The 61,173-nt window shown below is 43.0% G+C and overlaps 1 long non-coding RNA gene across 1 annotated transcript; it reads right to left on the bottom strand.

The window, feature by feature from the left end:
- Window positions 1-3,022: 3,022 nt before the first annotated feature.
- On the bottom strand, window positions 3,023-25,688 carry LOC116270317. Its single transcript, XR_004178343.1, has 3 exons — window positions 24,068-25,688; window positions 23,736-23,860; window positions 3,023-3,322 (listed from the first exon to the last, which is right to left on the bottom strand). It is a non-coding gene; the product is annotated as an uncharacterized LOC116270317 (long non-coding RNA).
- Between the last annotated feature and the right edge of the window lie 35,485 nt (window positions 25,689-61,173).

The following is a 61,173-nucleotide window of genomic DNA, read 5'->3' as shown; positions in this document are numbered from 1 at the left end:
TAGAGTACAATGATGGCTATCAGAGGCAGGGCAGAGAAGGGAAATGGGGAGATGTCGGTCAAAGGGTACAAAATTTCAGCTAGACAGAATTAATAAGTTTTTGAGATTTATTATACAGCATGGTGACTATAGTGAATAGTAGGGTAATTTATATTTCAAAATTGCTAAAAGAGCAGATTTTACATGTTCACACCATGTAAAATGATAGATTTGATGAATATATTAGCTTAACTTAATCATTTCAGAAAGTATATACATATCAGAACATCACAGTGTACCCCATAATATATACAATTATTTCTTGTCAAAAATGAAGAAAGGAAGAAAAGAAAGAAAGAAAGGAAAGGAAAGGAAAGAGAAAGGAGAAAAAAGAGAGAAAAGAGAAAAGAAAAGAAGTTGTAATCTTAACATTCCTAAATTTAAACATAAAGATGAAGACAGTTTCTTCTTCTGAGTGTTTTGAGGGCAGGAGGATGTGAGCTATGCATGAGGGTGATACATAGGGTCGAATAAAACTACTGAGTGCTCTGCATAGACCAACGGGTCATGATTCAAGCTATGTGATTAAATTGCACTTTTCCACTTGAAGTCCGAAAAAGAGGATGCAATATATATTATATAATACAGTCATGTGCTGCACAACGATGTTTCAGTAAAAAGTGGACAGCCAATAAGACAGTGGTCCCATAAGATTATAAAAGAGGTGAAACATTTCTGTTGCCTAGTGACATTGTAGGTTTTCCAGTGGGACAAGCTATGCAGGTGGAAGACAGTGATAATGATGATCTTGACCTTGTATAGGCCTAGGTTAATAAGTGTGTCTGTGTCTTATTTTATCATAAAAAAGTTTAAAAGGTAAAACAAAATAAAAAGAATTAAAAATAGGAAAAAGCTTACAGAATAAAGATATAAAGAAAATATTTTTGTACAGCTGTACAATGTGTTTGTGTTTTAAGCTAAGTGTTAATACAAAAGAGTAAAAATGTTTAAAAAATAAGTTTATAAGGTAAAGTAGTTACAGTAAGCCAAAGTTAATTTATTACTGAAGAAAAAATATTTTCAATGTTGTATTAGTCTGTTTTCACACTGCTGATAAAGACATACCTGAGACTGGGCAATTTACAAAAGAAAGAGAGGTTTAATGGACTTACAGTTCCACGTGGCTAGGGAAGCCTCACAATCATGGTGGGAGGCAAGGAGGAGCAAGTCATGTCTTACATGGATGGCAGCAGGCAAAGAAAGAGAGACTGTGCAGGGAAACTCTCCCTTATAAAACCATCAGATCTCGTGAGACTTATTCACTATCATGAGAACAGCATGGGAAAGACCTGCCCCATGATTCAATTACCTCCCACCAGGTCCCTCCCACAACACATCAGAATTCAAGATGAGATTTGGATGGGAACACAGCCATACCATATCAAATACCTTAGTGTGCCTTTAGTGTACAGTGTTTATAAAGTCTACAGTAGTGCATAGCAACATCCTAGGACTTCACGTTCATTCAGCACTCACTCACTCTACTCACCAAGGGCAACTTCCAGTCCTGCAAGATCCCACTTATGGTAAGTGCCCTATGCAGGTGTCCCACTTTTAAATCTTCCATACCATATTTTTAATGCACCATTCCTATGTTCATATACTTTTAAATACATGTGACTGTACTGAATCCTGAAGGCAATTGTAACACAATCGTAAGTATTTAGGGACTATAGGCATTACCATAGAGTCTAGGTGTACAATGGGCTATACCATCTAGGCATGTGTAATTATGGCATGCTCTTTGATATTCACACAGGGACAAAATCACTCGATGTATTTCTCAGAACACATTCCCACTGTTAAGCTATGCATGACTATAAGATTACACTCCTCCACTCAAAGCCCTTTTTTGATTTCCTACTGCCTACAGATTCAAGTCAAATTTTCTTATTCTAACATTTAAAAAGTCATCTATTATTTACTACAATGTTTATGTATTTTTCTCAGTACAGTCCATTGCTCATTCCTTTAACTGTATTGATTATTATTTTCCAACATTTCTACTCTACGATTCTATGATTCAATGTCATCTCTTAGTTTTCACCTTCTTCCTCTTCAGAATCATGAGGAAATCCTGCATGTTCTACTTTTGCTATAAATGCTGCAATTGGAGCCCCTTGATGCACTCTTCTTACACCCAGCCACCATCACCTCTCTCTGGAAACAACATGATACCTTCCCCATTGGGTGTTCAACCTCTATCTTTGCCATGTAGAAACTTCACAGTGCCTACACTGAATATTCGTCTGTGGATTGAATCGCATCATGCCCTTTCTAAGCTTGCAAAACTCCAGGAGCTCTGCAATTCACTCAGAAACAACAACCAAGTCCTTTCCTTGGACGGGAAGGACTTACATGATCTGACTCACTCACTCACTCTTCTGATCTCATCTTCTACCACTTCTGCCCCACACGTCTCACTGCAGCCACACTGGCCACTTACTCTTCCTGGCACTGGCATGCTTCTGCCCTCAAGCTCTTGTACTTGCTTTTCTCTCTACCTGGAACTTTCTTCCAATTCTACCATATTGACACTTACATATCTATTTTCTCAAAGATTACTTAGCTCAGAAGCTCCTCTAGATTAAAGAAACAAGGCTAGCATTAACATTTTACTTTTTAAAAAATATACAAGCAAAAATATTCCAAGTGCAGATACAAAGGTTTTTATGTACTTCTCTAAGAGTGATTGCAGAAAGATAAAAATTAAGGCATTTTCAAGCTGTCCACATATGACTATATAATGCCATTAGATTAGAAGGTTTAAATAATAATTTGGACCTAATGAATTGAAAAAAAATTAATGTTAATTCTATTATATCATTTATTTCAATTCAGGGTATAATTGTGTAATTCACTTGTAGTAATAGGATCCAACTACTATCACCAACCCTTTTAAATTGAGTTTCGCAGGAATACACTCTGAAAAAGATTTTCATGAAAGATTTAATCATAAGAGTTCCAAGAACAACTAGGAAGGGAGAGGGCAAGTGAGGCAGGGGAAGTGAGGCTGGAAAAGGAAGGAGACCAGGCAAGTTTACCAAATGAAGCAGCACTGAGGACAGTTCTTGCTCATCCTGTGGAATGTCTCTATAGAGCAGTATCTGCATCTGAGCACAAGGAAGCTGAAGAAGTTGTACACTCACTGCCGTCAGCCTGTGACAAAGGAGGGGGTCTCTCGGGAGAATGTCACAGCATCAGAGATCGTGGCTTTTCCTTGCCAAAGGCACAGTGGGTTCCAGAACCCTAAGAGTGGTCCTCTGACAGGGATGTGCAGGAGCTGGAGGGGAAAGGTGTACACATGAAGCAAACCAACAGAAAGGACTGTGAGGGGAGTGGCAGAGCCACGACACATGGGCCGCACCACAAAGCAGGTCTGCACACTTTGCGCAAGCCGTGGTGCTGGCTCAGAGTTGGGGAGCCCGGTTAAGTGGATTTACACAGCTTTTACCTGAAATAATGTCTAAGAGTCCAAAACAAAGTAGAACCCCGAGTAAACTTTTGGTGTGTGTGTGACACATATTTGTGGTTTTTCCACATCGATTTGTTCTATACAGGAGAGAAAATAGATAATTTCTACTTTCTTTTTAAGGGTTAATATTTATTCAAGCTGCTGATCTGAAGACCCTAAATTAAACACAGTGCCTTTTCTAGGTTTGTGCAAAACAAACAAAATCTCCATATCACATTCAACCAAATTATTTTAGGGATATTTTGCAATATTATTTCATGTTAATCACAACATTATTTCATGTTAATTACAAAAAGGAAATCAGTTTAAAGTGAGGTAAATTATATTTTGTAGTTCGAATTTCGTATGGCTAGTTGGCCAGTTACAGTAAAATTACTTGGATGATGTGAAGTAAAAACATCATAAAGAACAGCAAAAAATATAGTAATTCACTCTTCAGAAATTTAATCTTCAGCATTTCTGGATTTTTCATGTATAAAATTATTACATCTAAAATTCCACTCCCACTCATACTTCTATACTTATAAATAAATTTAATAAATAAATACATAAATAAATTCTCCAGCTCAGAGAAAATTTCTTATTAAAATAAAAAGGTTGGTAGGATTATTTGCTTCTAAAGTTTTTGACAATTATTGACTATTATGTATCTCATTTTTTATTTTTGCATTTGCATTTGGAGATGAGCTAATTACCTCTGATCCACCATTTTTCAACCAGAGTTTTTCTTCTCAACCACAGAAATGATATGAACACCAGTGTTCTCAAGTGATGGCATGCAGCTGGAACTCTACTGCTAATGCACAGAAGAGAACTTAAATCATTGCATACAAAAACAGCTTTCCTTTCTCCTGCTGGGGTTTCTCTGCATCATCGAAATGCCACCAACATTTAGGATGAACCTCTGCTGTATCAGGATGTCCTAAGAATTTGGGGATATTTAGCAGACTCACTGGTATCTATTTCCTGGGCGTCAAGTACAACCCACAGAGGTAAAAAATTAAAAATATTGCCAGATATTGCCACATGTCCACTAGGGGTCTCCTCCCATTGAGAGCTACTTTTCAAGGAGAAACTAGTAAATTATTAACTGGTAAAAATTTCAGATGAAGAAATTTGGGGGCTATAATAATTCATAGTCAATTTGATGTGTTCCAACTTCTACTAATTGGCAAAAAAATAGTAACTTTCTCAGCTCTCAGGATGAAATTTTAGGATATTTTGTTGTTTGTAATTTTTCTTTTCACTCATAAATGACAAAAGGGAAGTGAAATTGTAAAAGCATAAACTGATCATGCTGGCTTCCTATTAGCTTTTTGGTCAGTGGGGCTCCACTCACTTTAGCAAAAAGCCCAGGTTCCTCCACAGGGACTGTGAGGTCCTTCATGACTTGCCTCTCACCCGACCTGCTCCTGCCTTTGATATCTGTCACCCTGGGCATTCCTCCGTGTTACTCCCTGTATCTCAGGCACCCCATTCCCCTACTATTCACCTGGCCAACTGTTGTCCAATTTCAGTTTTCCATCTAAGACTATCACCTTGGAAATATTCAAGGTGTTTTCCTCCCCTACCTAGATCATATGCTATCTGATTCCACTTAAGTGTTTTCTCCATCACAATATTCGTTATATTCCATGTTATTGTTATTTGGTTCTGTATTGAGCACGGGTCTTAGGGGGTCTCCCCAGTACACGTCTCCAAGACTTATTGTCACCACTGGTCACGTGCTTGTGAGTTCCCAGTCCTCACCGTAGGCCACACTGAGGGAAACCAGTACATCAGCTCAAGCCAGAGGTTACCAGCTACTCCTGTGGCTTCCACACTTGGTTAGAATTTCACACCATGGAGTGTGGGGATCTGACATCCAGAATCACCACCAACGGCCTGATGGATTCAATCCAGAATTGATAACCTCCCCTTCAGGTCAACTTTAACCAGGTGGAAAGAGAAGATGAAAGCCATATGAAGACATATCCCCCTTTGCTCCTCCTTCTCCTGGTCTATTCTGACGCATCATTTTTCTTGTTCTTCTGTGGAGACAAATCTGCAGCACAGGAGCCGCTGGTGAGTCCTCTGAGGCTCACAGTGCAGTGGCAGCCAGCATGATGTCCCCACTCAAAAGTTCTCACATGGCCGGGCGCGATGGCTCAAGCCTGTAATCCCAGCACTTTGGGAGGCCGAGACGGGTGGATCACGAGGTCAGGAGATCGAGACCATCCTGGCTAACACGGTGAAACCCCGTCTCTACTAAAAAAATACAAAAAACTAGCCGGGCGAGGTGGCAGGCACCTGTAGTCCCAGCTACTCGGGAGGCTGAGGCAGGAGAATGGCGTAAACCCGGGAGGCGGAGCTTGCAGTAAGCTGAGATCTGGCCACTGCACTCCAGCCTGCACCACCCACCCCCCCTCCAAAAAAAAAAAAAAAAAAAAGTTCTCACACTCTCGCTTGCCTCACTTCCCTTTCCTCACCCATGAAGTTGTACATCCAAAATAATGTATCTGTCTTCTAGAGATATCAAGAGAAAAACAGTAGTAATCATTAACTGCTTTGGAGGAAGGATGATGAGAGAATTTTGAAAGTGACTGTGATTTAAAAAAAATATATATTATAAGTGGACATTCTATGCCACTTTCAAGTCTCTGTTCTGACCTCCAGGCTTATATTAGTAGAAACCAAATTGTCTGTTAATCGCATACGCTTTCACATTGGCTTTCACATGATAAGCAGTTAGGAAAAGATCACTGAATAAATTATCAGTCATTTTACTTCAAAATAGCATCAGTTACCACTACACACCTAATAGAATGTAGAAAGCTCAGAAGCTCTGAGAACACCAAATGCTGGCAGGTAAGTGGGGAAACAGGAACTCTCATTCATTGCTGGTAGAAATGCAAAATGGCACAACCACTTTGACAGCTCTGCCAAACATAATCTTACTATATGATCCAGCAATCATGCTCCTTGGTATTTACCCAAATATGTTTAAAATTTATGTGCATATAAAAACCTGCACATAGATATATATATATATATATATACACACACACACACACACACACACATATTTTATTTTTTTGTAAGTTATTGGGGTACAGGTGATATTTGCTTACATAAGTTCTTTAGTGGTGATTTGTGAGATTTTGGTGCACTCATCACTCGAGCAGTATACACTGCACCATATTTGTAGTCTTCTATCCCTTGCCCCCTTCCCACTCTTCCCCCTAAGTCCCCAAAGTCCACTGTATCATTTTTATGCCTTTGCGTCCTCATAGCTTAGCGCCCACATATCAGTGAGCATATACGACGTTTGGTTTTCCATTCCTGAGTTACATCACTTAGAATAACAGTCTCCAATTTCATCCAGGTCACTGAAAATACTGTTAATTCATTCCTTTGTATGGGTGAGTAGTATTCCATTATGATGGAATATATATACCACAATTTCTATATCCATTTGTTGATTGATGGGCATTTTGATTGGTTCCACGATTTTGCAAGTGTGAATTGTGCTGCTATAAACATGTGTGTGCAAGTATCTTTTTCGTATAATGACTTCTTTTCCTCTGGGTAGACACCCAGTAGTGGGATTGCTGAATCAAATGGTGGTTCTACTTTTAGGTTTTAAGGAATCTCCACACTATTTTGCACAGTGATTGTACTAGTTTACATCCCCACCAGCAGTGTAGATGTGTTCTCTGTTCACTGCATCCACGCCAACGTCTACTGTTTTGATTTTTTGATTATGGCCATTCTTACAGGAGTAAGCTAGTGTCGCGTTGTGGTTTTGATTTGCATTTCCCTGATCACTAGTGATTTTGACCATTTTTTCCTATGTTTGTTGTCCATTTGCATATCTTCTTTTGAGAATTGTCTATTCATGTGCTTAGCCCACTTTTTGCTGGGATTTTTTTTTCTTACTGATTTGAGTTCATTGTAGATTCTGAATATTAGTCCTTTGTCAGATGTATAGACAGTGAAGATTTTCTCCCACACTGCGGATTGTCTGTTTACTCTGCTTACTGTTTCTTTTGCTATGCAAAACCTCTTTATTAATTAGGTCCCAGCTATTTATCTTTGTTTGTATTGCATTTGCTTTTGGGTTCTTGGTCATAAAATCCTCCTTGCCTAAACCAGTATCTAGAAGGGTTTTTTCAATGTTATCTTCTAGAATTTTTATAGTTTCAGATCTTGGGTTTAAGTCTTTAATCCATCTTGAGTTGATTTTTGTATAAGGTGAGAGATGAGGATACAGTTGCACTCTCCTACATATGGCTAGCCAATTAATCCAGCACCACTTGTTGAAAAGGGTGTCCTTTCTCCACTTAATGTTTTTGTTTGCCTTGTTGAAGATCAGTTGTCTGTAAGTGTTTGGGTTTATTTCTGGGTTCTCTATTCTGTTCTATTGGTCTATGTGCCTATTTTTATACCAGTACCATGCTGTTCTGGTGATGATGGCCTTATAGTATAGTTTGAAATCAGCTAGTGTGATGCCTCCAGATTTGTTTTTTGCTTAGTCTTGCTTTGGCTATGTGGGCTCTTTTTCGTTTCATATGAATTTTAGAATTTTTTTCTAACTCTGTGGATGGTGGTATTTTGATGGGGATTGCACGGAATTTGTAGATTGCTTTTGGCAGTATGGTCATTTTCACAATATAGACTCTACCCATTCATGAGAATGGGATGTGTTTCCATTTGTTTGTGTCGTCTATTATTTCTTTCAGCAGTGTTTTGTAGTTTTCCCTGTAGAGGTCTCTCACCTCCTTGGTTAGGTATATTCCCAAGTATTTTATTGTTTGCAGCTATTGTAAAAGAGGTTGAGTTCTTGATTTGATTCTTTGCTTGGTCACTGTTGGTGTATAGAAGAGCTACTGATTTGTGTACATTAATCTTCTATCTGAAAACTGAATTCTTTTATCAGTTCTAGGAGCTTTCTGGAGGACTCCTTAGGGTTTTCAAGGTAAACAATCATATCATCAGCAAACAGTGACAGTTTCACTTCCTCTTTACCAATTTGGATGTCATTTCTTTTTTTTATTATTATTATACTTTAAGTTCTAGGGTACATGTGCACAATGTGCAGGTTTGTTACATATGTATACATGTGCCATGTTGGTGTGCTGCACCCATTAGGTCGTCATTTACATTAGGTATATCTCCTAATGCAATCCCTCACCCTTTCCCCCACCCCACAACAGGCCCCAGTGTGTGATGTTCCCCTTCCTGTGTCGAAGTGTTCTCATTGTTCAATTCCCACCTGTGAGTGAGAGCATGCGGTCTTTGGTTTTCTATCCTTGCGATAGTTTGCTCAGAATGATGGTTTCCAGCCTCATCCATGTCCCTACAAAGGACATGAACTCATCTTTTTTATGGCTGCATAGTATTCCATGGTATATTATGTGCCACATTTTCTTAATCCACATTTCCTTAATCTAGTCTATCACTGATGGACATTTGGGTTGGTTCCAAGTCTTTGCTATTGTGAATAGTGCCGCAATAAACATACGTGTGCATGTGTCTTTACAGCAGCATGATTTATAATCCTTTGGATATATGCCCAGGAATGGGATGGCTGGGTCAAAGTATTTCTAGTTGTAGATCCATGAGGAATCATCACACTGTCTTCCACAATGGTTGAACTAGTTTACACCAACAGTGTAAAAGTGTTCCTATTTCTCCACATCATCTCCAGCACCTGTTGTTTCCTGACTTTTTAATGATCACCATTCTAACTGGTGTGAGAAAACTTGTTGTGGTTTTCATTTGCATTTCTCTGATGGCCAGTGATGATGAGCATTTTTTCATGTGTCTGTTGGCTGCATCAATGTCTTCTTTTGAGAAGTGTCTGTTCATATCCTTTGCCCAGTTTTTGATGGGGTTGATTTTTTTCTTGTAAATTTAAGTTCTTTGTAGATTCTGGATATTAGCCCTTTGTCAGATGGGTAGATTGTAAAAATTTTCTCCCATTCTGTAGGTTACCTGTTCACTCTGATGGTAGTTTCTTTTGCTAAACTAAAAGAAGCTCTTTAAACTAAAGAAGCGCTTTAGTTTAATTAGATTCCATTTGTCAGTTTTGGCTTTTGTTGCCATTGCTTTTGGTGTTTTAGCCATGACGGCCTTGCCCATGCCTATGGCCTGAATGGTATTGCCTAGGTTTTCTTCTAGGGTTTTTAAGGTTTTAGGTCTAACATTTAAGTCTTTAATCTATCTTGAATTAATTTTTGTATAAAGTGTAAGGAAGGGATCCAGTTTCAGCTTTCTATATATGGCTAGCCAGTTTTCCCAGCACCATTTATCAAATAGTGGATGCCATTTATTTCTTTCTCTTGTCTGATTGCTCTTGCTAGGACTTCCAGCAGTATGTTAAAGAGGAGTAGTGAGAATGGGCATCTTCGTCTTGTTCCAGTTCTCAGAGGGAATGCTTTCAACTTTTCCTCATTCAATATTATGTTGGCTGTGGGTTTGTCATAGATGGCTTTTATTATATTAAGATATGTCCCTTGTATGCCAATTTTGCTGAGAGTTTTAATCCTAAAGGGATGCTGGATTTTGTCGAATGCTTTTTCTGCATCTATTGAGATGACCATGTGATTTTTCTTTTTAATTCTGTTTGTGTAGTGTATCACATGTATTAACTTGTGTATGTTAAACCATCCATGCATCCCTGGTATGAAACCCACTTGATTGTGGTGGATTATCTTTTCGATATGATGTTGGATTTGGTTAGCTAGTATTTTGTTGAAAGTGTTAGCATCAATGTTCATTAAGGATATCGTCTGTAGTATTCTGTTTTGGTTATGTCCCTTCCTGATTTGGGTATTAGGCTGATGCTGGCTTTATAAAACAAATTAGGGAGGGTTCCTTCTTTCTGTATTTGTGGAATAGTGTCAAAAGAATTGGTACCAATTCTTTGTATGTCTGGTAGAATTCTGCTGTGAATCCATCTGGTCCTGGGCTTTTTTTGTTGGTAATATTTAATTACCCTTTCAATCCTGCTGCTTGTTATTGGTCTGTTCGAGGTATCTAATTCTTTCTGATTGAAGCTAGGAGAGTTGTATCTTTCCAGGAATTTACCAGTTTTTTCTAGGTGTTCAAGTTTATGTGCATAAAGGTGTTCACAGTAGCTTTGAATGATCTTTTGTATTTCAGTGGTGTCAGTTGTAATATCTCCTGTTTCATTTCTTAGTGAGGTTATTTAGATTTTCTCTTTTTTTCTTGATTAATCTTGCTAATGGTCTATCAATTTTATTTATCTTCTCAAAGAACCAGCTTTTTGTTTCATTTATCTTTTGTATTTATTTTATTTTAATTTCTTTTAGTTCTCTGATGTCGGTAATTTCCTCTCTTCTGCTGTTTTGGGTTTGATTTGTTCTTGTTTCTCTAGTTCCTTGAGGTGGTGACCTTAGATTATCTGTTTATGCTCTTTCAGTCTTTTTGATGTAGGTGCTTTGGACTATGAACTTTCCTCTTAGCACTGCCTTTACTATATCCCAGAGGCTTTGATGGGTTGTGTCACTATTGTCATTCAGTTCAAATAATTTTTAAATTTCCATGTTGATTTCGTTTTTTACCCAATGCTCATTCAGAAGCAGGTTACTTAATATCCATGTATTTGCATGGTTTTAAAGATTCCTTTTGGAGTTGATTTCCAGTTTTACTCCACTGTGGCCTGAGACAGTGACTGATACAATTTCAGTTTTCTTAAATTTATTGAGGCTCATTTTATGGCCTATCATATGGTCTACCTTGGAGAAAGTTCCACATGCTATCTCCTGCGGTTGTTGGATGAAATGTTCTGTATATAGCTGTTAAGTCTATTTGTTCCAAGGAACAGTTTAAATCCATTGTTTCTTTGTTGACTTTCTGTCTTGATGACCTGTCTAGTGCTGTGAGTGGAATACTGAAGTGCCCCACTTTCATTGTGTTGCTGTCTATCTCATTTCTTTGGTCTATTAGTAATTGTTTTATAAATTTGGGATCTCCAGTGTTAAGTGCATATATGTTTAGGATTGTGATATTTTCCTGTTGGACAAGGCTTTTCACCATTATACAATGTCCCTCTTTGTCTCTTTTAACCACTGTTGCTTTAAAATTTTGTATAAGAATAGCTACCCCTACTTGCTCTTGGTGTCCACTTGCATGAAATGCCTTTTTCCACCCCTTAAATTTATGTGAGTCTTTACGTGTTAGGTGAGACTCCTGAAGGCAGCAGATACTTGGTGGGTGAGTTCTTATCCATTCTGTGGTTCTGTATCTTTTAAGTGGAGCATTTAGGCTATTCACATTCAATATTAGTATTGAAATGTGAGGTACCATTGCATTCATCATGCTCTTTGTTGCCTGTGTACTTGGGTTATTTTTGTTTTGTTTTGTTTTTGCTTTTTAACTAATATTTTTGTTTTATAGGTCCTGTGTGATTTATGCTTTAAAAAGGTTCTGTTGTGATGTGGTTCCAGGACTTGTTTCAAGATTTAGGACTCTTTTTAGCAATTCTTATAGGGGTGACTTGGTAATGGTAATTCTCTCAGCATTTGTTTGTCTGAAAACAACTGTATCTTTCCTTCATATATGATGCTTAGTTTCTCTGGATACGAAATTATAGGCTGATAACTGTTTTGTCTGAGGAGGCTGAAGACAGGTCCCCAATCCCTTCTAGCTTGTAGGGTTTCTACTGAGAACTCTGCTGTTAATCTGATAGGTTTTCCTTTATAGATTACCTGGTGGTTCTGTCTCACAGCTCTTAAGATTCTTTTCTTCGTCTTAACTTTGGATAACCTGATGACAATGTGGCTAGGTGAAGATCTTTTTGCAATGAATTTTCCAGGACTTCTTTGTGCTTCTTATGTTTGGATGTCTAGGTCTCCAGCAAGGCCGGAGAAGTTTTCCTCATTTATTCCCTCAAATATATTTTCCAAGCTTTTAGAATTCTCTTCTCCCTCAGGAACATCCATTATTGTTAGGTCTGGTTATTTTACATTATCCCACACTTCTTGGTGTCTTTGTTCGTATTTTCTTATTTTTTGTCTTTGTTGGATTGGGTTAATTCAAGGACCAAGTCTTCGGGCTCTGAATTTCTTTCTTCAACTTGTTCAATTCTATTACGGAGACTTTCCAGAGCATTTTTCATTTCTAAAAGTGTATCCAAACTTTCCTGAATTTTTTATTCTTTTTTCTTTAAATGATCTATTTCCTTGAATATTTCTCCCTTCACGTCTTGTATTATTTTTTGGGATTTCCTTGCATTGGGCTTTGTCTTTCTGTGGTCCCTCCCTGATTAGCTTAATAACTAACCTCCTGAATTCTTATTCAGGTAAATCAGGGGTTTCTTCTTGGTTTGGATCCATTGCTGGTGAACTACTGTGATTTTTGTGGAGTGTTGAAGAGCCTTGTTTAGTCATATTACCAGGTTTGGTTTTCTGGTTCCTTTTCATTTGGGTAGGCTCTGTCAGAGGGAAGGTCTAGGGCTGAAGGCTGTTGTTCAGATTCTTTTGTCCCACTGGGTGTTCCCTTGATGTAGTATTCTCTTCCTTTTCCTATGGATGTGGCTTCCTGTGAGCCGAACTGTAGTGATTGTTGTCTCTCTTCTGGGCCCAGCCACCTAGCGAGTCCGCTCAGCTCTGGGCTGGTACTGGGGGTTGTCTACACAGAGTCCTGTGATGTGAACCATCTGTGGGTCTCTCAGCCATGGATACCAGTGCCTGTTCCAGTGGAGGTGGCAGGGGTGTGCAATGGAATCTGTGAGGGTTCTTAGCTTTGGTGGTTTAATGCTCTGCTTTTGTGCTGTTGGCCTCCTGCCAGGAGATAGTACTTTCCACAAAGCATCAGCTGTAGTAGTATGGAGAGGCACCAGTGGTGGGCAGAGCCCTAGAACTCCAAAGATCATATGCCCTCTGTCTTCTGCTACCAGGGTGGATAAGGAAGGACCATCAGGTGCGGGCAGAGCTAGGTGTGTCTGAGCTCAGACTCTCCTTGGGCAGGTATTGCTGTGGCTGTTGTGGGGGATGGGGGTGAGATTCCCAGGTCACTGGAGTTGTGTATGCAGGAGGATTATGGCTGCCTCTGCTGAGTCATGCAGGTTGTCAGGAAAGTGGGAGAAAGTCGGCGGTCACAAGCCTCACCCAACTCCCATGCAAACCAAAGGGCTGGTCTCACTCCCACCGTGCCTCCCGGCAGCAGCCCCGAGTCTGTTTTCAGGTGGAGGGTGTGTGAGCTTGAAAACTTGCCCCAGGCTACCTGCCTTCCAGCTGGGAAAGAAAAGGGTCTGGTTCTTCCCCTGCCTGTGGAGTCTGTGCACCGGATTTGCACCCTTCCCTGAGAGCTCTGGCCAGGAGGCTTCTTGCCCTGTTCAAATTATTACAAAGTTCAATTTGAGATTTCCTTCTCCCGGTGGAGTTTTACCCACTGCTCCTCTGGCCACCCTCCCGATGAATCCCTGTGGTGCCAGGCAGGAATGGGCTGCTTGGGGACCCAGCGATCTCCCAGGGCCTTTCTGCTGCTTCCTCTACCCCTGTATGTATTTTGCTCGGCTCTCCAGCTTGACTCAGCTCCAGGTAAAGTCGAAAGCTTCTCCCACAAACAGACCTTCAGCTTCTCCAGTGGGGGTGTGTATTTGGGAGAGGAGGGTCTCCCCTTCCCACTTCCACAGCTGGGGCACTCACAGTATTTCCACATGGATATTTTGACAGTGGGGGAGGTTATGCATATGTGGGGTCTTCTCTAAACTACAGTCTATAAAAATAGATCCAGTTAAGTATCCTAAAAATCTCCAATCTTCCCAAGAGGTAGAAGAACACTTTACCTTCCTAAATCTGTTGTTAAAGAGATTAATGTTTATCATGTTGATGATATATCACTGCATTAGCAATTACATGGAGATACACTCTGCTAAAAAACCTCATGTGAAACATTTGTCTTTTCTTGATCCTGTGCAATTGGAAATTACTTCAGAAAACACACCTTCATAATTTTCATCTCTGTGTTATCAGCATCACCACATTACATTCTCACGTGCTACCCACTAAACATTTGGTTGAATGAGTGAGGGTGAAAGATATGGACATTTTTCACACACCCATCTTTTACCATATTTTTAAAAGATACAGATACCATGTCATATTATTTGAATTTGATGATGAGAGAAGAAGAAATGAAGGCAGCCAGGTGAAACCAGCAGATGTTTCTGACTTTATTAAATGTCCTTTAATTTAGGTTAAGAAGCCATTGCTTATTGAAAAGTGTGCTCTGTGTGTGAGTGTGTGTGTGCGTGTGAGTGTTCAACTAAAAGTAAAACTAGTTTCTGGTAATAATAACTTTGATGGAGAGGAAGGAGGAATGATTTGGTGATGGCAGTTCACTTGGCAGACACCCTGTCTGGGTGGACAAGGCTCACTGCAGCAGCTGAGTGTGTGAGGAAGGTGGCAGGCAGAGAAGAGGAAAGTTAGGAGGCACAGATGCAAGGAACATAGAGAAAAGGGAGAGGAGCTGTGTTAGGCTTTCCTTGTCTTGCTGTACAGGAATATCCAAGATTGGGTAATTTGTAAAGTAGAGGCATAATTGGCTTACAGTTCTGCAGACTGTATAAGCAGCATGGCACCAGCATCTGCGTGGCTTTTGTAGAGGCCTCAGGGAGCTTTTACTCATGGTAGAAGGTGAACTGGGAGCAAACAGTCACAGGGCAAGAGTGGGAGCCAGAGAGAGAGGAGGGCGGAAGGCACCACCCAGTTTTAAACAATCAGATCTCTTGAGAACTCACTCACTTTTGTGAGGACAGCCCCAAGCATGAGGGCTCCATCCCCATGACCCAAACTCCTCCCTCCAGGCCCCTCTTCCAACATTGGAGATTTCATTTCAACATGAGATTTGGACAGGACAAATATCCAAACCATATCAGGGACACTATTTGACAGTTTTTATAAGAAAATAACAGAAAAGGAGGAGGATAATTAAGGAAATACGGAAGAAATATGGAAGTCAATAAAATCTTTTGGAAGTTTTCTTGCTGGTCACAGGCAGTATATTAATTGTTAAGCCTAATTTCTTTTGCTTTCTGTCTTAGGACTTCTCCATAAACTCTACATCATGCCATATGATGCCACCCACTCTTTTCTCCTAGGAAGACATGGGCTCTCTTGTTTTTAAATGAACATGGGAAGAACAGCCAGTGTAGGTCTGATTTTATTATTAGCAGCCGTCAACTATTGCCACGGGATAATTAAGGAACCAGAGAGACCGAGGGGTTGAGGAGGAATTATTTAATTATTTAGGTGCACCGTCCCACTCGGATTAACATCCAAAGGACTGAGCCCCTAAGAGTTCGGTTATCTTTTAAGTATTTTGTGGAGTGGTGGAGATTTGTTTAGAGGGAAGCGTATTACAGAAGCGAGAAACAAAGACGGTTGTTCAATTGAGACATGCATTACGTTATTTCTTACTTTTCAAGGAACAACATGTTTTACGACTTGAGATGATCTGTCTAGTAACCTTGCAGCTGCACAGCTAGAGAAATGGAGTCTTCACAATGCCTGGGAAAGGGAGAGATAAGGCTCACTAGCCACAGAAAAACAGACAGTTTATTGTAAAGGACTCTAGCTCTTTCTCTTCTTCGAAGGGAATTGGGTTTTCTTACATACAACTCAGTTTTTGCCTACACATTTTTAATTTCTTTTAATTCCTGTTCCACTATACTGAAAATTCCCTCACCCCAAGAAACCTAACTTTTGGCTTTTGTGGGAGTATTGAGTTTAATTGAATGTTTAGTTAGTTTACACGGTGTGGCCACTGGTTCTAGCTGGCATCTGATTTGATTGGTCATTGCCTATCTTTTAAATATATTAAATATCACCAAAAACCAATGCTTTTGTCAGGAAATGCTTGACTTCTTACTTCTATTTATATCTATTCCACACACAATTTGAATTTAGGCCATGAAGACTAACCATATAGAATACTTATGGCATCCAACTAAGCAGGTTGCTTGAACAAACATACGTCTCAGACAGATACGGGGCAAACTATGAGAGATTAGTGGGGACTGTTGGCTCATTAAATTCAAGGAGTGTTGTACAACTCAATCGAGATAGGAAAGGCATTCAGCTGTAAGTCAAGCAAAAATAAAATAAAAATCAGAAAGCTGTCAGATCTCTTTCTCTGCATCTTTTATTTTAACTTCATTTTTTCTTTCTCATATTAGACTGGCTTCCTTCACCTGGTTGCAAAACTGAGACCTCACCAATGGCAGCTTCCAAGAATCAGTGTGAGGCTTCAGCCACAGAGAGAGATGAATCATCTTTCTTAAATCTACCTTCAAAATCCAAGAGAAGGACTCTCACTAGCCTACCTTGTGTCAGGTGCACACTGCTGAATAAATCAGTGTGGCCAGTGACATGAAGTCAAGTTAGGACAAGCAGCGTATTTAATCAGTGCAAGAGTTTGGATATAGAGTGGTGGTGAATCTCAAAAGAAGTTCAGCACGTGGATTCCGAGTATTCACAGACCAGGGGATCATAAGAAGAAAACATACTAAACTGCTGCTCTGGCCACACATTGAGTTATTCAAAATTACAGCTCTCTATTTTTGTTTGTTTTAAACAGATAAAAGATACTTGAGGGGGTTTTTATGATGACCCTTAAAAATGTAATAAATAGTATTATGTGAGTTAGAGGTAAATAGATGAGATAGATATGGACATAGATTATATTTTGATCTTAATTTTACAAAAAATAGTGCAGATTCTTTCCACCCCTTGTGTCTTCAGATATTGTTTTTAAGCTCTGTATTCAGAAGTATTAATATTAGCTTTGAATACTGTGTAATATCAATCTTTGGAGTAACACTGAAGTCATTTGATATTTAAAATATTACACAGTTCAGAAAGTGGAAGGGTTCTAAATTCTCATGATCTAGAGACACAGATGTTTGACTTTTTGTTTGCTTTTCTGTGCACTTAAAGTGTAAAACACTTAATCTTATTGACCAGATTTTTTTTGAGCAGTTTAAGTGCAACATTACTAAAAACTGTTTGCAGAATCAGTCTGGATTGAAACATTTAAACCATCTGGCTGTTACAAATGACATTGAATAAAATAACTCCAGGTGGTTTAAGTCATTTGTTAATAGTTCATGCTTCATAATTTCTTTAAATTACACAGAAATATGCAAGTAACCCTTTGGTAGCTTTGGGTGTTTTGCTGTTATTGTTATTCTTTTATTATTATCAGCCAGCCACTTAATTGAAAATGCTGTTGCCACAAGAGACCTATATTTTGTTTGTGGGAGTGTTGTGTTTAATGAACATTACCAACTATGAAACAAAATGGTGGGACTTAGTTTTCTACACCTGTGCCCAAATATCATGCCAACCACTCTTCTTCAATGTTCTTATTGGTAAATTGATTTATGAGAAACACATTGCCAGGATGCTACAAAGCTGAATGACTTTCTGGAAGATTTAGGAAAAGTAGGACCAGGACCATAGTCAGATTTGTGTTTTAAGAAAAATCTCTTTTGCAGCAGTGAGATTAGAGGACTATGAGCTTCTAATAACTGTCTAAGAATTACTGCGTAGATCAAGGCAATAAATGTGGGTTAGCATAAGGTTGTCAGGGATCAGTTATTTGAGATGGTATCTGTGAGAGTGGTTATTAGGCTTGGGTGGTAAACAGGCAGAATTCATATATAGTATATTTCTAGGTTCCCCAGATAATTACAGTATTCAGCAAAGGTTGCAAAACAGTGATCTATACAGTTGATAACCTGTTGAAGGTTGGATAAGATGAAGCAGTGGTTCTTAACGCTGATGTAACTAAAAATACCTATTCAGCTTTTAAGAAATAAATAAGGCCGGGCGCAGTGGCTCATGCCTGTAATCCCAGCACTTTGGGAGGCTGAGGCGGGCAGATCACAAGGTCAGGAGATTGAGACCATCCTGGCTAACACGGTGAAACCCCGTTTCTACTAAAAAGTACAAAAAAATTAGCCGGCTGTGGTGGTGGGCACCTGTAGTCCCAGTTGTAGTCCCAACTGTAGTCCCAGTTGGAGGCTGAGGCAGGAGAATGGAGTGAACCTGGGAGGCGGAGCTTGCAGTGAGCCGAGATGGCATCACTGCACTCCAGCCTGGGCGACAGAGCAAGACTCTGTCTCGGAAAAAAAAAAAAGAAAGAAAGAAAGAAGAAAGAAAGAAATGTTCTAACTTCACTCAAACACATTAAATCAGAATTTCTGGTGGGAGTTCAGTTATGGTATTATTTTATACTTTATAGGTGATACTAAAGAGCAATCCAAGTCGATATTCCTTGAGAGAGAAGGAGGCAGCTAGGCAAATCATGAAAGGCTTGCACACCTGGATAGATAGAAATGCCATTTGCTGAGAAAAGGAACATAGGAAAATGAATAGCTTTGGAGTTATGAGTCAGAGAGGATGGGGTGTGTGTGTGTATGCACGGATGTGTGCAGATGTGCGTGCACGTGTGTGCATGTTGTGAACATGTTAGCCTTAAAGTTCCTAAGGGACCACCTGGCGATGATGCTGAAGAGGAAGTTTGGTCGATTACTTTGGATCTCAGAAGAAGGAGTGGGTTAAGAACATCAGTATAAAAATGATAGTTGAAGCCATGGACAAAAATAGGGTCTCCCAAGAAAAAATGTGCAGGGTGATGATTATTAAAAAATAAAAGCACAAGCCTGGGTAACATCAAAATATGAGGGGAGGGGAGGGGAAATATACTCTATTATTTCAATGCACAGAAAGAGAGACTATGAAACAGTTTGGTATATACACATAAAGACTGTGTTAGCATTCAGTGATTTGATCCAGCCATTCGATTTAGAACTACATACCAAGGAAAATTGGAAATGCAGAGTCAAGCGCGCCCAAACCAAAAGCAGATGAACTCATTTGAAGAGCGCTACAAAGACTCTTCTGCCACCAAATGAGGATTAATTTATTGTAAAACAGAAAATTAAAGTTAGGAAACAGAGACTCCGTCCATGTTCTCGGCTTGACCAAGATGATAGGTCTTTGTATTATTGCAGAATTTATAACATTTTAAATTCTATAAATTAATTAACTTGCTTTGAATAGTTGAAGACCAATATTTAAAACCTACTGTCTTTTCTACTGGGACGCACATAATCATAGAGTAAAGAGGATTGCTTTGTATTTTCCTTGCCCGCACCTAGGGAAATAAAACAAACCTGCATTTCACAGCCAAAATGAATTTTGGCAGAGCCTTTCAGGATTGCAAAGTACAGAAATTATTCTGTTCTCTGAAGATTAAATATGCAGTTTCACCATTTAGGAAACTATGACCTGGGTCATACAAAAATTCTCAATATTTCAGGATTAAATCACCACTCTAAATGATACCAATTGACCTTCATCAATTAAACACGCTTAGGGAGAACTATGGTATTCTTAAATTTATAATAAAATATTTTAATTATGTTATAGTCTTTTAAAAAGAAATGTATTTATTCTATGCTAATTGCATTGCATACTCAAATTAGACCCGGTAGAACCAACCCTTTCGTTCTCATCTCATTACTGGGACTCTCCCTACGGCAAATGGCAGGAGCTACAACAGGTAAAAAATGCTGTTTTTTCCCTCAGGATATGTTTGGTGGTCCTTCCATGTGGCTTCAGAAGAAATTGAGCCTGAATTCCAACTCTGACTTCAAACCTTAGTGTGACCTTGTGCAAGTCATACAACCCTTCATTTGGAGAACGGGGATGGTGATAGTAAGACTGTTGTGAGAAGTGAATGAAAGTATTCATTTAAAATGCTGACACTAGAGTTTTTCTCAGAGTAAATAAGTAGTAAATATCCGCTTTCATTGCTATTATCAAAATTTGTAGTATGTGCTCCCTAAAAATCTTAAGTTGTTCATTTGTAATAATAATGAATGTGAGAAGCAATACATAGACTCCAAAGTGGCTAGCATCTACATTTTCTAAGAAGAGGATTCTTTTATTATTGATTTTAAAGAACGGAATCCCTCACTCTTTGTGAACTCCTGAACGAATTTCAACACCAGGCACAAAGTCAACTCTGACCTTCTGCTCTAGCCTATATTATACCCTTCCACGACACATTAAATTCTTACCATATTCAATAAATCAGAAAACATCTTTGCATTGATTATCTTTTCTTTTCTGATTGACCATTGTGGTAAGCTTAACAATTACCTCTTCACCTCTAAGAGATGTTGCTATCTGTATCCCAGAAACTCTGAATATGATACCTTTCTCATTAAAAAGAGCCTTTGCAGAGGTGATTAAGTTGTGGATTTTAAGATAGTAAGATTATCCAGCCAGTTCCGCTGTAATCCAATATTATCACAAGTTTCCTCTTAAGACAGTGGCAGAGGCAGATTCCACTACAGAAGAGAAGAGGGCACGTGACTGTAGAAGTAGAGATTGGACTAATATAGCCACAAACTAAAGAATACTTGCAGTCACCAAAACTGGAATCGGCAAGGATGCCAGCCCTGTTGATACCTTACTTTTAGCCCTGTAAGATTCATTTCAGACTTCTGCTCTTTGGACACGTAAGAGAATATATCTCCATTGTTTCAAGCTACCAAGTGTTTGGTAATAAGCTACAGCAGCCACAGGAAATGAATACAGCTACTGTTCACATAATCTCAAGAACTAGCCTCAACATTCATACTATTCAGGCCCCTGCTCAATTGACACCGGCCAACAGAGAACTTTCACTAAAAAAGACACTGTTATATGCAAAGATTACAGAGCATCACAAATCATGTATCGGGGGGAGCATTTTCAGCAGCTAGCTCTGTGTCAAATCGAGATGATGATGAAACCATGTCTGAAAGTTCTGAATGAAAGTGAATGTCAGCTAAATATTCAATCAAGGGTGTTGGTAGAATAAAGATAAATCAAGACCTGCAAAAATTCAAAATATTTACTCCATACACTCATTTTTTCATAAGTTCACTGTAAGATGATATTCATTCTAATGAAGGAGGATTTTAACAAAGTAGAAGACACGAAAACCAGAAGGCATGTGGTGTGTTCCCAAAAATGGCAGTGCAGGGATATTCCAGGATAGGTTTATATAAAGATCAGAGAACAAGCAATTCAGACAGGAGCAGGACAGAAGATGGCAGACACATCCCTTCAAGTAGATAAAAGTGATCTGGTATTAGAATGAATGATTGTACTAGAGGAGAGTTGAGTTCAATTATTAATAAATACATGGACAAGAAACTAAATGAAAAAGAAAATTATTCCATGGAATGCAAATGAAAACACTGTAGAAAGGATAACTAATGCTACTTTACTATATAGTTTAACTCTGAGTAGCAGACATAATAGTGTGGGTAATGAATACTAATCTGACCGGAATTATACACATTTTTATATGCAAGAGTGTAGAGGGGCTGAGAGAGGAAAAATAACTAAGTCATCATCTTAGGAAATACATTATGCTTACATTTAAGGAGTGAAAAGTGGAAATATAACTTAGTTATTTAGAAATTCAGAGGTAAATATTGTCATGCGCGTCCGTGTGAAGAGACCACCAAACAGGCTTTGTGTGAGCAATAAAGCTTTTTAATCACCTGGGTGCAGGCGGGCTGAGTCCGAAAAGAGAGTCAGCAAAGGGAGATAAGGGTGGGGCCGTTTTATAGGATTTGGGTAGTTAAAGGAAAATGACAGTCAAAGGGGGGTTGTTCTCTGGTGGGCAGGAGTGGGGGTCACAGGGTGCTCAGTGGGGGAGCTTTTTAAGCCAGGATGAGCCAGGAAAAGGAATTTCACAAGATAATGTCATCTCTTAAGGCAAGGGCCGGGCATTTTCACTTCTTTTGTGGTGGAATGTCATCAGTTAAGGTGGGGCAGGACATTTTCACTTCTTTTGTGATTCTTCAGTTACTTCAGGCCATCTGGGGGTATACGTGCAAGTCACAGGGGATGCAATGGCTTGGCTTGGGCTCAGAGGCCCGACAAATATGAGTGACTTTTTTAAAAGTCACTCATAGAACATGAGGTAAGCAAAGAGGCTAGGGACTGCTATTTGTTGTCTGTTAAGATATCTAATTAACAAGTTAATATTTTAAACTCTATGCGTCAATAATTTTGATAAAAATAAAAACAAACAGAAAATAAAACATGATTTTTAATAAGAAAGAAACAAATTATATGGGATTATACCTAACTAGAAATAAGTCGAACATTTAGGGAGAGAAATCATAAGATTTATTTTAGGAAAAAATAGCTGATAATAATGAAGAGAAACATTGTTTCTTATGCATGAGACAAGTCCTCATCATACAAATCTCAAATTTCCACAAGTTTATCAGAGATTACTGCAGTTTCATTCAATTCATGTGGAATGAAATTATGACAAACTGTCTAAATTTAATATGAGAGAATATGCATAATTTATAGGGTAGTTTATTTATTACAGATAATATTTAAAAATAAGCCAAAGAGAGAACACACTGTTAAAAATTTTAGTTATATTAAAAAGGACATCAGTGAAGAAGTAGAAAAAGTTTGAGTAAGGTAGATAGTCTAGTTAGTAATACTGTACTAGTGTTAATTTCCTGTTCTTGATAATTGTATGTTTTTGTGAGATATTAAAAATAGAAAAAGTTGAGAGACAGATAAGAACTCTTTGTATTATTTTTGCAACTTTTTCATTAATTATAAAATTGGTTCAAAGCAAAATGTCTATGAAGATCAAATAGTGAAAATAATAAAGAACTGGGGAAATGCAAAGATATGGATCAAAAATAATACAGAATCTAAAACTTCCATCTACGTATTATACTTTGTATATAATAAAAGTCACTTCAATAATCAGTGGGTAAACTAAAAGGCTTCTTATTAAATGATATGGGAAAATTGGTTCACTATTTTGTGGAAAAAAAAAAAAAAGATCTTATCACATCATACCAAAACCAATCTAAAAGGATTAAATATCTTATAAAAAGCAAAAACTAAGACAATAATAGAATAAAACATCAAATAGTTTTGGAACACGTGTATGTAGAAATATGTTTTATCTTTTTATAAAGACAAACTATAATCGGTACAGATGAGTATATCAAAACTAAAGATTTTGGTTCAATAGAAGACAGCAAAAATATATCCACATGTTGTAAGACAGAATGGTGATGTATGCACTTTCTAAAACAGCTACAGATTTAAAATTATATTATTTTAGAAGATCAATTCTAGTTTTGCATTAGATTGAAACTCACTTTTTGATGCGATTCTGCAGGACAGTCCTTTCAAGGCTTTTCTTTTGTTGTCTCCATCATCCTCACAAAGACCACAGTCCTTGGTGTCCACGTGATCAGTGAGCTTCCCATCTTGTACTTCTTCCCTTCAAGGAGGAAGAGATAACAGAAACGCAGTCAGGTCCCTCGGCAGAGTCCCTCACATGGCTTCCCAGGCATGGTCTGGTGGTCAGTGTCCAGCTACACCAGGGCACTCATCTAGAGAGACCCCTGACAACGGGCACTCGGGGCCAGGCTAGGTGCCACCAGGCACCAACAGGTTAAACACGGCAGGGTCTTTGAGTGACGCCCACCTCTAAGTCTGAGGGTCACCCAGGGAGATGCACTACTCCGTCTTGGATTCCCACTCCGAGCTCTTGAATCTTCTCTTCAAAAGCAGTTTCCACTTCACTTTTTTTCTAATGAATATGCCACAAAGAATGCCTCCGAGACAAATGCTATGAAAATCCTGAGGAGGAAGAGGTGGAGGGGGTTAGGTTGAACAGCCGCGGTCTAGGTGACAAGGAATCCTGGCTCCAAAGGGCGCTTGAGCCCAAGTACAAAGGCAGCCTATTGCTGCAGAGAAAATGCAAGACACGGGGAGAAATGACAACAAAGTATCCCCCAAGGACTGGACAGAACTCCCATTCAATCCGGAGACTCATTCCTCCTCTACATCCTAATTAAACAATGAACATCAGGAAGAAAATACAGTTTATTTGAAGGGGAACCTTAGGCCAAATAATTGCTGGAAGACAATTCTCCATGAAAGTCTCAGGTGTCTGTGGAGTCGGGGTCTTCTGCACAAAGGCCTCTAGAGCCAGTTTAGGAATGTGTCTCTAAGGAGGTGTTCCAGGACAGTGACACAGAGGGAGGGCTCCCTCCCCACGGACAGTCCAAGGCAGCAAAGATAAAGACCGTACATTCTCTCCCAGGAGATCTGCTTGCATTCCAGAGTAAAGATCAAGTCAGTCTCTCTCTCTCCTCCTCCTTCTACTCCTCCACCTCTTTCTCTCCCCTCAGCAAGGAGGATGAGCAGGTCACCAGCAGCCCTACATGAGATCAGTTGCCTGATTTTGGTGTCCCGTGCTGCACCACAGCCACTCCATCTGGTCCTCACCACACTGGCCTGTGGAATTAGGGCTCAGGAAACTGACATGAAGCGTTGCTGGGGCTGCTACTCTTGCCATGAATAGCAGGCCGGCCTGTGTCTGGCCCGGGATCCGGTGTTTCCTGTTAGTATGTGCATTGGCAAATGAACATGTTAGCTTGCCAGCAGGGTGACATCTCAGAGCCTTCATGTTCCTGACTTGACAGTAATGATGACATAGCCCAGGGCTGTCACAGCACTCGCAGGCTTTTTGGAGGGCAGTAGAAAATATCTGGCCAGACATAATGGCTCACATCTGTAATTCCAGCACTTTGGGAGGCAGAGGTGGGAGGCTCCCGTAAGCCCAGAAGTTTGAGACTAGCCTGGGTAACATAGTGAGACCTCATCTCTATACAAATTTTTAAAAAGAAGAACTCTTTACAGCCTTTTTAAGAACTCCAGCCCCAGCTCTGAGAGGGGTACGATCCTGATGACCAGAAAACGGCCATTTGAAAGAATCACAACGATCACAGGTACTCAAATGCAGGCCACTGGAGTCACAGATTACAAGAGAAAGAAGAGTCATTTTGAGAGGGGACATGTCATAGCAGCTTTCAAATGCTTACTGAATTTTCCCATGGAAAAGAGATAAGGACAGAACTGGGATCAGTGAGTAAAATTTGCCTGGGGGCACATTCCCCTCCCACTAGAACCCACCATGGGGCTTCCACTAGAATTCACCTGGGGGCACATTGCCACTAGAATTCATAAGGGGAGGCCAGGTGCGGTGGCTCACGCCCGTAATCCTAGCACTTTGGGAGGCTGAGGTGGGTGGATCACCTGAGGTCAGGAGTTCGAGACCAGCCCGGCCAACATGGTGAAACACTGTCTCTACTAAAAATACAAAAATTAGCCGGGCTGGTGTGGCGGGTCCTGTAATCCCAGCTTCTGGGGAGGCTGAAGCAGGAGAAACGCTTGAACCCAGGAGGCGAAGATTGCAGTGAGCAGAGATCCTACCAGTGTACTCCAGCCTGGGTGACAGAGTGAGACTCTGTCTCAAAAAACCAAACCAAAACAACAACAAAAACATTTCACCAGGGGACACATTTTCCTTCCACCAGAATCTCAACACCAGAGGTCCCCTCTCCTACCAGAACTCCCAGGACACACTTCCACTCGAACTCACCATGTACTCTCTAGAACTCACCAGGTGACACATATCCCTTCCACTAGAACTCAGCAGGGGACTCATTTCCCTTCTAGAATTCATCAGGGGGCATATATCCCTTCCACTAGCATTCACCAGAGTCCCTTCTACTGTAACCCCACCTGCATTTCCCTTCCACTAGAACTCACCTGGGGACACATTTCTCTTCTACTAGAACTCACCTGGGGACACATTTCTACTAGAACTCACCTGGGGACATTTCCCTTCCACTGGAACTCACCAGGGGTCCCTTCTACTGGAAGTCACCAGGGGGCTCATTTTCCCTCTACCTGTGGATGTACTAACTACCAGAGCAGGATGACAAGTGAGCTGACCCCTTTGGCTCTCCGGAGTCCCATTGGTTAGCTGGATTTCAGTGGAAGCTGGACAGCAACTCAGGTGGCATGTTTCAGAGATGATTCAATCTTAGTGGGGAAGGGTAGGTAGACAAGCCAGGCCTCAGTTCCCTTCTGGTCCACACTACTGGGAAGGCTCTGAAACGTATGTTATATACAGATGTGCCACATGCTGGTGACACCGCGGGGAACACAGATATGAACAGAAGGAAGACCCTTCCCTCCAAGAGCTTAGCACCCATTGGGAAGATGCCGCCCACCCAACCTACACCAGGGTGGGACAGGAGAAGAGGGGCGGTCCCTTAGGCGTGCTGAAAAAGGAGATCCAAAATTCCCAACGTGGCTGGCGGAAACTCGCTTAACAATGAGGATGACGACCACTATGTGGAACAAGATGAAGTACAGCTTTGCAGCCTGGTGGGTCACCAGGGCAAAGCCATCTGGAAGGAGTAGGAAGTTAAGGAACCAGACCTTCGAGAAACTCCATGGGTCCCCTGAACTCCAAGAGGCCAACAGATAATCCTCTTCTGAGGATTTACTTTCCGCCTTTTCCACCTCACCCCAGGGTGCAGACCATCCCATGGATCTCCACCTTCTCAGAAAGGACACTGCGCCACCGGTGAACCACTGTGAGCTCCGTCAGCACAGCGAATGCAGAGGCCGAGTCATTGAAGTTGTTCTTGCAGTACCTGCTTCAGGCAAACGCAGAGCCCTGTAAGGCTCAGTTCCACAAACCAGGGCGTCAGGAGCAGCGAAATTCGGATCAAAGGATTGAACTTTGCCATGGAACACTCCCATCCTGACGATGGCAACGACATAGAAGACCACCTAGGATGGGAGACACTGGGTCACCAGCAGGCGCCCAACGCTGCAGAGGAGCAGGCAGAAGCAGTGGGAAGAACTGTAGGTCCAGCCAGTCATGCTCCCAGAGCCTGGCAGAAAGGGCATTACTAGCTTATATTCCCAGGGAGGGTCACCCTCCCCAGTCAGGAGTTCCAAGCAGCCAGAAGAGGGTGGGCAGGGGTCGGCCAGTCTGCCAGGAAGCCTGAGCTATTTGCAGAGGGACAGAGGACACGGCCAGCTGGGCCACACCTTGATCTCCCCAGAGTCCAAAGTCAAAAACGAAGCTCCTAGCAAGTTAGTGGGTTAAATATTCAAAAATACAATAGTACTCTAGGAAAAAAAAGTAATAAAGGTCAATCTTTACCTTGCTCTTTATACTAAAATAAATTTCAAAATAAATAACCAAAGAGTTAGATGTAAACAAACAAAAAACGCATACCTGTACTACAAAAAAAAAAAAAAAAGTAGAAAAAGCCCTTACTGAGCATGATTTAAAACCTAGAAACTGCAAAAATTGACAAGTATGATATGTAATAAATCTAAGCTTTTATACACTCAAAAACCAAACCAAAACAAAAAGCCTTTATGTCAAAAAGGAAAAAAAGGTAGCAGACAAGGAAAAAGGAAAAATAATTGCTCTTACAGCCTACCAAGGCCCTATTTCCTTTAGAGGTCAAAGGCATATCATATCAAAAATTAAACAAATGGAAGAACAGACCAAAGATGTGAACAGGCTGTTTACTGAAAAATAAGCATAAATGGCAAAAAGGACATAGAAAAGATGTTTGGCCTCATGAATAACTAAACAAATACAGTCCAAATGATACAATGCTGTTTCCTCACCTATCAGATGGGGGAAAAAAATGGAAACATTTAATAACCCCCAGTGGGGAGGGGTGCAGAGAAACACATGCTGTTGCGCACTGTGGTCTGGAGTACCTGTGGCAGCTCGTCTTTTGGAAGGCAGGTTGCCATTATCGACCCAAATTTTAAACCCATTTACCTTTGGCCAGCAGTTCCACTTCTGGGAATGTATGCAACAGATCCACGCGCATAAACCCACAAAGATGCATGCACAAGAAGAGTCCTTGCTGCATCATTTGTGATGGCAAGAAGGCAAGACCACTCAGCGGTCTGTCAGTAGTGGGGCTGGGCAGACACATACTGGACTCTTCCATCCATGGAGCACTTTTAATCATGGCAGAGCTTACCTGCAGGCACGCGCCTCCCAGAACACAGGAAGAAAATATTCAGAAGAAAGTCGTACAACAATATTTTGAATGTGTTATCCCACTTGACTAAGGATAAACTGGATACCTACAGGCATGCATGTGATAGACTCATATATGTTGAAATATTTAGGAAGAGTAATAAGAAATGCTGAATAATGTTTGCCTCTGGAAAAGAGCCATGTTGGGGGTGGGCATGGGCGACTTACAATCAATCTTTCATTCTTCTGTGCTAATGGAATTTTTTTTTACCATTATCAATGAAAAGAACAATAAATGCCCTGTTGCAGCCTCCACCGCATCCAGGTGGAACCACCCTAGAGTGGGAGGCTCCTGGTCCCTGTGCAGCCTTGTATGGCCTCATTGTTGCTACTGCAGACCTCAAGGAGCAGGTGGGCCCTCTCCACACCAGGGCAAAGGAGGCTGTCCCTGGCACTCCCTGAAAGGAAGCTGGCCCTTAAACCTACATCCTTAAGAGCCTACGTGCTTACCTGCTAGCCAGGAATACCCACCTGGACTGCGGGTGGGAAAGAAACTGGGTCAGCCCACTGGGTTGTTGGTGTTTACTGCAGCAGCCAGTGTACCTAACTGGCGTATGCCCAATGTTTCTAGAAACTTCAGGTTGCTTAAGAATGGCTACTGGAAACCAGTGAATTTCATTTACTTATTCTCCCTTTCTTTCTCTCCCTTAAAATAAGGCTTACTTTGGGAGGCCAAGGTGGGCAGATCACGAGATCAGGAAATTGAGACCATCCTGGCTAACACAGTGAAACCCTGTCTCTACTAAAAATACAAAAATTAGCTAGATGTGCTGGTGGGCTGCCTGTAGTCCCAGCTACTCAGGAGGCTGGAGGCAGGAGAATGGCTAGAACCTGGGAGGTGGAGCTTGCAGGCAGATCGCCACCCAGACTCCAGCCTGGGGACAGAGCCAAGACTCCATCTCAAAAAAAAAAAAAAAAAAAAATTGGCTTTGAGAGCTGCTAAAATGAATGATCTTACCACTTTTGTTACATCAGATAGCAACGAGAGCAGCTACTTGCAAAGACAAGTCCACCAAACATCAGCAGCGTGGGCCTGACGTTAATTAATGTGAACACTAAAACTCAGAATCTAGGACAAAACAAAGTCACTGACACAAGGCAAAAGGGAAGGTGGAAGTAACCACACTGCACCGCCATACCTCTCCACACCTTTCCCAGGCCTGAATCTGTTCTTTAAATGTCATCAGGAATTTGCCTTTGTAGCTGCATCAGCATCGGTCCACCCACCAAGCTAACGCGCCTCCTGCCGCAGGCTGGACCAAAGCAAGGAAGGCAGTCATAGAGAAACTCATCAGGAAGACATGGGTGGGTGTGGAGACGGGAAAAGGATTTAGCCTCATCTGTTTTTCTCCCAACTTTTCCTCCATCCAAATCTAGCCTGTGTTCAGGCTGTCGTGGGAGGCTTGATGCTGACAACCGAACATCTTCTGGAGGGCAGCCCATCTCAGTGGGAGCCATTTCCCTAGCACTCCCTGGAAGAACACTGGCCTATCTAACACCGAGGGCAGGGTTTACCTGGGCTTTGGGGTCAGACTCCTGGGTTTGCATCCTGATCTGCCTCTTTCTTGCTGTGCACTATTAGGAGAGTTACTTAACCTCTCTGAGCTTGTATCATCAACTGTAAGCTAGGGATAATAAAACTAGAGCTATCAGGGGTCACAGGTGGGGTTTAATAAGACAATAGTTAACACACTTGAGTTAGCACTAGCTGCCATCATAACTCTTATTTAGTCACCGTGCAGGCAGGCACAATGCAGGCCAGTCACAGGGATGAAAGTGACTGTCACAATCCCTGTCCTCAGATGCTCTTTACCCATCTTCATTGGCTTCCATCTCCACAGCTATGCACCCCAGAAAACCCCAACAAGTTACATCCTGGATTCATAATTGGGCACATGTACAGTAAGCAGGCTAAGGTGCTTTCCACAAGGCCCAATGTGGGAACCCCTCAAGCACAGCTATTGCATGCCACTTTCTCTTTAACTTTGAAGGCTGAGGACGACCCTTAAGAGCCGGAGTATTCTCAATACCAAGACAATGTCCAGGATATGCTGACTGTTATATTCGCTGGCTGGAAAAGAACACAATCGTTTAACATTCCATTGTCTCAGAGCCTCTGGCTTGTTCCTTTTACGCAGTGAGGTCTGAGGCTCTGTGGGTACCAGGGATGATGTAGCTTCACTTCAAGGACAGACGACGGCTGTGAGCAATGAGGAAGCAAGAGCTGCCTGGAAACACCAACCACTCTTGCACATCAAAGCCGGGGGCCAGCTTTAAAGGGATGACCATGTGAGCATTTGGTGTGATGGATGCTTACAAACAAAATCTCTAAGATACAGCTAAACACAAACAAAGCCACCATCCTCCCAAGAGGATGCAACATTTTAAATTATTTTTTGTCCCCTTTTTCTGGCTCCAAACATCTTAACAGTGCATAGCAGGTGTTAGACTGATGAAACGTTCAACAGATTGAATGCAGGATCCCCACCCCGGGAGGTAGTGAAGCGGAGAACTGGCAGCACTGACTGACTGAATGGTGGCATTGGCCACAGTGACCGCCAGGGCAGCAATGATGATCAACGTATCAAACCCAACAGTGCAAAAGCTAAGTCGGTTATGAAACAAGAGAAAGGCCTGTCAGGTTTAAGACACGATGAATTCTGAGAAAACTTCAAATCCAGTATCGCATGCAATGCAATGATTCAGCCATAAAACTGATTTCCATCATTTTTAGGATGGTAGACATGAAGCCAGAAACACTGTTTGAGCAACCTAATGAGCATCCCTTGGCTGCTCGAAATAACCACCTCTGGGCATCTGTAGAAATCATCTAATTCATATCACAGTAATCATCTTCCAAAATAGATCTAATCTGTAAGAATACTTTGACACATTTTCAGAATACACAGTCCAATCTTGGTTGGCATCGATTTTACTAAAAGCATTGTAACTTTTTAATTGAAGAGGAAATTCATCACCTTGTTACTTTTCTGTCTGACAACTGTGCCACAGGACAACAGAATATTGGACAATATTAACCCATTCCCCTTTGGTCATATGCACAGCATAATGAGTTCCTGACCCTCAGAGTGGTCAGACCTGCATTTGTGTCTCTGTGTCCCACAGGGCCTGACACAGTCAGGCAGTCTGCAGCATGTGCAAGATGGTTCAGGACTGGGGGTAGGCAGTCTGGAAAAGAAATAGCCCACCAGTAAATACATTCCCCACACAGGGAAGAGTTTGCTAACAGTCCTCATTGTAAGATGGCAAAGGGAGGTATGGAAGGAATCGCATTGTTGGGTGTGACGTTCTAAGACTGTAATAATAAGAAATATATATTTGGTCTTCACCACTATACTTGGCTCCTGACCAGAGCCAGAAAATGCTTGTAATTTTCCAAGTCATAAAAGTATACCATGCAATTTTACGCAGCCATAAAAAAGAATGAAATCATGTCCTTTGCAGCACCATGGACGGAGCTAGAGGCCATAATCATGAGTGAACTCACACAGGAATAGAAAGCTAAATACTACATGCTGTCACTTACAAGTGGAAGCTAAACGTTGAGCACACATGGACATAAACATGGGAACGACAGACTCTGTGGACAACCAGAGCAGGGAGCAGGGGAGCAAGATGTGGGTTGAAAAACTAACTATTGGGTACTGTGATCACTACCTGGGTGCAATATACCTATGTAACAAACCTGCACATGTACCCCAGTGCCTAAAAGTTGAAATTGAAAAAAAAAAACAAAAAAGAGTAGGCTAGGTGCAGTGGCTCATGCCTGTAATCCCAGCACTTTAGGAGGCTGAGGCAGAGGATCACTTGAGCTGAAGAGTTCAAGACTAGCCTGGGCAATATGGCGAAACCCCGTCTCTACAAAATACAAAAATTAGCCAGGCATGGTTGTGTGTGCCTGTGGTCCCAGCTACTCAGGAGGCCAAGGTGAGAGGATCGCCTGAGCCTGGGAGGTCGAGGCTGCAGTGAGCTGAGATCACACCACTGCACTCCAGCCTGGGAGACACAGCGAGACGCTTTCTCAAAAAAAGGAGTAATAAAAGTGAAAGGAGAATCTTGTAATTCCTAACAAGCACCTTTCAGCCCCACCTGAGTTCATGTTAATGAAGTGCCTTTGGAAAGCCCTTAGGAATGGGGTTTGTTGCCAGGGGAACTACTGTGCCATTAGAAAGTTGGGACTTTCAGCCCCACCCCTTCTCCAACTCCCAATCTCTATGGAGGGGGAGGAGCTAAAGGTTTAGGTGATCATCAGTGGCCAAAGATATAATCAATCATGCATACATAATGAAACCTCCATAAAAACTCCAAAGGATGGTGCTGGGAGAACTTCTGGCTTGGTGAACACATGAAGGTGCTGAGAAGAGAGAGTGTATGCCAGGAGAGGGTATGGAAGCTCTGTGCCTCTTCCCCGTACCTTGCCCCTGTAATCTCTTCCACTGGCTATGCCTGAGTTGTATCCTTTTACAATAAACCAGAAATCCAGTAAGTAAATTGTATTCCTGAACTTGTGAGCTGCTTAGCAAATTATCAAACCCAAGGAGGAGGCCGTGGGAACCTTGGATTTATAGCTGTTCACTCAGAAGCACAGGTGACTCCCTGGCTTGTACCTGGCCTCTGAGGTGCAGGTGGCCTTGTGGGACTGAGCCTCAACCTATGGAATCTGACAGTAACTCCAGGTAGATAGTGTCAGAATTGAGTAACTTGTAGGACACCCACTGGTGTCCAGAGAGTTGAGCAATTGGTGGGTGTGAGGAAGAAAACACACACATTTGGTGTCGTAAGTATTGTGAAGCAGTAGAAGAGGACATTTTGCTTTCATTTTTAAAAAGATCCTTTCTAAATTCAAGATGCCACGATCTGTGATTCTAATTTTAGCTAAAGTCAGTTCAAACTGACATCATGAATAGCAGTTTTTACTGAGCCAGAGGTTCAGGATCTTATTAAGATGCCTCCAAACTGGGCAGATGGAACTTGGCGAATGGCAGCCATATTCCCCACAATGTGGTAGGAAATCCCCTCTCACCCATACGCCAACTCTCCCCTCCCGAGGACACAATCTCACCAGTTCCAGAACTGCCTCCTTTCGAAATAGGCTCTGGGCTCACACGTGTATAGCTTCAGGAGTATCTTAATGATGTAGAGAGATAGGAAAAGTCATTCTGCATAGGAAATGAAGGGGTTTTCTCATCCAGAGCCATGAATATGGCATTTATTGGAATGATGACATCAAAACCCCAGACAAAAGTCCTGGCATGAGGAAAAAAAAAAAAAGAAGAGAGAGATCCTGTCATGCCACATTTCAGGGACAAGAACATCAGCCTGTTCATAGGGGTTGTTCTGTTTCCCAGCGGCACACACACTCCTCATCTATGGAAAGTTCCAGTGGGGCTGGGTCCTGACATGCACCTGCCTCCTGCTGCCCCTGGTGCAGGCTTTCTCTCCAAGGAGAAAATGAAGACAGGGTGAGGAGAGACAAGAGAGCCATGGTTTTCCAAGGTGCCTCTTTGGGAGCAGAGCATCTGGGCCCGATGACAGCTCAGGGGACAGGGAGAAGGTTTAAGGTTCAGCACAAGATCATCACACCGTTGCTACTTGCCCCTGGAAACTTAACATGCTTCACTAAGAAAGCTTCTGAAAACCTCTTTACCCTTCACACACCCAGGTCTTCCAAGAGACTGGCACGTTAATCTTCTTCACCAAGTTCAGAGTGAAAATGGGTGAAAAACAGGACAGATGGGCTCAACTCAGCTTTTCAGCTCCAGAGCCAAGAGCAGTGGCACAGGGAACACTGGCTAAGTCAGGGGCGTGGCTCTGAGAAGACCGAGGAGGGACTAGCCCAGTGTTCTCTGTGATGCCTATACTCCAGGCCCGAACACTTGGGGCTGCATATGGACATGCCAACCTCCACCACGTGAAGCACATTGATAGATCAATGTTGGAGTTCAACATTGGGACTGACTTCTGTCGATCCCAAGAAGACAGCCTCTCCATGTAGGGCTTTCCTAAAGATAAGATATGGTCAGCTAAAAGGAGTATTTACCTACTTCCGAGGCTGAGCTGCTTGCAAGGACCTCTGAACCACACGCTTTAGTGAAACATTAAATTCAAAGAAAGCAAGAGGCCACCATGGCTAGGAATGAGCCTTTAACAAGAGGGGTATTCCAGGTCACAGATATTAGAAATTAGATCTCAAACTAGGATAAATGGCTTTTTCTGGATGTCATCTACTTGAAAATAAAAGAATTAACTGGCCTCCTTAACAATCATTCCAGCAACTGTAACTCGTGAGTGCTTACCATATAATTCCCAGCAAAGGCCACATTTGATATCAACTTCATATTTACTCTGAAGGGGCTGGAATCTCCTGAATTCAGAGAGTGATGACCTTCCCTGGCTTAGAGAGCAGATTTAGTCTGTGGCCCTTGATCATCTTAGGAAACATCACAGAAGGAAGCATCATCTAGAAGCCTGTCCTGGAGAAGATCAAACAGTGTGTTCTGAGGCCTTTCCATGCCTCCTGAGACACCAAAGGCAGGGAGCAGGGGGATAATTTGTAGCTTCAATGATGAAACACATTCTGTAGAGTTGGCATAGCAGATTCCTCTGTTTTTAAAACAGCTTGAGAGAAAACTGCCCCTGTCTCACTTGCCTTTGCCAAACCATCTTCTGGACTAAGAGGCTTGCAGATAACTGGTATACCTGCGGTATCCAGGCTTCCAACAGATGTCTCTTAATGTTGATGGTGACCACTTGGATGTTGAAGAGGTCAGCCAACCGTAGAAAGTTCATTTTGTCTGCAATGGAAATACAACCCCAATATCCATGGCCACTATAACATGAAGGTCCAAAGGGTGAAGCCAATTCCGCATGGACTCTCGGCTCCACATTTCACAGGTAAATATCTGAAGCCCTAAAGGGTGAAGGCTCAAGGCCAAGGAGCCAGTGAGAGACAGAGAAAAAGAGAGAGGTAGAACCAGCAAGAGGCACTGCCAGCCTCCAATCCCCCAGGCCTCCTTCCTGTCCTTCCACAGGCCCCTCTGCCAATCCCAAGTAGCCGAAAGCGATTGTGCTCATTTGCAGAAGCCACACCTCACACCCTGCCTTCCACCCTGCGTTCCTCTTCACATGGGCCATTGCTGCTTTCAGTGTCTGCCTTGACCTACCGTTCTAGCCTCAACTCCACTTTCTGTTTCTCCCCATGTAGTTTCCAAAGTATTTGTGATCCACACCCTTGAATTTGAGTTCCTCCCTCTGCACACTCCCTCTCCCTGCCTTCCTCTCAGGGATTCACTCAAACCCATAGCTTCCAAGATGAGCTCACTCACCACCCCAGGCCAAAGCACAATGGGTGCTTCCTTGCTTTCTTGACTGACTTAGACCCACCGGACTGATGAACTGAACTGATGCTCTCCAGACCTGCTGAATGCCTGGGGCCAAAAGGTTATGCTCCACTACTCCATGTACCTCTCTCTCACCAGTGGGGTCACTGGGCTGGTTCTCAACTATTCATGTATGAACATCCGGTAATTATATATAACTTAAATAGTACATCAGTGGATGAAATCAGAATGTGCAGAGTGTTGCTGCTTCTTTGAAAACTAAACTGAGTGCTTTGGAACCTCTAAAGGAAGTTGCTGAAATAAACTGCAGGAGCAAATCAGGTGTAGCTGAGACCACAGGGAAAGGGTGGGGCGGGAGGTTTAGAAACCTAGAAAGTTTCCCATGGAGCATGCCTGGCAGATACCCAGGTCTCCACTTCAGTTTCCAGAAGGAAAAAAAGAATCATCATTCCACAGGTGGCACACATTAAACACGCGTGTTGCTGTTTCCCTCAATGCCATACGGTGCTAAGAACATGAAAGCACACGCGTCCATCAAGTTGGATGAAAAACATCCTTAGATATCTTAGCATCTGTCAAGTTTCCAGATCTTTAGAGTTAGAAGGAAAATACACATATACATTTTAATGACCCTTTTAATGCCCATTCAGAGAGAAGTCCAGCCTCAGGGAATTATGTACCTGGATCCGGGGACCTGGGCTACCCGAGCTCCACCATCAGAGCTTATGGAGACACTAAGATGACAACTATAACTACGATTCAGGGTGAACTGGTGAGGTCACTGACAAGGAATCCAGCCCAAACCTTCACCATTAAACAACCTCAATCAACAAGGGACAACTCAGCAAAGTCCCTGGAGTCACATCTTTTAATCCAGAAGATTCAGCAGAGCAAGAAAGATGAAAGAAATTCAAAACTACAGTCAGTTTGTGTTCAGAAAGAATTTGTACCCATCTGCAACTTCACTTTGTAGCTTAGGGGTCCACAAACTCTTTCTATAAAGAGTTTATGTTTTAAGCCCGAGAGTAAATGTTTTAAGCTTTGCAGGTCACACACTCTCTGTCACAACTATTCAACTCTGCCATTATACATAAAAGCAGCCAGAGACTGTATGTAAATGAATGAGCATGGCTTTGTTCCAATAAAACTTTATTTACAAAACAGACAGCAGGCCATATTGGGCCAGTAGACTATAGTCTGCAAACCCTTGTAAATACCATATTATTTACCTCATCTTCTCTTTGTTAAGTATTCTATTTAGTCCTTTTCTTTCTGTACTTGTAAGTTTTGTGTTTCTCAGTTAACACTATTGTTTAACACTTTTGGTACTATCAGAATTCCAGGGTTTAGCCTTGGTGACTACCAATCCTTACAACTGCTGATCAAAGGGAAAAATGGGAATGTTCACAAATGTCTTGCTACTCCTCGACTGCACAGTGTTGAGACCATTGTGAAGCATGTAATCCCGTTTTCCTGTCTGGCTTTCTGTTACTAAGGCTGTCTTCGCAAGTGTTACTTGAGCAAAGAAGTCTCTTGGGGCACTTAGACAGCAGAAATTACTACTACATCCTGTGAACTATAATCTAGGATCCTCCAAAGCCAACCAATCTGACTGGCTGTCTTTTTCTTTCTTTCTTCTTTTCTCTTCAAGATAGAATCTCGCTCTGTCACCAGGCTGACCTCTTGGGCTCAATCGCTCCCCCCATCTCAGCCTCCTGAGTAGCTGGGACTACAAGTACGTGTCCCCACACCCAGCTAACTTTTGTATTTTTTGTAGAGATAGACCACATTGCTCAGGCTATTCTCGACCTCCTGGGCTCAAATGATCCTCCCGCCAAGGCCCCCCAAAGTGCTGAGATTACAGGCGTGAGCTACGACACCCAGCCTGTCTTTCTTAAAAACATGTTTGCCTGATAATAATATTTAAATGGACACAGCTGTTTTGTAGAAGGTAAGACTGGGGAAATGGGTTAAACCATCAACTCAGTGGACTTTCTTTTGGCCACATTTATGGAGCTTCAGTAAAATCTGTGACTCTGGTAGATTTTTATATTCAAACTAGATGAATTTGTGTCCTCATTTAATTTACAAATAGGACCACAACTCAGGTAACAAAACTAAGCAAGGCTAAAGGCTGAGGACCCAGCCACCTTGGTGACTCCAATCATGGACTACCAACTGGAGGTCAGAGCACCCGTGGGGGTGTGTGTGTGTCTCAGGGGGCACCTGCCTTTTCTGATGTCCTAGAACAAGTGCTCTCCAAAGGGTGGCTGCTGGAATACTGCTGGTCAGTCCTCATGCTCCCCACGCTCCCCGAGATAAGTACTGAAATTTCGAACCTTGTAGAGCAATTGACACAGAATAATTTCATGCCTGCTGAATCTAATAATAAAAACCTGAGACTTGTATTTTGTATGCTGTTTGTATGTGTTACTGATTTTTATTGTATTTTACTAAAGTCTCAGTCAATGACAGATTGGAAACATAAAAAGCTTCCACACAGTTTGAAAAGTGCTATGCTCCACAGTTGCCTGATGAGGCGCCCTTCCTCTCCCTTCCCCACCATTAGTACAGCAATCACACACTCCATGGCACCTCCAGTAACTGCCTGTCCCTAGCAGGGGGTGGCACAAAGGAATCTGTTCAGAGCCTGAGAAGCCTGACCACCTGAGCAGACACTGCACTGTGACATTGGACTATGTGGCCGAGGAGACGCTGTTCGGGTTCCTGCAAAGGCCTTCTTCCATGGGTACAAAGAGAATAGAAAGAATGACTAAGACCTACGATTTAATAGCTCAACAGAGTGATGATAGTCAATAATAATTGTATATTTCAAAATAATTTAAAGAATGTAATGGGATTGTTTGTAACTAAAAGGATAAATGCTTGCAGGGATGGAGAGTCCATTGTCCATGAAGTGCTTATTTCACGTTGCATGCCTGTATCCAAACATCTCATGTACCCCATATATATATGCACCTACTATGTGCACACAACAAATATTTTAAAATCATTTAATTTTTTTTTAAAAAGGCCTTCTTCCATCCTGAATCCAAAGCTCTTACTGGAAGATGCTGGCACCGCCCAAAAGTAATAGTGTCTTGCTGCGCATGTCTCTTTTTCTCCTGAACACCAGATTCAAGTAAGTCCCAGAAAATATTTGTCATCTTCTTCTCACACATGCGTGGAGACATCATGAAGCCCACAGTACTGTGGGACTAGTTTGAGAGTCCTTGTCTCCCTTAAATGAACAGCTGCGTATAATCTCGCCATCCTATCAAACCTACCACTCCATCTGGGTGTGTTCCTATCGGGACTTTCTTAAAACTGGTGAAATGGGAGTGCCCTGCAGCTGGGGGTGTATTAACATCTCGCCTATCCCGCGTTGCTACCTCGTCTTCACAGTCATTTTTAATGCGATCAAAATCTCCCATTAAATGACTATCAAAATGTGGGTAGTTTAGCACAAGGATAAAAAGCACAAGCCTTGGAGCCTTATGGTCTCTGTCCCTTGTGTGGCCTTGGACAAATGACTGAACCTCTTTGAGTCTGTTCCTGTGTTAGCAGATGAAGATGACAAAAACATCTCAATGTCCCTGGGGGAAGATGACACAAGCGCAGTGCATGGAGAACCACCATAACAATGGTTCACACATGACAAGCACGCCACAAATATGAAGCATCTTAATAATGGCTATCAACCCTGAACATGTAGGGTACCTTTAACTTTTCACTTTCAAATGCAAAATGCAAACTGAACATGAATGTATGTATCTCTTTTCTAATTTCTGATTACTGCCCTAAAGCAGAACTGCACAAACGGAAGGACCATGTCACCAGGTAAGGGCTCTGGGATGGCCGTGACCTGCTGACACCTGTCTGTGGCCATGTACACTGGGACAGGGCAGTGAGAGCACAGCATGAGGTTGTTAACTCCATGGCATTCTTGCCAGCAGGTACACATTTGTATGTGCTAAGCTAAACACATTTTAAAACAGTGCTACTGCTCTACCTATCATTTTGTGAGGCTCAGTTTCAGAGCGCACAGGGAAGAGGACAGTCAGAGGCAAAGGCGTCTTACCCATGTGCCCCGTCTGTCCCTCATTGGAGATCCTCAGGAGAAGCTCCAGGTGGGTCCTGCTCATGTCTGGCATCACTACCTGTGCCAGCCGTAGCCTCCAATCGGCCTCCCTCGACCACCGTAAACTCAGTGCCCACCATGACTTTCAGAACGCTGAACGCTTCTTAATATTCTTGGCGACCTTTCAGGTATGCCAGTTTGCTCAACTCACTTTTTAAAAACAGATTTGTGTGTTTTAAGAGAAAGATTCAGCACCTTTTTTTTTTGAGACGTGAGTCTCGCTTCTGTCGGGTTAGGCTGGGAGTGCAGTGCATGACAGTCTCTGTTTCACCAGCCCGGCTCTGGATTCACAATTCATTCTCCTGCCTCAGCCTCCTGAGAGCATGGATCAGCCTACACACGCTTCAGCTATGTATTTTTTTTTTTTTTTTTTTTTTAGTAAAGATGGGGTTTCACCGTGTTAGCCAGGATGACCCTCGATCTCCCTGACCTCGATCCCACACCTCCCAAAGGAAAGCATCACTTTCTTACCCCAACGTTTCAAGGTATTCAAAGAGCCAAAGAAACATCACCGATGGGTGGGCTCACAAGCAAGGTAAATGACGCCTCCCAGATTCAGAAGTACTTAGCTAACCCCACTGTGCATCAACAGAACTCACTTTACCAAGCTGAAATGAGGCAGCCTGGGAAGGAAAGTCTGTGCAGTGAGAAACAGAGCAACAAGAGGCGTCCAGCTCCCAACTCCACCCTGCCCAGGAGGAGGGAAGATTCCAGAAAGGAAGGAGATCAGTTGTGGTATTGAGAGGAGAGAGAGACACCCAGCAAGAAGGTGAAGAGAGATACACCATGCAGTCAGTCGAGAAAGAGAGGAGGAAGAGGAGAAAAGTCAGGGAAGTGAAACTAGGCCAGATGGGGTCTGGGGCCAGGACAACTAGGCTCTGCTTGGAGCTGCCATCTTGCGTGGCCGCCACAGGGAATTCTGTGGGAGCGGGGAGGCTCTGCAGCCCTCCTCAGGGCCATCCAGCTACCATGCCCATCTCCATCGCTCCTGTAAGTCTGTCGCCCACTATCATTGCTTCACTGATGACACAGCTAGACTGTAAATTCCTGAAGTGAAGGGCTGGTTCCTCACCATCGTTGTGGCTCTTCAGGACCCTGCATGGTGTCTGGCACATACAGCGTGTCTAAAATGTTTGCTGACTAAGGCATGTTGCAGAAAATTAATTTCCAAGGGGTGTTCCTTGGGTTTGGGAGGGGCATAGTAATAGTTCTGTTCCACGGTGAAGGAGAGGAGAGGCGCACCAGACTCTCTGGAACGTTCTCTCCTACCAGAGAGAGGAAGAGGCCAGAGGAGGCCTAGCTTTGGGGTGAGGAGGAGCTGAGGTTCCTTCTGCACTGAGACTCTCCTTGTGACCTGGACAGAGCCAGACACCTTCAAAGGCCAGACCGACCCAATCTCAGACTTGCCCTGCCATCCCCTTCTCTTGAACTGCATTGAAGTTGTCCTGACTTCGGCTCGCCCTCAAGTGGACACTCCATTAGCAAGAATACATTCAAAACAGAACCAAAAGGCCAAAAGCCCTAAGGTATGTCTTTCCTTAAGGAAAATCACCCTTGGAAGAAAGGCTTCTCTGTACAGTGAGTTTCATAATAAAGGAAAGAGACACCCAAAGGTCTATGCTGGTGAGTGGCAGTGGAGGAAGGGTGGATGAGACGGCCGAGGTGCCCCGGGGGATTCCTGGGTGCAAATCAAACTTCCTTCTACCCCCAAGCACCCACTCAACATTTCCACAAATTCTCCAGACATCAATCAAGCAGGCAGGAACCAGGGCAGGAACTGCCGGTTTTAAGAAGTTTCTTTTGTTTGAAGGGAGAAAGGAGCTGGAAGCTTAGAGAATATCCTCACTCCAAATCACACTGAGAAGATATCAAGGAGCCATTAGCTATTGGATGCGTTAAGAGCAAGAAGCAAAGTAGCACCTGACATTGCCCATGAAGGAGCCAGTGCCCCGGCCAAGTCCTCTGTCCTGTGGATCTCCTGAGACACTGTCACAGCCATCACAAAGATGGAAGAGCCACACCGCTCAGCAGAAGGAAGCAAGACATCAAGTCGTCAGGTCCACCAAAGTAAATAGGATCAAGGACACTTTCAAATATTTAACAAACGCATTCACTGGCCTCCCAGCCACTGCACCCAGCCCCACCCCCTACCCCCAGCTCACGCCTGTTACCTTTAAGTGCTTCCTATAATTGCGGTACACCATGGCCAGAAAGATGGACGTTAAGATGTAGGTATTGATGATAATGTGGATTATAAAGTACAAAGAATACCACCAGTTGAAGTCATGGGCAGGCATGCTAGAAGAAAATACGCATGTTTCATGGTTTTCCATACCCTAGTTCTGCGTCCGGAATTGGTGGGTTCTTGGTCTCGCTGACTTCAAGAATGAAGCCGCGGACCCTCGCGTTCTTAAAAACAGTGTGTCCGGAATTTGTTCCTTCTGATATTCGGACGTGTCAGGAGTTGCCTCCTTCCGGTGGGTTCGTGGTCTCGCTGACTTCAGGAGTGAAGCTGCAGACCTTCGCCGTGAGAGTTAACTCTTAAAGGCGGCGCGTCCGGAGTTGTTCCGCCCGGAGGAGTTGGTTCCTTCCGGTGTGTTCGTGGTCTCGCTGACTTCAGACCTTCCCGGTGGGTGTTAACAGCCCTTAAAGGCGTCGTGCCTCCGGAGTTGTTCCTTCCGGACTTGTTCATTCCTTCTGGTGGGTTCGTGGTCTCTATGGCTTCAGGAGTGAAGCTGCAGACCTTCACAGTGAGTGTTACAGCTCATACAGGCGGTGCAGACCCAAAGAGTGAGCAGCAGAAAAGATCTATTGCAGAGTGAAAGAACAAAGATTCCACAGCAGGGAAGTTGCTGCCCCTGGCTCAGGTGGCCTGCTTTTATTCCCTCATTTGGCCCCACCCACATCCTGCTGATTGGTCCATTTTACAGAGTGCTGATTGATCCGTTTTACAGAGTACTGATTGGTCCGTTTTAACAGAGTGCAGATTGGTGCATTTACAAACCTTTAGCGAGACACAGAGCGCTGATTGGTGCATTTATAATCCTTTAGCTAGACGGGAAAGTTGTCCAAGTCCCCACCCAACCCAGAAGCCCAGCTGGCTTCACTTCTCAGTTCTACAATGCATATAAGGCTGACCTTGGGCAATATCCCACATGCACAGTCCATGTGCAGGAGGTACTGGAAAGCCTCCTCTAACATTCGCTCTCCCCCATAGGGTGTGATGAGGCCTCAGAGCCATCACCATCCCTAATGCTGAACAGCTTGCTTCACACCTGCCCTTCTGAAATTCTTAGTACCTTACAGAGGCACCAATTTTCACAGTGGCAGGACTTTAGTGATCTCCCAATTCACTTTTCTCCCTTCACAATGAGAAAATTGAGGCCTAGAAAGGACAGTGACTTGCTAGGAATTACAAAGAGAATAAGAAGCATGGCTGGGAAGAGGGCTGTGCAGTGCAAACTCAGGGCTCTGTGGGACACCCAACTGCCTTGGCTGGGGGCCAGGTCGTATTCTAACCACGCAGGGACAATGCATGAAAGGTACCCGGTGATAATCATGGAAGGGCAAGTTGTAACAGGTGCTCCCTCTAAAGGAAACTTAATTTCCTACAGGAGGGGACATCAGGGGGTGTTGGCTAGGCTAACAGGGGTCTGAGGAAAGACCCAAGAGAACATAAGCAGGGCCAGGCCCAGGCCCAGGCCCAGGCCCAAGAGGGAGCAACAATCAAGAACAAGTTGATCTGATGAACCTATGCATCACAAGACAACAGAAAACCTGCCTCTCTGAGGTCACTGTTGGAGCAGATGTGGACTGACGTTTGCAGTGAGGCTCTGCCCACTCTCTAGAGCTGGAGCACTAGCTACTCTGTGCAGTACTAGCTACTCTGTGCAGTACCACTTAATAACTTTACCCGTATGCATGAGGTAAATCCGTAACAAGAAGACATTAGAAAAAACCATGAGGTTTTTCTCCTAAGTAGTTTCCACGTGTGTGGAGAATTGGCATTTTGGGCAATTACTGATGTTTACATTTATTTCCTATTTGATGTAGCCAAAAACGACTGCATCAGTGCTTAGGAGAACCAGTCATGATTCCTTTAGAAAGATGTCTTATGTCTTTAAATTCAAGACTCAAAGAAGATTCCAGAATCGAAAGTAGGCTCAAATATTAAGAATTGTATCTCAAGAGATATCTTCTGTTCCTTTCCATTTTGAAAGAATACATTTAAATTTAGTGTTACGTAGAGAGGATAGGCTATTAGTGCTGTAAACTTTTATATTTTTCAAAACTTTTACAGTGAATAGGACTAAACAGAAAATCACTCTTTGTCTCTCTCAGCCCTACTTCATCAGGAGACAGCAGCTTTGAATGTGCCGAATTCTGTTCACGGTAAAGATGTTCATGAACATGGATCGGATCTTGGACATGATGTCAGGGCTGTTGGCTGTAGTGACCATGCGTAGAGCTCAAATTGCTATCTCCAGAAGGTTTAAAAGTAAGGTGATCCCTCTGCTGTTTTCAAGACCCTACAGAGGAACCAAAACACAAATGAAAACCACACCGTGAAGTTAATACACTGACACATTTTTCCCTTTCAAGAGCACTCCTGCAGTGTTTGAACATGGAAGATTGTGTTTGGTGACAGAATTATTATACCAACAGGGCTCAACCTAAATATGGGAGGATTCCCAGACAGAAACTTCTGGAGAAATGTGCTGATTCCCCAAAAAGCTTCCAAGGCCATCAGGAAAACATCAGCACTGAATATGAACAATGGAAGGCAGTGGATATTGGGCAGGGTGTTCCAGGGCCCGGGAAAGCCCTTCTGATCTATGGAGACAAAATGTTATTTTATTTTATTTTATTTTATTTTATTTTTATTTATTTTCTGGTTGATGGAGGATATTTATTGAGGGTTTACTGGGTACAGGGAGAAGGGCTGGATGGCTTAGGATGCAGAGACCCCTCCCCTGGGATCCTGCAGCTCCAGGCCCCTGTGGGTGGGGTGAGGGCTGGGAACCTATGAACACTTTGCAGGGACCACCCGTTCTCCCGCGGAACTCTCGCTGTCGTGACCTGGCAGCGGTAGTTTCTGTGGGACCCCCATCTGCTCGGCGTCGGAGATGGTGGCAACTGGCGAGTACTTGTTGTTGCCCTGTTTGGAGGGTGTGGTCGTCGCCACACCCTGGGTGATGGGGGTACCATCTGCCTTCCAGGTCACCGTCAAGATTCCCAGATAGAAGTCATTCATGAGACACACCAGTGTGGCCTTGATGGCTTGGGCGCCCTGGGGCGGAACAGAGTGATGACGAGAAGTCTCGCAGGCTGACCTAAAACGGTGAGCTGGGTCCCGCTGCCAAACACATGCTTCAGTGAATTATGCTTCAGTTGAAAACCCTGGGGCCAGTCCAGGAGCTGTGCTGGAGCAGGAACCTGCAATTTTCTGATTGAAAATCTTGTCAAAGGTTATTTCTCTCTGCAAGATACTTCTTCATCATACTCTCTGGATACTTGGCTCGGGCAGGACTGTCCTCTTGCTGGCGCGGGCGGCCCGGGTCGCCTTGCTCTTCTCCGTGACCATCAGGTAACTGGCATGGGCCGGCACAGCCTCCAGGTCCGCCATGTTGGCGAGCTATGGCGGCGGCGGCGGCGGCGGCGGTTACTCCGGACCCTGATGGGAACCGCACCAGAGGCAGCCGCTGGCCGGGCCCCAACCTGGCCGTGGGCAGCGCCGCCTCCGCGCGCCCCACCAGCGCCCTGCAAACTCCGCAGGCTGTAGTCCGCCGAGGTCGCCACGCGCCTCCCCGCTCCACCCCCTCGCGCTCCGCCCAAAATGTTATTTTATTTACAAGAAACCAGCTAACTTTCTGCAAAAACAAACCATCACGTATCCTAAATCATATGCTTACCTGACGCCTTTTAGGGAAGTTAATTAGGAAGACCGGCCTTAAGGCCCTTGACCAGCTGATGCTGCGGATGTTAATAGCTTCCAGGGACCCGTAGATAATCAGATGGATCGAGGTCAGCTGTGAGAGACACTGGACAGAGATGTCAGTACTACACTCTCCAAGGACAGTGGATGGGCGTTTACCGACCCAGGAGAGGCACGATGTTATGTGAAAAAGCAAGTTTCATAGACAGCATAGTACCACTTTTGTATTATGATATTAGTAATAGCTAGTGTTTGACGTTTTACTGTGTTCCATGTAGTATAACAAGCACCTCTTGTAGATTATTTTATTTTAGACTCATCACACCAATTAGGTGGGCACTATTCCTGGAGGAGGAGCTTGAGGCACAGAAAGGGTAAGCAAGCAGCCCTTGATCACACAGCTAGCAGAGGGCAGAGCTGGGACTGGAACCCAAACAGTCTGAGGGCTGAGCCCTTGCTATTAATCACACCGCAACATCCTTCCACACTACACCCTATTGACCTTCTCTTCAATGTGACATGTAAAAAAAAGGAGGTGTAGCCTAGTAACAGAGATGAGAATATCTAGAATACAGAAAACCCTTATTAATCTTTATTAATGTCAGGTTTAAGGGCAAGAGATTAAGGTGAAGATGGCCAAAAGAAGAACCTCGTGTATTTTAGAAAAAAATAAGTGAAAAAGAACAAACTACCATCATCAGAAAACCCTGAATTTAGCCCATTTGGTGGTAAGGCACAGAGGATCCAGTGAGCTCCTTCCCATCAAAGGGCACTCCACATGGGGCGGGGAAGACAGACAAGAAAAGAGGCTGGTTCACATCTGCTGCACTGGAGGGAACCAGTGGCTGTCCCAGGGGAGCAGGGATAGGTGGATCACCAAGGGTTAAGATATTTGAGGGGCTTCACGGAGGAGGCACTCTTTGATGTAACCTATAGCACAGAAGAGCTTTAAAAAGAAAAAAAAAGAACTCAGGAAGGTCAAGAGCTAGACAGAGGATACCATAAAAGGACTCTTGAGGAAGTACTGGGCTGGCATGTTGGGGAGCAGAGGGTCCTGGGAGTGGGGGCAAAGGAAAGCAGCAGAAAGTGACAGGGACCCATGGAAGGTGACTTTGTAGGCCAGGCTAAAAAGGCAGGTCTCATTCCCAGGGCCGTTCAAATAACAGATGAAGCAAAGGAGTGAGAATACAGTACAGGAGGCTGCATGAATATATCACATTCTACTTAAGACATATGTCTTGTAATTTTTGTCAGGAAATTAGGTTGTTTCCAATTTTTCAATATTATAAACAATCATCCACCACCAATTTTGTGGCTAAATCTTGGAATGCATCCTTCTTTCCTACAGGTAAATTCCCAGGAATGGGAGTCCAGGGTGAAACTAATATATTCACCTTACAGGCTTTTGAAAGGAACTGCCAAAGAGCCTTCCAGAAAGATAGTTTTATTCCTTTCTCCAGTAGGGTGTAAGAACATTTGTCTTATGGCAAAGACATGGAATCAACTTAGGTGCTCATCAGTGGTGGGTTGGACAAAGAAAATATGGTACATATACACCATGGAATACTATGCAGTCATTTAAAAAGAATGAAAGTCTGTCCTTTGCAGTAATGTGGATGCAGCTGGAGGCCATCATCCTAAGTGAATTAACAGAGGAACAGAAAACCAAATACTGCATGTTGTCACTTATAAGTGGGAGCTAAACACTGGGTACTCATGGAGACACAGGCAACAGTAGACACTGGGGACTCCTGTGGGGGAGGGACAGAGGAGGGGAAGGGTTGACAAACTACCTGCTGGACTCTAGGCTCACTACCTGGGTGATGGGATCAATCGTACCCCAAACCTCACCATCACGAAATATACCCATGTAACAAACCTGCACGTGTATCACCTGAATCTAAAAATTGAAATTACAAAAAAAAGTTTGTTTTCAATCTTGCTAAGATTGTTTTATAGGCAAATACATGGTATTTTATTGTTTTATTCTATAATTTTTAATTAGCGATGTTAAACATCTTTCCTATCGGCCATTTTACATATTTTTTTTCTTATGTGTTGCCTTCACTTATCTTCAGAGAAATTCTCTATTGACATATCTCTTTTTCCTTTAATTTGGAAGTGCTCTTGATATGTTAAAATGTCTGCACTGCCACATTTTGCCATATTTGTTCTTCAGTTTGTGGTTTGCTTGCAGCTGTGCTTATGGCGTTCTCTGTATAGAAGTGTTGTTTTATCAAAGACAAATCTATGGAATCTGTTTGCTGCATGGCTCCTGCCTTGGGTCATAAACTCTTACAGGTACTACAATGAACACTCGCCGCTATGGCTACCATGATGCAGATGTTTGGTGTATCCTTCCAGAAAACCACTGGAGGAGTGACTTTTGCAAAATGTACCAGTCTCCCAAAGTATGCATCCAGGCAGAGTACGTCTGCTATTGAGATGGCCTGCAAGGAGAAAACAGAGGCTGAGCACGAAGGCTTGCCATGGGGGGGCTCAGCTTTAGTTATCTAGTACCACCCCCTGACCCCCGCTACTATATTACCTTTCCTGTCTGGCACCCTCTGAGAATTTGCTGTGTCCCTTAATTTTACTGAAAATTGCAGCAACATTTTCTGTCGGTTAGAATGGTTTCTTCCTGGCCAGGCGCGGTGGCTCAAGCCTGTAATCCCAGCACTTTGGGAGGCCGAGACGGGCGGATCACGAGGTCAGGAGATCGAGACCATCCTGGCTAACACGGTGAAACCCCGTCTCTACTAAAAATACAAAAAACTAGCCAGGCGACATGGCGGGCGCCTGTAGTCCCAGCTACTCGGGAGGCTGAGGCAGGAGAATGGCGTGAACCCGGGAGGCGGAGCTTGCAGTGAGCTGAGATCCGGCCACTGCACTCCAGCCTGGGCGACAGAGCCAGACTCCGTCTCAAAAAAAGAAAAAGAAAAAAAAAAAAAAGAATGGTTTCTTCCTCTGAAAAGGAAACCTGCCACTGAGTCACAAACTCCATGACCCATACTGGCAGGGATTCCTGGGAGGGGCTGCACTAGCAAGCTGAGGACCAAGAACACATTTCCCCAGAAAAGGGGGAGGGGGAGGTCAGAGGCAGGCGCCGTCTATGCTCTCAAATTCCCCATGTTCAAATTCCAGACACCTAGAAGTCCCATTTCTCTAACAGTAAGGTCATTCTCCAAAGATGTGTTTGGGAATAATGGATCCTTCCGTAAAAGTCACAGCAGTGACTTTTCTCCCACGGCTGTCGGGCTGAGCGATCCCCTACTGGCACCAATCTGAGGTCCTCACAGGAGGCTTCCAGGATGTTCTTTCTGCTCGTTGCCGTTTCCAGGCCAGGAGGAGCGGAGGCTGAGGCGGGGATTGTTCCAAGGGCAAGACCTGCTCACAGCTCACAGGGCAGACACAACCTTATTGTCCCAGGCCCCTGCCAGACGGAGGGCCTCGCTGGGAGTCCGTGTGCCAAAACCCGAGGTGAGGATTTCACTGAAAGGCAGAAGAAAACCCTGCAGAGGCGGCAAGCCCCTCCACCGCTCCTCGCGGTTCCCCCCGCCCTTCCTGCCCAGCCGGGCATGGCCGGGGCGGGGCGGTGTCCATAGCCGGGGCGATAGCGCCCCCTAGTGGTCCCCGCCCTACCGCCAGGCGGAGAACAGGTTTCTACAGGAATGGCTTCAGCAAGGCTGACTCCCGGCTCTGCCAGGACTCACGCAAGGTTTAGTCCCCTGCTCTTTAATGGTGAACACAGGGAACAGGGTGTAGGTCAAAGAATGAGTAAATTCTTAAGTCATGAGACGTTGATGGGACGGAATACTCAGCACTGTGTGTGTGCGCGCGCGTGTGTGTGTGTGTGTACCAACATGAAACAACCGTGCTGATGAAAATAGCAGGTTGTGGAACGATGCATATGAAATATGTCATAATATCCCATTTAGGACTCAGAAATGCAATTATATGTTAATATATCTAATATACATGACTGTAGTCCAATTCCGTTCCAGGATAAACAGCACGCTCAGCAGGCACCCCTGGAAAAGGGGTGTCTGACTGAGTAGCCGGGGCGTGAGGAGAAGGAGGAATAAGGAGCAACTTCCAGCTTCTTACTCAGGTTCTGGATTGAATTATTTAAATGTCTTTGTATTATTGGCTAATTAAATGTCTTTGTATTAATGGCTAATAATGTTGAGGCTCCTTTCACGTTCTTAAGAAATGCCAGCCATATATAACATTTGAAAAGATTACATTGTAACTCAATACATTTAGTATAATGCTTTACGTAATAATAGATATTATACATACAAAGAAATAAGAGAGCCATCTCAGGGATGCCAGGACTCCACACACCGCAATGGCTGAGTCAGCGAAAACCCGGCTCCCGAATCCTGCTGGCAGTGGTGCTAGAGCACCAGTGCAAATGCCAGGCATGGTTTTAAGGCAGGAAGAGAGACTTGTCAGAGCACGCGCCACCACAGCACTGACCAAAGCCAGCGCTGAGTCACCATTGGGCCTGTCCTGGGCCTCTAGGGGCTCCCACAGTCCTGGGAGGGAGGTACCATTTGTCGGGAGTTTGCAGATGAGGAAATGGGTCACAGAGAGGTATGGGTGGCGGAGAGCCAGGTGTGAAACCAGACAGTCTGGCCCTGGAATCCATGCCCTAAAGTCCTTGGCTTTGCTCCTGCAGGACATAGCCCAGAGGTCACTCTCAGAACCAAAGACCAGATGTCCCTCCCACGCTAGCTTCAGTTGCCACCCTGACACATGACATGCCACACATCTCAAGTCTCGCTGCACTGAAACCTCTGGTCATGGGGACGCACTCCCACTGATTCCCCTGCCTGATGGTGGGGCCCGTGACAAGACTTGGGAGAATGAGGGGCACAGTTGCCGGCTCTGCAAAGGATCACCTATGCTCACAATGCCATGGCGATCTGGTATAGCCAAACCCTTAGAGACGGAAAATAGAAAGATGGGTGCCAGGGGCTTTGGGGAAAGGGAGATAGATGGGCATTGTTTCATGTGGACAGGGTTTCGGTTTTGCAAGATGAAGAGTCCTGAGATGGATAGTGGCTGCACAACAGGAGTGTACTTAGCACTTAGACGTTACGCTGTGTTTACTCAACCACAGTGAAAAATTGTAAAAATAAAATAGGTCCCTTTTACGTTCCCAGAAGATGCATTTGCTGTCCTGGGAAATTTCCAATGGGGAAAGTGACGTCAGAAAGCAAGTGCTTCAAAATCTTGCCATCGTTGTAATTCTGTTAAAGAAGCTTTTTTTTTTTTTTTTGAGACCAAGTCTAGAAGCTCACCGTAAGCAAGGTGGAGTGCAGTGGCGGATCTCAGCTCATTGAACTCCGCCTCCCGGGTTTACGCCATTCTCCTGCCTCAGCTCACCGGAGTAGCTGGGACTACAGGCGCCCGCCACCTGGCCAGCTAGTTTTGTATTTTTCGGCGGGGCGGACGTGGCCAGCCAGGATGGTCTTGATCTCCTGACCTGCGTGATCCGTAGATCTCGGCCTCCCAAAGTGCTGGGATTACAGGCTTGAGCCACCGCGCCCGACCTGTTAAAGAAGCTTTGAGAGCACACTCCTGTCCCTGAAATAGGCCATTGTGACAATTATATTTTCACATTCATATTTTTCTTCATTTTGAATAAGCTCTGCCTTTAAAAACTACTGTACTAGAACATATTCCTTTACCATATTCATAATTCATTTATGTAACAATGTAGCACAAGATTAGTTTAATAGAATAGCAAAATACCATATAAAAATAATTGAAAAGCTTTTATAGACTCACTGAAAAGACTACATGTGTACATATATGTGTACAGCAAGTGCTCGTCACAATCTCTTCAACAATTTTTCTTGCCTTATGTCCATGATCAAACATAGGAACAACCCCCAGCGGGGCCCACCTGGGTAGCCTCTCCATGCCATTCAGCTGACCGCTCAGGCCAGGCCAGGCCTATTCACAGGCTCATCAGAACACTGAAGGGAGCCTGGGCTGGAAACATCACCTCCAGACAGCACATGCAAAAAGAGGTGACAGCTTGTCTCGGTTTCTAGTTGTGGACCCTTCCAAGCCCAGCATCATGCACTGGTTTCAAAATTGGGATTCTTGGGATATATGTCACTGGGTGAGAAGTTCAGAATCTCATCCAAGGAAGGGCCTTCATCCTCTGGAGCAATTTCAGACTTGAACATCCGCTGTAGCAAGGCATCCATGGTCCTGTATTCTAGGAGGAAGGAGAAAGAGGCATATGGGCAGGGTGTGGTGGCTCATGCATGTGATCATAGCACTTTGGGAGGCTGAGGTGGGTGGATCACCTGAGGTCAGGAGTGCCAGACCAGCCTGACCAATATGGTGAAACCCTATCTCTACTAAAAATACAAAAAACTAGCTGGGCGAGGTGGCGGGCGCCTGTAATCCCAGCTACTCAGGAGGTTGAGGCAGGAGAATTGCTTGAACCCAGGAGGTAGAGGTTGCAGTGAGCCAAGATCACGCCATTGCAATCCAGCCTGGGCAACAAGAGCGAAACTGTCTCAAAAAAAAAAAAAAGAGAGAGGCACATGGACTCCAGATGCGCTGGGGTCCCAGGGAGCACCGAGCAGGCCAAGGCTTTCCTGAAGGCTGGCCCTGAATCAAAGACAAGGCTCTGCACACAGTAACCAAACACTTCTTGAAAAGAAAAAAAGCACTCATCCATCCTGCTGCTGACACCCACAGAGCTCCCCCACCACTGGAGGCACTGAACACAAAGAAGATGCTTCTAGAAGGCTAGGGGAGAACAGCCACCCTTAGGGGCTGCACTCTCACACCACTCCTGCAGTCAGGACTGTAACCTCAGGCTGAGCTCATTGTAGGGTGCCTCTGTTCACACCTGTAATTCCTTCCAGCAAGCAGAGGTGGGAGGATCACTTAAGCCCAAGAAGTTTGAGACTAGCCTGGGCAACATAGTGAGACCTCATCTCTACAAAAATTTAAAAAAAAAAAACACGAACAAACAAAAAAAAACTCCTGACAGCCTTTTTAAGAACCCCAGCCTTGACTTTCAGGAGAGTCTTGATAACGAGGAAACACCCATGCAAGAGAATCACAATGATCACAGGTGCTCAAATGCAGGTCACACGAGGAACCAGGGTGCTGGAGTCACACACTCTACTGGGGGAGCTGGGCACGAGGAGGCAAGGGTGTGCAGCGGCTGACTTGACTGGGAACCCCTGGCCAGCATCGGAGGGCAGAACTTGGGACCAACAGGCAAATTTTGTGGGCATTTCCTTCACAGCTTCACCAGGGGAGGAACACTGCTCACCAGGAACTGCAGGACGCTGCTGCTGAATACAGGGAGGTTGCTTCCCTTCCAGGCTACCAGGGGGAGGTGCTGCTTCACTTCCAGGAGCTGCAGGGGGCTTGCTTCCCTTCACTGGAGCTGCAGGAGGTGCCCTTCCACTGGAGCTCACCGGGGAGGACACTTCCCTTCCACTGGGACTCACCAGGGAGGACATTTCCCTTCTAGAACCCAAACTGAGATACAGACTGGTTTGGGTTTACTCAGCCAATTTTATTCATTGAGAATTAATGAAGCAAGTAAATGAATAGTTGTTAAGGGCCTCTATGTCCCAGGGACACTGTTAGACCCTGGAGATACCATGAAGACCCAAAAGACATGGCCTCACGCATGTGGGCTTCCTACCTACCCATGTGGAGTCTGCAAGGAAGACAGATAGTGATCGAAACAGTCACTCAGTGATGAATGTCCTGCTGGCATGTACAGAGAGGAGGGAAGAAGAGCTGGGGGACCACAGAGCACCTGACCTTCTCGGGGACACGAGGAGCTTTTCTGAGGAAGGGCTGCCTGAGCAGAGGCCTGAAGGATGAGGGACCTCAACTCCCCAAAGTGAGGTGAGAATGAGCCCGAGGAGAAAGCAACATCTGCAGAGGCCCTGGGGTGGGTGGAGCAGGGGAGTTGAGGGGCTGAGAGGCCCGCGGAGCTGAGGAGCAGCAGGCATGGTGGGTTGGTGGGAAGGGAGAGAGGCTGGGATGCTGAGAGGAGCCAGGTGCAGGGATGAGGCCATGGTGAGGGGCCTCATGTTTATCCTTGAACAATGGGAAGCCACTGAGGGTCAGATCTGCCTTCTGGAAACATCACACTGGCTGTTGTGAGGACAGAGTGGAGGAAGATCAATTGTAGTTTTGCATCAGATTGAAACTTACTTTTTGATGCGATTCTGCAGGACAGTCCTTTCAAGGCTCTTCTTTTGTTGTCTCCATCATCCTCACAAAGACCACGGTCCTTGGTGTCCATGTGATCAGTGAGCTTCCCATCTTGTACTTCTTCCCTTCAAGGAGGAAGAGACAACAGAAACGCAGTCAGGTCCCTCAGCAGGTCCCTCACCTGGCCTCCCAGGCATGGTCTGGTGGTCAGTGTCCAGCTACACCAGGGCACTCATCTAGAGAGACCCCTGACAAAGGGCACACGGGGCCAGGCTAGATGCCACCCAGGCACCAGCAGTTAAGTGCGGCAGGGTCTTTGAGTGACGCCCACCTCTCTAAGTCTGAGAGTCACCCAGGGAGATGCACTACTCCGTCTTGGATTCCCACTCCGAGCTCTTGAATCTTCTCTTCAAAAGCAGTTTCCACTTCACTTTTCTAATGGGCTGCCACAAAAAAGAATGCCTCCGAGACAAATGCTATGAAAATCCTGAGGAGAGTGGAGGTTAGGTTGAACAGCTGCAGGTGAGTGACAAGGAGTCCTGGCTCCAAAAGAGCAGGCCCAAGTACAAAGCCTTTCTATTGCTGCAGAGAAAATGCAAGACACGGGGAGAAATGACAACAAAGTATGCCCCAAGGACTGGACAGAACTCCCATTCAATCCGGAGACTCATTCCTCCTCTACATCCTAATTAAACAATGAATATCAGGAAGAAAATACAGTTTATTTGAAGGAGAACCTGCAAGGGGTTCCCAGGCACTCCCTTGTGGTCAGATCAGCAAGTCTGGTCTGCAATGGAACAGGGGCTGAAAATGGACCTCCTACCTCTCCATCCGGTAGAGAGCGCCTAGGGGCTAACATGGGCACTCTTTTCCCTTGGTGCCCCCACTGCACTTGGGACAGAAGATTCCTAGGACCCGTGCCTGAGTCATCTGTGTTCTCCATAGTCTGCACCAAGCCAGATCTGGCCTAGAGCAGGAGCTTGGGGACAACATCCTCTTTTGTGATGACCACTATTTGCCAGGCAGTGTGCTGGGGTCTAGAGATCACAGAAAAAAAGAGAGTCCCATTTTTCCAGACCCTCACAGGCTAGTGAGCGGGAGCATAAGCCATCTTGATGTGGGTGCTGAGTGCTAGAATGCAGGGTACTGAGAAGTCCCTGGGACCACCCAGACCCTGCACTGCAGAGCACCAGGAGGGCCCCTAGGAGATGAAACCAGCTGGGTAGCCGCCTTAGAAAACTGTTATTAGGGCAGATGTTAATAGAAATCACCCCAAAGTAAAGTCCAGAAACATCCACGAAGATGAATTGTGACTGGTTATCATAAAATGTATTACCCAGTTTGAGTGTTTCTTCATTTATATGGTAGGAGACAATGTCCATTTCTCAGGAGTCGTGAAGATTAAATGAAGTGATGTGTGAAAGTACTTTATTATCAATGATTCTAACCTTTGGCCCAGTAGTAAAAGTACTTAATCCTCTTTTTGATTTTTTTTCTTTTGTAGCAAGATTTTTTAAAAATCTCTTTTATTTAACTGAGAGTCATACTTTTGTCTATTATAGTAGCTAATTTACTATTATAATAGAGATAGAGAATAGAATTGGGTAAATAACAAGTTCTGTTCATCACCACAAAACACACACACACACACACAAAACATGTCATTTAAATATGCACCCAGAGGTGCTGGAAACAGTAATATCTGTGTATTGACTCTTAGCTTGAATATTAATATTTTGCTTTTATTACAGTATAGCATACCTTCCAAATAGCATCCAGATAAAGTAAAATAACCAATATTTTTCACAGTTGAGCTGCTAAACATTAATCAGGATTTTACTACTATTGTTTTCTAAGATTTACTGGTATATTTTGTTGCCTGTATTCTATAGTCTCAATTCCAGTTATATATACAAATTGGAATTATTTTAAAAAATAATTCCAGTTTAAAACAATGATTCTACTTTGTGTATATGATAAATTGAGTGGCTGTTTTCATGCAGACCTCTGTGTTATTTCCCGAGAGTGGAATTGAAAAGCTATAGCTAGAAAGTGAAACTGCAAGAACAATTACAATAGAAAAGCTGTTTTCTGGACCTTTATCTTGTGGAGGTTCTTTGGGATGGGAAGTGTCTAGTCATAGTCTAACAAGCTCCCTGGCAGAGGAGTTTTAAGGGGCCTCCAGCCTTGGACAGGCTGTGGGAATAAGTGACCTTTCATCTCTGCCAGGGGAAACCAGACCATGGCAGAGTCCCTCTGGCACAGGGTTGCCAGATTTAGCAAATAAAAATACAGTATTCCCGGTTACATTTGAATTGTTTCTAATTGCCTATGCATGTGTGATTCAGATAAAAGAAAACTACTACGTGAGATATAGTTATGCTAAAAATACCCTGAAATAAAATGAAAATATGTTGAAATAAAGAATGAATACCTAAATTATATACCTCTTTCTTTAATTATATTTCCCTGATGATTTGGCTTCTTAACAATTCCTTCTTTTGCAGGATTTGCTTACGACATTCTTTGCAGTAGTCTGTGTTCCATTTACACTTAGCTTCTGCAAGAATCACATGAAACTTATTTTGTGTTTTTTGTTCATTGAACATCATTATTATTATTAATGAGAAAACATGTTCACCATTAGCATTATAAGCCAATATGCAGAACATGTACTGGCAGAAGGTTAACTCTGGGAATCACTGAGCCAATATACAGAACATGTACTGGCAGAAGGTTAACTCTGGGAATCACTCTTTACATCTGATTTAAATACATAAAATTATTTATGGCTGATTTGCTTTCCCATTCCTGTGGATTACATCATATCTCTTGATCAACAGCTTATAAAAATGAGCGTTGTTCTCAATTTATATTCCCTTCATCAACACTACACATGATTGGTTCACTGGTTTCCAATGCTGGAAGGGTACTTAGTTACAGTGATGTAAAACAAATCAAATTCTTTAAGGTTTAAAATCCATTTCAAAAGATAGTCATGGCAATGGTCACTTTTAAGTCAGTTTCTTTTCCTTTTCCTACGTATAGTTCCATTTAAGAACAGACTTGACACTTAAAGAGTTAACACTTTCAAACACTTTCAATGCTTCTTTCTTTAATGCAATGAAGTTCCTTTAATTGAGTGCTTCAGTAACACGGGTTTTCTTTTTAATTTGCAAAATCCTCTACACAATCCTATTGCTAAAGAGATATTGAAACTACGAACAAGAAAGAAGCAGGTTTCACCGGATGAATTACTTAAAATATCAAGGATTTGTGAGGCCTTTTCTTTAGAATTAAAGTATGATTTCAATGCTTCAAATAAAGAATTATCTCGACTACATTTTTTAAAAGAAACCAATAGCTTTTCGAATGCAAAAGAGTTGAAGAAAACTGAATGCCAACAAAATCACAAAAATTCTTTCATCACTCAGTTTGGATAGCATAAATACAGAAGAGAACAATTTTATGACAACTTTAATACCAATGGGAAGACATCGGCAGCTTTGCAAGCAGCATTACATACAACATGAGCGGGACACCCAAGACCCTCTGTTGCCTCGTCCGTACCTTTTTCCACTTTGAGTAAACATTGTTTGCACCCCTGCACAAAGATCCACCAAATTTTTATCTTATTATCTCCATCAAAAGCAGTAATTTTTTTGCTATTGTTTCCAAACTCTTATTTGCAAGGATTTTTCTGGTAATAAACTTACAAGCAGTCTTTTTCATGAGAAAAGGGGAAAATGTTGTCTATATTATGAAAACTTTGTGTTTATGGCTATGCTGTAAAGAGGTGAGGCACTTAGATCTTTGATAATAGTCTGTAATTATAAATTAAGCTAATACATTTTTTTTATTATTGCAGTAGATTTTGTCCTAGCAGTAGTAAGTTTGCTTACAGTTTTGGAAAACACTTCAGTAGTATGTTCACACCATCATTTAAACAGAAAAACTACTGTTGACATTCAGTGTGGGAAGCTATTCCAACTTCTGTTGTAATTATTTTATCCTCTTTGTCGAAATTTCTCTTAATAAAATTTTTGTTACTTATCACTTGCATTTGTCCTGTGAATCATACATCTCTGTTTAGCCTTTAGCTTTGCTTCTCTAGTTTATACAGGATTTTGTTCTGTAAAAGGGCTGTATATGCAAATGCTGAAGGAACCTAGAAACTAAAGAAGGAGGCAGACAAATTCAGTTTGTAGGTTTGGGGTGATTTATTTGGGAAACTTGCAGCCACAAGTCAGGTAGGTCTCTGCACTGCAACTCCCCCAGAGCCAGGGCTTTACCTTGTGGAAACCATATGTGTTCTAGAAGGAATGTGTAGGTGGTTACAGGCATCACAGCCTACGATTTCTGCAACAGCAACGAGGGTTCTTTTAGAGGAAACTTACAGTGAATAGGTGTTCCTGATAAAGAGTTATACACAAACTAGATGTTTTGGAGGCATTCCTGGACTCAGGGTTAGTCAGAAGTTACACAGCAGATTAGCATTTAAAATAAAGTCACTGTTTTTCCCATTGATTTTCTGCTATTCTTGATGTTGAATGAAATATGCACAAAGAGCTTCAAAATAACTTATTCCTCGCTGAATACATGTTCATTATTCAGAAAATGTGTCACAAAATTTACACATGCATTTTGGCATTTTGGGGTTTAAATATATAGACAGTCCCTGACTTAAGATGGCTGGATGATTTTTCAGCTTTATGATGGTGTAAAAGCAATATGCATTTAGTATAAATCGTACCTCAAATGTCCATACAAACATTCTGTTTTTGACTTCAGTACAGCATTCGGTAAATTACATGAGATATTCAACACTTTATTATAAAATAGGCTTTGTGTTAGATGATTGCCCCACTATAGGGTAATATGTAAGTATTTTGAGCATGTTTCAGGTAGGCTAGGCTAGGCTAAGCTATGCTGTTTGGTACGCTAAGAGTAATATGTGCATACTTTTAACTTATGATGGATTTATCGGGACATAACCCCATCACAAATCAAAGAGATCTGTATACAAATAAAAAAGTTGACACTCAGGACCACTACTGGATTTGAACATACTGAGTTTGATGACCTCAAAGCTGTATCAGTGCATCTGTCACTCACAAGTCTGAACCTAAACTTTTAGGGTTGTAGGGTACCAAACTAACAATAAATCGAACTCTGTCTGATACCAAAAAAGGATAAACTTTCCATTTACCTGAAAAGGAGAACTTGAGGGTAGAGTCTCCCCTGACAAAGACAGGTGTTTTTATATAAGATTTTGGGCAGCCTGATATTCAGGGACTGGTGGACTTTCAGAAGTGGGAGTGTTCAAGGATTACCAGACTTTCAGATATCTTAGCGTGGACATGAGAATAAGGATGCTGTTGAACCACTGACTTTCAGAAGCATTGTCACTGGAGTGAAGTGGCTTGCTGACTGTCTATTTTCTAGAAGCGTGAGGCTGTCAGTGATGGGCTAATTTTCAAGTCTGGGGTTTTAGCATTGGCTGACTTTCAGATGCTTCAGCTGTCATTGATTTGCCAGTGTTCGTGAGCTTGGCTACTGGAGGGAGGCTGCCACTGATTGGCTGATTTTCAGAGCACCTGTGCTAATTTTAAGTTACCACTAATTAGTGGTGATTTCTTATTTGTAACTTGGGACTCTGGCCAAAGAAAAGTCTTTTCCTGTTTTGAATATGAAAAGTAAATAATTAATTCTCAGTGCTTCCATTTGGTCTTCCTTTAGCTAAACCTGAAGGAGAGACAATGTGGGATTGTCCATATTCTCACATTTAATATAAATGGGATCATATAACACATGGCACTTTGTGTCAGGCTTCTCCACTTAGCACAATGTTTTCAAAGTTCATTCATGTTGTGGCATGTGTTAGTACTTCATTGTGACTGATGTATTGAATAATACTCCATTTTGTATGACTGAATAATATTCCATTGTGTAGATATACCATATTTTGTACATTTACGCATTAGTTAACAATTATTTGGGTTATTTCTACTTTTTGACTATAATCAACAATACTGCTTATGAACATTTGTGTACAAGTTCACATTTAAACACATGTTTTCAATTCCTTTGGGTTTTACACCAAGGAGTGGAATTACTAGGTAATAAAGTAATTCCATATTTAATTTTTTGAAGAACTACCAAACTCTTCTCCACAGTGACTGCACCATTTTACATTCCTGTAAGCAATGTATTAGGATTCCCATTTCTCCACAGCCTCACTAATACCTGTTATCTCCCCTCACCCTTTTTAAAAAATTGTGGCCATTTTAGTAGACATGAAGTGATTGTGGCCATTTATTAATTGAATTGTTTTCTTAAATTTCATTTTTGGAATGGTATATAAAATACAGTTGATTTTGTATATCGATTTTGTAACCTGCCACTTTGCTGAATTTATTTATTAGCTCTAATAGTTTAGTGACTGATTCTTTAATATTTCATATATATAATATTACATCAAGCTGGGGCAACATGGCAAGACCCCATTGCTACAAAAAATTAAAAATTAGCTGAGGAAGGTGATATGTACCTGTAGTCCTAGCTACTGGGGAGGTTGAGGCAGGAGGATCACTTGAGCCCAGGGGTTTGAGGTTATACTGAGCTGTGACTGCACCACTGCAACTGCACTCCAGCTTGGGCAATAGAATGAGACTCTGTCTCAAAAAAACAAAACAAAACAAACAAAAAGAGGTATCATCTGCAAGTAGTGATAGTTTTACTTCTCTCTTTACAAATTGGGTGCCTTTTATTTTTTTCCTTGCCTAATGGTCCTGGCTAGACATTCCAACACAATGTTAAACAACAGTAATGAGAGCAGACATCCATGTCATGTTCCTGATATTAGGGTGAAAGCTTTCAGGTATTCACCATTAAGTATGATGTTAGCTGTGGGTGTTTCATGGCTTCCCTTTGTTAGGTTGAGAAAGTCCTCTAGTTTGTTGAGAATTTTGTTTTGTTTTTTATTATGAAAACATGATGG

The sequence above is a fragment of the Papio anubis genome, chromosome 14, assembly GCF_008728515.1.
Source record: "Papio anubis isolate 15944 chromosome 14, Panubis1.0, whole genome shotgun sequence".
Lineage (NCBI taxonomy): Eukaryota > Metazoa > Chordata > Mammalia > Primates > Cercopithecidae > Papio > Papio anubis.
Note: the sequence above shows the minus strand (reverse complement) of the source record. Positions and strands in the feature narration are given on the sequence as shown.